This window comes from Rutidosis leptorrhynchoides, chromosome 3 (genome assembly GCF_046630445.1).
Source record: "Rutidosis leptorrhynchoides isolate AG116_Rl617_1_P2 chromosome 3, CSIRO_AGI_Rlap_v1, whole genome shotgun sequence".
Classification (NCBI taxonomy): domain Eukaryota; kingdom Viridiplantae; phylum Streptophyta; class Magnoliopsida; order Asterales; family Asteraceae; genus Rutidosis; species Rutidosis leptorrhynchoides.
Window position 1 is genome coordinate 257,157,229 of NC_092335.1, and position 72,089 is coordinate 257,229,317.

General features: G+C 34.7%; 2 protein-coding genes and 1 pseudogene across 2 annotated transcripts; 2 read left to right on the forward strand and 1 right to left on the reverse strand.

Annotated features, from left to right (window-relative positions):
* Positions 1–12,844: 12,844 nt before the first annotated feature.
* Positions 12,845–14,942, reverse strand: LOC139900964 (uncharacterized). Its single transcript, XM_071883708.1, has 4 exons — positions 14,841–14,942; positions 14,314–14,775; positions 13,521–14,196; positions 12,845–13,371 (listed from the first exon to the last, which is right to left on the reverse strand). Exons 1-4 carry the CDS (start codon positions 14,940–14,942, stop codon positions 12,845–12,847), a joined length of 1,767 nt encoding a protein of 588 aa, XP_071739809.1.
* On the forward strand, positions 14,504–14,617 carry LOC139903212 (small nucleolar RNA R71; annotated as a pseudogene).
* Positions 14,943–34,147: 19,205 nt separating the features above from the next.
* Positions 34,148–35,775, forward strand: LOC139900965 (uncharacterized). The gene is made up of 4 exons (XM_071883709.1): positions 34,148–34,465; positions 34,679–34,815; positions 35,229–35,536; positions 35,582–35,775. The coding sequence occupies exons 1-4, from the start codon at positions 34,148–34,150 to the stop codon at positions 35,773–35,775; spliced, it is 957 nt and encodes a 318-aa protein (XP_071739810.1).
* The last annotated feature ends 36,314 nt before the right edge of the window (positions 35,776–72,089 follow it).

Below are 72,089 nucleotides of genomic sequence, written 5' to 3' on the forward strand. Positions count from 1 at the left end.
CACACATACCTCTGTTATTTCACCGTTACTGTCTGATATTACTGGAATTTAAGATAACACACAATCCAACGATACTTCACTCTTCTTTGACTTAACGTCCTTGTGTTTCTGATAATCGGCCAACTATTATTCAACCCCGAACTATACAACTACGTGTACTATCTTGTTTCTCTTCCAGACTTCAATTTTCGACAACTAGAGGCGCGTTATGGCAACCTCGAGATGTAAGCTCATCCTATTCTCAGTCCTCATTTCACTCCTATCTTTATCGCTCGCATTTCCGTTTAAGGAAACTCCTTGTGACATTTCTCCATGGATAGAGAAATTCCTCATATTATATTAGTATTCGCCACGAGGGTGAATAGTCCTAACGAACATTTTTCGAACCCTAACTGACTTGTTCAAACATATCTTAAGAGATTCTATTCCAACACGGAGTATCTTTGTCAAATATCCCGTATCGAAATACTCGTTTCGCCTCTAGTTTTACAAGAACCCTTGGAGACCCGCTTAGACATGAGTACCGCGTACCACCCACAAACAGACGAACCGAACAAACGAACGATTTACGTCTTCAAAAGACATGTTTCAAACTTGCATGGTCGCTTTTAGTAGATCCCTCTTACAACAGTAGTTACCACTCGTGTGTTCACACGCACTTTCCGAAACCTTATATGACCGCTAATGTCATACCCCTATTCGTTGGACCAAAGCATGTGGCAAACAAAACACCGAATCTTAACTCATCCAAGAAACAACAATTGAGATAATCCAAGTCCGAGAAGGGCTCGAGACGACCCGTAGTCGCCCAAAAGAGTCATACCAAACTTAGATGAAAACCTCACAAATCCCAGTGTGTAACCGCGTAATATTGAGAAACCGCACCTTGGAAAGGTGTAATCCAATTTGGGAAATCGAGAAAGGCTATATCCGCAATATCGAACCTTTTGAAACCTTGGGGCGTATTGGAACCGCTTCCTATCGTTTAGAACTTCAGACTCAATTAAGTTTCCGTTTACCCTACATTTCGTGTAACAAACTTAGAAACGTGTCCTGTGGAACAGGAACGTGCAATCCTGCTAGGTACATCAACTATCGATGACAAACTTCTCTTCATAGGAAAACCAGTTGAAATCGGGGATCGTAAAACCAAACTTTAATACAACGTAAAACCCTGACTATCCAAATTCATGAGAACACTCAAGGACGTACCTACACTTATTCATATTATGAACAACGTAAAGTCTCGAGTAAGAGATATCGACTACTACTTCCAACTAAATTTCGGGACGAAATTTCTTTTGAGGTGTGGATAATGTAACATCCCGCGTTTTTCCGTTAAATTTATTTTAACACCGTCTTTTTTTTTTAAATAATATCTTTCGTATTTAAATTCGTCGACTCCGTTGACGAACGTTCATAATATTCTCGTTATTTAATTATAACATCTCTCGTTAACTTGCGTTTTAAAAATATTCGATCGGTTAAATCCCGCACCCGCTACTAAACTCGAGGGACTAAAATTGACACGGGGCAAACTAGTTGACTAGGTCAACTAGTCCACCCCAATCACCACCATTCAACCATCTCCCTCTCTCTCTCTTTCTCTCTAGCAAGAACACACACACAAACCCCAACTTCATAAAATCATCATCTAAATTCGATCTAGGAGGCTTACAACAAAACAAATTACATTTTCGTGATCCTCTCTTCATTCTCTACGATTTGATACTAACTTCATCGATTTTGGGTAACAATTCTAAAACTCTAGATTTCTCTAAATTCGTGTTTTTGACTTGAAATGGTGTTAGTTAGTGTCTATGGCTCGTGTATAACATGAATATATGTTTTGTTTGCTCGATTCGTTGTTTTGAGTAACTAGTTTGAACATTTGAAATGGGTGTGCAAAATCCTTGATTTTGGATGAGTTAAAGTTGTTTAATTGTTAAAGTTCATGTTTTAATTGTGTTACTAGTATCATTAGCTACATTTTGATGTGTAGGTTGATTAAGAAAACTTCAAAAACCCGATTAAGGATTTTGTGATGTTTGACTAGGGTTTGATAGACTTTGAAATGATCTTTTGATGCGTTGAATGCTTGTTAATGTTGTTAGTAAGTGTTTAGATGCAATGTATACTTAATTACCTTCGAAACGGCATATCGTATGTGTAAATTGGTTTCCCGAATCATAAAATACGTTTTACGAACTTGAAACTTTGAAAATAAACCTTTCTTGATCAATTGACGAGTTTTCGGTTATTGTAAATGATGTTTTTGTTTGATGATATGTGGTTAGTTGTATTGCTCGTCAAAATACCTTTCCGAGGATATAAGATACATGTTTTGGTTGTTTGCGGATCATAAATGGTGAATGTTTGATGTTTGGTTCGTGCATACTTTGAAAAACTGACCAGAAATCTCTGCCCAGATGGTTGCGCGGCGCGCCCCATCCCCGCGCGGCGCGCGGATTGGCCTGGCCAGAATTCTGCTCACTTTATCACTTTTCACGCGAAATGTTTGACTAGCTATCGACCTCCGATTCACATGAAACTTGTTTTAATATACTTGTATATGAATATTTAGCATAGAAAAATAGTCCGGGACCCGACCCGAACGCGTTGACTTTTTCGTTGACTTTGACCAAGTTTGACTTTTAGTCAAACTTAACCAAACTTTTATACAATCATTCTAACATGCTTTTATACTTGTTTCTTGTATGAAACTTGACAACGTGATTCACATGCTATATTTAATCGAGTCGTATTGAGCCATAGGACTAATTGAACACATTTCACCCGACCTTGTGTCGTAACCGGTTAATTGATATAACTTACTTGTTTAGGTCAAGGCTAAGCAACTTTCATGCACACGTTTACTTGTTGAAGTACCTTTATACTCGTGCACTCGAGGTGAGATCATAGTCCCACCTTTTCAACAACTTTTATACTTTTAAATCGTGGGCTGAGAAAACATATACTTTGTTACATCTTGTACTACTTACTTTTATGTTTTGAACACAAGTGTGAAAACAAACATTCCACGTGCGAGTTAGAACAAAAATGCCTCAATTCGATTATCATTAGTTACACTTGCAGGGTGTAAGCGAGAACTTATATTGTGTGGCCATACGGGTTTAACAAACCCTCATTCGGACGGTTCGCTACCGTTATGCGGATGAAATATATTTTTGTGTTTTAGTGCGGGTTCTAGCACTGTGTGATGGGGTAACGTTGGTTAAGTTTTGATAATTGAGTGCTCGCGTATAACAACACTTTTGGAATGCAAATGATTTGGATAATCTACGTTATGGAAATACAAAATCTTGTGGTTCAAAAACAACGTTTAATACTTACTAAACCTATGATTTCACCAACGTTTTCGTTGACAGATTTTTCTATGTTTTTCTCAGGTCTTGCACGATATGTGATACATGCTTCCGCTCACTATTTGATACTTGCATTGGATGTCGAGTATACATGCATTACTTGGAGCGTCTTTTGACTTTACTTTAAACCGTGTCGCCTAGATTTCAAATGTACTTATAACCTTGTAACTTAACTTTTGGTTGAACAATTCTTGTAAACTTTGAAAACAATCTTTATTTTGAAATAAGGGCGACATATTTTGGTCAAACATTGTCATAAAGACTTATGACCAGGTAATGGGACCCACGTAGTCGACGCCGTCACTTGACGATTTGTCGGGGTCGCTACATTAGTAAACTAGGGTTATGTACAACCCTTACCATTCAAAGTAAAATATCGTTTGAATAAAAGATTTGATTTGTAAAAGTGAAAGTAAAATTTCATATGTATTTGTCAAAAGTAAGTAATCATTTACTTTATTTTATATAACATATACGATTTCAAAAATTTGCACGAATGGCAAAAAAATAAATTCACTTTTATAAAACTTTGAGAGGGTCGCACAATAAAACAGTATGTGTAAAATTTTGGCAAACAACTTTTCATATTTCGGAGGTTACAAGTTGGAAAAGGTTGATGAGGATCGAGTAAAAGATTTTTGAAAATTACAGGTGATTTTTGAGCAAAAATGTTACGAGGTAATGAAAACTATTGAATTTAAATGTGGTTGATGACTATTAGTAGGGCGTAAGTCCTTTGACCAAAAATGCTTAAGTGTAAAGTTATTGCTTATAAGTGAGATACGAAAGGAAGAGTATGAGGATGGGAATTAACTACCCATTGATTTTGAAAATTTTGAACTGGTATGACTAATATCGAAGTGAGAAGGATGATGTCATGATTATCATAAAATAAGAAATCTATCGGAATAAGTTAGGATTTAGAGTCGCATAAGAATGAGTATCAAATAAGATTCCTGGCTAGACACTCTGACCTTGTGACTGAGCCTCAGTGGAAGACACTCTGACCTTGTGAAAGGAGATGCCTTCTCGACTTATCCAATGCCTAAGAGTATTAGGGACCTCAATCCAGAAGTGTCGCTAGATCGTCGAGTAGTATTGAAGGATGAAAGGGGTGACGGTCATCAAAGCGTACGAAATACGGGTCAACTCACGGAGGCTGAACAATCTTCTAATGTTCATACATTGTACGTGCCTGAAATGACCTGTTCATATACATTATAAACAATTCACAATAGTTGATTACATCGCGAGGTATTTGACCTCTATATGATACATTTTACAAACATTGCATTCGTTTTTAAAAGACAAACTTTCTTTACATCAAAAATTGACTGCATGCATACCATTTCATATTACATCCAACTATAATTGGCTTAATATTAATCTTGATGAACTCAACGACTCAAATGCAACGTTTTTCAAAGTATGTCATGAATGACTCCAAGTAATATCCTTAAAATGAGCTAATGCACAGCGAAAGATTTCTTTAATACCTGAGAATAAACATGCTTTAAAGTGTCAACCAAAAGGTTGGTGAGTTCATTAGTTTATCATAATCAATCATTTCCGTAATAGTAATAGACCACAAGATTTCAGTTTCCATAAATATCCGTACACTCGCAAGTGTATAAAAGTATTCTATAAGTTGTTGAGCGCTTCGGTAACCATACTTAACAATTAATGTGGCATATTCCCTTTATTATGAAATCTCCCTACACTAAACCAAGTGTAGTAAAAATGAAGTACTATGCAACCGTTTATGACTAATATCGAAGTGAGAAGGATGATGTCGTGATTATCATAAAATAAGAAATCTATCGGAATAAGTTAGGATTTAGAGTCGCGTAAGAATGAGTATCAAATAAGATTCCTGGCTAGACACTCTGACCTTGTGACTGAGCTTCAGTGGAAGACACTCTAACCTTGTGAAAGGAGATGCCTTCCCGACTTCTCTAATGCCTAAGAGTGTTAGGGACCTCAGTCCATAAGTGTCGTTAGATCGTCGAGTAGTATTGAAGGATGAAAGGGATAAGTGACGGTCATGAAAGCATACGAAATACGGGTCAACTCGCAGAGGCTAAACAATCTTCTGATGTTCATACTTTGTACGTGGCTAATTAGGGTGAGCTCAGGATGCGGTTACTCCGAAAAGTCCTCACATATCTCCTCCTCCAAGGATCAACTTTAGCGGGCATGTAATCCGAGGGGTTCTCCTACTAGATTGCGTGAAGTAATGTTTCGATCTCTGGAACGGTGGAACGGTAGTAACATGTGGATTACAATACTAGTCCTCAGGGTTACACGAGTTGGAAAAGGGTTCAAAAAAATATCTGAACTAGGAAAGATAAATTTTCCGAGTCGATACAGTGGAAAGCAGACGGGTAGCAAGAATGAAATCAGGCATAGTAACTACAGCAGCCTAGAGCGTCTACAGCAGTATCAACAGAAGTATCATGCAAAAAGCAGATATTAACATGCAGTAGCGAGAATAAGCAGCAGCATACAGTAAGTTCACATTGCAGTGAAAGTAGGCAGTAGCATGCAACAAGTTCATATGGCAGTAAAAGTAAGCAGTAGCATGCAGTAGTAGTAAGAAGTAACATGCAGTAATATAATACAGTAGCATGCACCAGTTCTGCAGAAACAGGTAAACAAGCAAGTTGTAGATTAATCCTATTAGTGAATCCTACTCGGCCTGGTCTAGACTCACTAATGCAACCTAATTCCCAACAACCAATTCTCTGATACCGAATGTGACGCCCCGTACAAAATCAACATGTACGGATCATCAACAACAGGATCATTACAAGGTCAACACTATATGCTGTTTGAAAACCAATTTTGCATTCATGAAAAGATAGCATTTTACAAAAGATAACGTGCTTCCTACGAATAGAAGCATTAACATAAGTATGTGACCCAAAGGTCGTTACAAAGCCATTGTTTGAAAATAACGTAAGTTACGAATCAAAATAAAAGTTCCATGATTGAGACATCTCTAAGTAATGCAGCGGATATCTAACACCGCAGGTCCGTAACAGCAAGTCTATAACACCAAGACAGCAAGTCTAACAGTGGAAGCAACAACATCTAAACACCTGAGAAATACACGCTTAAAAAGTCAACACGAATGTTGGTGAGCTATAGTTTGTTTGTAATCAGTAAGGTAATGTAGGCCAAGAGATTTCAGTGCTTTAACCAGTAGTTTAAATCAGTATGATAAAGTATATGCTTAACCGTGGGCACCCGGTAACTAGACTTGATGTATGTATATCACCCCCTAAAAGTGCACTTGGCGAGTGCGTTTGTCCTCGAAGTATTAGAAACCTGTTGAATGCTAACGTGACTAGCCCGAATGGGGATGTCAAACCCTATGGATCCATATCTAAGATTCGCATTCACGGTTAGGAAACCAATGATTAAACGTTACCGAGCTAAGGGGATCTTTATGCCGTTTTGTAACCCACACACATATAAAATATAATTACTCGTGTCTAGTATGTAAAACATAAAAAGCGCATGAATTCTCAGTCCCAAAAATAGTAAAAAGTAATAATGGATGCTAATACTCACAGTGTATAAGCAGTAAATGTCGATATGAAATGTATGCAAGTAGTAAGTCGGTCCGAAAGGTCGTCAACCTAAGTCAAAGGTCACTAAGTCAATATATTGTCCCCAAAAGTTTAAAAGTGTATAAATTAAGTTTAAGTGTCATCATCATCATCATTCATCAAAGCTAAAGTAAGTTTAACAAGAATAGAGATCGAAACAATAGGCTGACTTTGGACAGCTGTTACGACCTCTATACAAATCGAAAAGACGCGTAGTCAGTGCCCATGGCTCCGTATGTGAGACCTCTAACCGCTGACCAATTTTAAGAACCTAACGCGTCTTTGTTTGACCGTGGCGATGGTTTAAGTGCGAGTAGGTCAGACTTTTTAACACGTCGTTACAAAGGCGTAGTGACTTTCGGAAGGCTATAAATCCTAAACCGTATATCGGATTTAGGCGAGGCCTAAACGAAAAGTCATTTACTCAAAACGAACTATATGAAAATCAGTTTTCAGAAGTCCAGGAGTCTGATCAGACCCCAAAAAATAGCAAACAAGTGCTGCGGTGGGTTTCTTGGTGCTTGATGCTCATCACGGTTCTAATCCTTGATGCGTGTAAGCTTCAAGTGTACAACTCATTGATGTGTTAGCATCACTTTGACCAAGATTCAACCATCAACACACAATATGTTAAGACCAAGTAAGAATACAACTCACTTAAGAGTTTTTGAAGGATGATGAACCAAGGTTACATCATATTCTTAGTCTTAACACAAATACAAGTTCTATTTACAACTAAAGCTACAAACTTTCCTTTAATCAAACAAGTATGAACACAAACTTGATCAAATAAAGTAATAGAACCCTAAGCTAGGGAGCTTGGATCCTTTTCACACAAGTTATGAGATTACAAAGCTAGAAAGCTTGAATCTTTGATGTTCTTGAAGATCTTGAAGCATAAAGCTTAGATCTTCAAGTTTCATAAAGACCATGATTGGTATCGAAGGGCCGGTCAAAAATAGCCTAATTACTCTACTTTAGATAGGGTAAGCAGGATTCGTTCCACGGGAAGTTATGGTTAACTAGCAAGCAATTTCAAGGTTAGTTTGGTTGTTTAACTAAAAACTACTAAAATTTATCAACTAATATTAAAAACTTAAAGCTTAAACTGCAGTGTAATTGAGAGTATTGAGATGTAAACAATGAGAGTAAAGCCTTTATCCTCTCACAATCCCAATCTAACATGTATTCATTCAAACAAGTATTATGTTTACCAAATATTGATCAAATCTCATAGACAAGATTTCTTGAGTTCATTAATTCTATTATCTTGGGATTAAACTATGCAACCTAGACAATATGTCTTTATCCCTAATCTAATTAACACTAAGTTGGATCAAGAACACACTGTTAAATCACAATAATTTAACTTGCAATAATAAAACATAAAACTTGCATTAATCAACAATTGATTTGGTTCACAATATCATAATCCAAAAGTATTAAAACATCACAAACCACATAATCTTGAATGAAATCATACATATCTTAATTGTTCATGGAAAGGATAAAGCTAAGAAAACTAGCCAAGCATGTTGGTGATGATGATCATGGAGATCCTTGAAGATTGCATGATGAACAACACCTTAATCCTAGCTTGAATCTTTGAACAATGATGATTGGAGAGTGTTTTGATGTGTTTGGGAGTGATCTCTCCTGCAAAAACTGATGAAAAAAGTTCTCTTTTCGTAACCCTAACGCTCCCTTTATATAGGGGTTGGATAACTTGATCACAAAGCTAAAATTCGTATTTTTCGGCACCAAAATATTTGTATTGACATATTTTACGCCAATCCTGGCGTATTTTACGCCAGTATAATTTCAGTTTGGGCGTATTTTTACGCCAAAAAATGACTTTTGCTCTGAATGGACATGTTATGTGGCGTATTTTACGCCAAGGGTGGTGTATTTTACGCCAAGGGTGGTGTATTTTACGCCAATCCATAAAAAAAAAAAGTTGTAGCCCTCTGAAATACGGACGTCTGGGCTTTTAAATTAGGTCGATCGGAGGTCGTATGCTCAAGTTATGGCCAAAACCGTTGCAGCGCGCATGAGACAACTTTTTCAGCATTTTCAGAGTAACTTGTTTTCCACTTAAATGTAATCACTTTTATCAAAGTAACTTGTTTTCCACTTAAATGTAATCACTTTTATCATGTTTAAGTATAAACGATCATGTCAAACAATGACCGATCAAATCCCCCACACTTGGCTTTTGCTTGTCCTCAAGCAAATCTGTTTTTAACTATAAGACAACAACACCTACGTGATCTTAATTTAAATAATTTTTCACAAAACAATATTAACTATTAATTTAGATGTAAAGGAAACTTAGGTCAATCATTCAATACCTCAAACAATTTTTCACCTTAACTACATCAAACCACAAAATGCTTCTCATAACACACATCCTTAATTTACTAATTCCAACACTATGCATAACATTATGAGCCTCAATCATTTTCCCAATTAACAATTGGATCAACACTTAGGACTACGTGAAACAAATATCCTTCACAACTTTTTCATGATCCATACTTAATCTTTTAACAACAAATACAAATGTATCTAGGTAGCATGTCAAAAGAAACACAAAATGGGTGAAATTACATTCGGAATGGGTTTATTGGGTTAGCCATGACTCGGATAAAAATTGGTGTAAAACGGTTACGAATTTCGAACCAATCAAACTTTATAAGGTTTAGAAATTTTAACGTGACCCTCATTCGTGCAAAGATAAATTAATTTAATTCGGAATGTCAACCATAACTAGATCATGCATATGTTTGTGTTTTTGTCCTCCTTAACTTTTCAACTAGCCAAACTCATGCCCTTGTCTACACTAGTAATAAGTGCATAACTTCTAAGTCCCGACACCAATGAACTCCCTAAGTCTAATTGGAAATACCCCATACCACAAGCTCAGTGAAGTGGATTTTGGTTACATTGCCCATTTGTATGAGGCATCACATGAAAGGTGTAGGTACTTTTGTGAAGTTATAAGGAGTCTTGCAATTCCACCTTGACATTTCAATGAGAACGAATTTTATGCCTCAGTGGTCCATGCTTTATAAGGCACTCGTTTCAAAATTTTTGGCATACTCTTCTTCTACTCTTTTTTTCATCAATTTTTTTTTATTTATGCCTCAGTGGTCCATGCTTTTTAGGGCAATCTTTCACAATTTTTGCCATACTTTTTAAATCTTCTCTTTCACTTCCTCCTTTCTTCTTTTTTTCTTTTTCTTTTTTCTTTTCATGAAAGCACACAGCATATAACATATTAAGAACATTTGGGATGTAATGGTGAATGTGTGGTGATGGTGACAATGATATATATATATATATATATATATATATATATATATATATATATATATATATATATATATATATATATATATATATATATATATATATATATATATATATATATATATATATATATATATATATATATATATATATATGTATGTAATGTAGATGATGGTTGTTGGGTGTGGTGAATATCATTGTCATAGCTTATGATATAAAGTACTCCCTTTCGACCTTTGCATAGGAAAGAATAAACTCTACAAGTGTTGCATTGGTGACTATCATCATTATTATGCACTTTCATACTAGTGAGTAAATCGTGGAATTCATTGTGGAACCTAGGAAACCACTCTGAGTCAAACTAATTAAAAAGCCACAAACACTATAGCATAATAGCTAGTTATAATTACCAAGCTAATTTAAACCAATTATGTCTTTGCAAAAATGAGTTGCGTTGCCACTTAATGTTACTAAATCTAAACAGGATAAAGTAAGATTAAATTCGACATCAATAACCAAAAATAAGGGTAGGAATGGAAAGTTAGGTTTTTTTTCCCCCCTAAAGGCTCAGGCTGCTAATGGTAACTAATTGATTTTAGTACACAATTGTGTACTAACGACCTGGATAGACTGGCTGCCAAAAATCAAACAAATTGGTTTAAAAAGAAAATCCTAAAGTGTTTCTTTATCATTCATGTTACCTAGCATACAACAATGGGATCTCATTTTCAACCTTTCTTTTCTCCATAAGAGTACATTTTCTTAAAGTTAACTAGTCAAGGTCAACAAGGTCAAATGCCTAACACTATCATTCCTTACCGGCCAAGTCCAAACTTCAAGTTAATTCTTAGTCACTATGGGTATTCTCATGGGTCAACATCTCAATTATAGCTTTAAAATCAAAAATTTGACCACCTAGGCACTTTCGAACCACTTATTTCATAAAACCTCAAAATAACCATCATTTCCAAGCTAAGCCAAATGTGAAAATTTCCTTCCTCCCCCCCACACTTAAGTCATGCTACGTCCTCGTATGCATGTTTAGAAATTATTTTTTGACAAAAGTGAGGAAATTAAACAAAGAGAAAGAAGAAAAAGAACAATATTACCCGGGGTTAAAAGCAACTTCCCAATATAATTGTGATAAGTACACCAACTCCCATTTCATCACACAACATATTCCTTCCATCCTTTTTATTCTTACAAAACAAAAGCAAAAGAGACATAAAATCTAACTAGCCCACTTTCGTAGGGAACACGATTGCACTTAGCATGTGCAATAAGCCTTTAAACCACCCGATTCCCTCGGGTGGACGAGTTTTGTCTCGTGAGGGCTTACAGTGAACATACCCACAAATTTTTATTTATCTAATAAATTAAGAAAAATAATATATAAATAAATTAAAGAAGACTTACAAACTCTACACATAGTTCGTGCAATTTTTATTTCTGAGTCGTGCACACGACTCGTTCTCTACTTCAGCTAATTCCGGGACTGTAGAAGATTCCTCATTCTCTCGCTTTGTGAGAATCTTCATTAACTCTAACTTTTCTCAAGTTAGACTCCAACCATGCATTATCTTCTTTGGCGACTTGCATTAACTAAAAATAATTTATCTTTTTCTTTAGGAGACAAGTTACACACAAGACGGTTACTCAAACTTTCATCTCCTCTACTCCTAGCATCATGGACCCGTCTAAGTAATTTTCTCATGGAGTGATCAAGCACTAGGTCATCCTTATCTTCCTCTACCTTATCATGCGATCTCACAAAAATAAGTGGTGGATTTTCCTCGTCTCCCCCACACTTAGGCCCTTCAAGATCCTCTAAATTTGAAGATACCTCATAATTAACTTGAGAATTCACCTTCACATTCTTATTCACTTTGACCTTGTGACCTCCAAACCTTTCAACAAGTTTTTCTACGGTTCCCCCCATTACTTTGACTACTTTTCCACTAGATTCTTCAGATTTTTCAAGTGCACCAACTAACCCATTTCGAACACACATATTCGCCATTTTGTTATCACTAGATACATGCTCAATCATCTTTGGAGTTACCAATTGTTCGTCCTCTTCGCATTTAGAAACTTTTTCATCTACCCCAACAAATGTGGATACTGCCATCATGGTTTCCTTCACCGGCAATGAACAAGTGGTGGTAATAGATGAACTCAACTTGGTTTCAAGAACTTGACTCAGATTTTTCAACTCGCGCTCAAGATTTTGGATCGACTCTTGTTGACTCATCAAAATTTCTGCATTAGTTCTTATTTGAGATTCCATGAATTCACTCGCCATACCCTCTTCACTAAATTTCCTTACATCCTCTTTCTCTTTCACATCCGGTGCATACTTTTGAACCTGTTCATGGTTAGTATCTAACACAAAACAATCCTGCACATTCGGTGTATGTAATGAATTAAAAATATTAATCCTTGATCTCCTATTACCAAAAGAAATGTCCATAACCCCGATTCTACAATTGATAAGAGCATCAATTGTAGCCAAAAATGGACGACCAAGGATGATCATCGGTTAGGTTTCCCTAAAGTGGTCTCAATGTCCATAACAATAAAATCTACCGGGTAATAAAAGTCTTCCACTTTCACAATCACATTTTCCAACATACCCCTTGGAGTTCTCATTGACCGGTCTGCAAGTGGGATGAGAATATCAGTTTGTTTTAAAGTTTCCAACTCGTACCGGTCAACAAAACTTGATGGAAGTATGTTAATACTAGCCCCCAAATCCAATAAAGCCTTTTTGACATTAACATTACCCACCGTAACCGAAATTAATGGTGTCCCCGGGTCCTTAAACTTTGGTGGAAGTGAACCAGAAATGACCGTACTCACTTTTTCAGTTAATTTTACCTCTTTGGGCAATGATGCATTTAGTTTCCGTTTTTGAACACACAAATCCTTTAAAAATTTAGCATATGCTGGAATTTGTTTGATTGCATCAATAAGTGGAATATTGATTTTCACTTGTTTAAAGGTCTCCCACATATCATCTGTTTTTGGTCCCTTTTTCCCATAAGGGAATTTGTTTGGGACTGCAAAGCCTCGGGGAATGGAATAGTATTAGTCATATCCATTTCCTCAAACTTTTCAACTATTGATTTTTCCACATTTAACCCAACCCCAAAATCCACGGGAACCTCATTAGCATCATTACTCAAATCATTTAAAATAGGAGACTTACCTGGACCATACTTGATTTTTGATTTCTTGGACATTTTTACCTTATTATCATATGTCTTTCCACTCCTTAAAGTACCCACCATGTTCACTTCATGTCCTCTTCCTTGGACCTTATGATTTGGATTTAGAACCGTGTAACTTGGAATTGTACATGGCTCCCGATTTCCTTTACTTTCCGCTGCATTACCAATCTCCTTAGCCAATGCACCAATCGACTTATTTTGCACTTCCACTATTTTTCGCATTTCGGAGATAAACGCATCCATCTTGGCATCCGAGCTAGATGGTTGATTGGGTGGAGCATTGTTTTGATTTTGATTTTGGTTTTGGCCTTGATTTTGGTAATTGTTTTGGTTTTGATTTTGGTTGTTGGGATAAGAATTTTGATAGTTTCTTTGATAGTTACCTTGGTTCTGAAAGTTACCCTGATTTTGAAAGTTGTTTTGAGGTCTTTGTTGGTTCCCTTGGTTAGCATTTAGAGCATTGTTATTGCTCCAACTGAAATTAGGATGGTTTCTCCAACCCGGATTATACGTGTTGGAATATGGATCAAATCTTCGTCCCTGAACCTCATTAACTTGTTCCTTCACTATTTGTTGATTTACCGGTGGAATCCCATTTCTACATCCGTATGCAAAGTAAGAAGGATCTCCACAAATCTCACAAACTTCCTGAACCTGCGAAACATTACAAGCAAGACCCTGGTTTGGGCTGTTAAATATAAGCATTTTCAAATCATCTAATTCTTGTTCTAAGTTCCTAGATGAACCATCCGAGTCAGAAACATGATTCACCCGAGAGGTACTAGGTTGCTTACGGTTAACTGAAGCTTGGGTTTTCGAACCCTTGCTTAGCTGCTCAAAGAAAGTCCACTCGTCCTCACTAGATCGAGTCAAAAACGCCACACCACTAGCCGCCAAAAGGAATTGCCTATTTTGGGAATCCAAACTATCATAGAAAACTTTAACCAATTCCCACTTCGGTATTTCATGGTGCGGGCATGCCCTAAGTAACTCCTTCAGACGCTCGTACGCTTCATGAAACAATTCACCAGGTAGTTGTCTAAAAGATTTTATTTGCGTACACATGTCTGAAGTTTTACTTATGGGATAAAATTCCTCTAAAAACCGTTTTTTCATCTCCGCCCAAGTATTAATACTCCGGGCGGGTAAAGAGAGAAACCATCGTTTTGCCTTATCTTTAAGTGAATAAGGAAATAATCGTAGACATATCTCATCATCAGTGAAACCATTTACCTGATTAGTAGCACATATTTCATTAAACACAGTGATGTGTTCATATGGTTCCTCATTGGCCATACCTCGGTAGGTTGGCAAGATCGAATTGAGTTGAGGTCGGACCTCAAATCATCGTGTGTTTCCTCCTGCCAGTGCAGGAAAAACAATGGGTGAATGATCCTCATAATCACCCAGTTGGTAGTAGGTGTCTACCCCTCTTTGTCATTCGGCCATCTCATTTCGTTGATCAAAAACTTCCTCTTCAGTATCAGAATCTGATTTAGGAGAGTTTGGTGGAACAATCGGATGTGATTCTAATTGTGGTTGAGTGGATGCTGAAGCCACTGTCGAGCCCTTTAAGATTCTTGTAGCTTTTCAATTAGCTTTTGCGGATTTCTCGATTTCCGGGTCTAAAGTTTTAAGATTTTGATCTCCCGAACTCCGAGTTTGCATACACTACCCTGCACTTCAACAAAAACAAGAAAACCAAGCGTAAAACTGACAAAAACAAAATAACAAAACACTATTTTTGGATTTTTATGAGTTTTATAATTTTTATGGTTTTTCTAATTTAATCGAAAGCAATAAAATAAGAGCTTGCAATCAAGCGCACATCTCCCCGACAGCGGCGCCAAAATTTGATCAGTGTCGAAGGGCCGGTCAAAAATAGCCTAATTACTCTACTTTAGATAGGGTAAGCAGGATTCGTTCCACGGGAAGTTATGGTTAACTAGCAAGCAATTTCAAGGTTGGTTTGGTTGTTTAACTAAAAACTACTAAAATTTATCAACTAATATTAAAAACTTAAAGCTTAAACTGCAGTGCAATTGAGAGTATTGAGATGTAAACAATGAGAGTAAAGCCTTTATCCTCTCACAATCCCAATCTAACATGTATTCATTCAAACAAGTATTATGTTTACCAAATATTGATCAAATCTCATAGACAAGATTTTTTGAGTTCATTAATTCTATTATCTTGGGATTAAACTATGCAACCTAGACAATATGTCTTTATCCCTAATCTAATTAACACTAAGTTGGATCAAGAACACACTGTTAAATCACAATAATTTAACTTGCAATAATAAAACATAAAACTTGCATTAATCAACAATTGATTTGGTTCACAATATCATAATCCAAAAGTATTAAAACATCACAAACCACATAATCTTGAATGAAATCATACATATTTTAATTGTTCATGGAAAGGATAAAGTTAAGAAAACTAGCCAAACATGTTGGTGATGATGATCATGGAGATCCTTGAAGATTGCATGATGAACAACACCTTAATCCTAGCTTGAATCTTTGAATAATGATGATTGGGAGTGTTTTGATGTGTTTGGGAGTGATCTCTGCTGCAAAAACTGATGGAAAAAGTTCTCTTTTCGTAACCCTAATGCTCCCTTTATATAGGGGTTGGATAACTTGATCACAAAGCTAAAATTCGTATTTTCCGGCACCAAAATATTAGTATTGGCGTATTTTACGCCAATCCTGGCGTATTTTATGCCAGTGTAATTTCAGCTTGGGCATATTTTTACGCCAGAAAATGACTTTTGCTCTGAACGGACATGATATGTGGTGTATTTTACGCTAAGGGTGGCATATTTTACGCCAACCCATAAAAACCAAAGTTGTAGCCCTCTGAAATACGGACATCTGGGCTTTTGAATCACCTCGATCGGAGGTCATATGCACAAGTAATGGCCAAAACCGTTGCAGCGCGCATGAGATAACTTTTTCAGCATTTTCAGCATCTTATATCTTCTTTTCTCCACAAACGTGAAATATACGAAACTATATCAAAGTAACTTGTTTTCCACTTAAATGTAATCACTTTTATCATGTTTAAGAATAAACGATCGTGTCAAACAATGACTGATCAGACCACAAACACAAGTTTTGATCTTTCAACAAAATAAAAGAGATCATAAGTTAGAAAACTTAGATCCAACAAAAGTAATGAAGATTCAAAGCTAGAAAGCTTGAATCTTGATTGTTCTTGAAGATCCTTGAAGCATGAAGCTAGATCTTCAATTTACATGAAGATCACAAACACAAGTTTGAATCTTTACAACAAAATAAAAAGATTATAAGCTAAAAGATTTAGATCTACAAAATAAGTGAAGATTCAAAGCTAGAAAGCTTTAATCTTCCATGTTCTTGAAGGATTCAAATCTTAGTTTGAATCTACAAGATATAACAAGATCTAAAAGCTAATAAGCTTGATCTTCATATGATGATGATGATGATGTCGTGTGTAATAAGAAGAAAAGAAGAAGAAAAACCAAGAAACTTACAAGTTTTAGAGTGAGAAAGACTAGAAAGAAAATAAATGAACAAGTGTGTGTAAATTGTGAATGAGATCAAGTGTAAAATGCATGGAATTAGCATTGTATTTAGAGAGGGATGAGGTATGGAGAGGCTCCTTAGGCCGTAGGTTATGTGGGGACAAAGGGCGGGGGACAACTTTGCTTTTTGGTTAATGGTTGTCTAAAGTCGGTGCTTATGTTAGGATCCCATGCAACATTAGAGATAATGGTAAGTAAAAATGCTAGTATGTTGGCTCTTATAAATGGGCATTTGTCTTACATATAATTGGGTCATTAACCATTAATAATTGGGCTAATTAAATAGTCCATTAGCTAGAGTATGGTGGGCTAAAGTCCAACAAGGTAGAAAGTCTAACATGACTAACTAGTGTGTTCTAGTAAATTACTAAGCGTAATTAAGCATCCAAAAATCCAAGTAATTGTTATTATAAAATAACAATTAGTGTTTCGTAGTCATAATATTCCGATTATGACCAAAGTTAAACGTGTACCGACAAACATAGCTCGTTTCAAACGTCAAGTGACACTAACAGTCATAAAAGCTTTCGGGAATCAAGTTAAGTGATTACACACTTAATAGCACGTTGTAAGATATTAATGAAAATAATTAATCATTAAATAAGATCCCAGAGCATAAACTAGCTTAGTACGCACATATACGCAGTTTCGTGAAAGCACAAAGCACAAAAGCAAGCCGAAAAAGCTGGGTCGTTACATTACCCACCTGTTAAAGAAAATTTCGTCCCGAAATTTTGAGGAGTGACCAACAATGGTACTGTATTTGAATGAGAAGGAGCGTATAAAAGTAAGATTAGGCATATGCCATTAATTAAGTCTCTTGTCCTAGGAGATCAGCAAATTTATTTTGTTTCTTGCTAACACGAATATGTCATCCGAATATATATCCAAGAAGGAAAGATGATGTTTTTAGCCTTACAGGTATCTCTAGTAAGCTGGATGCATGAAATGCATCATGAATGTTACCAAACTCATCAAAACATTGAGCGCTTATGTCGCAATACAAAGCTGACAGATAGAATGAAAAACATGGTGATCACAACCATGTGAGTTGATGCCTGGATGGTGTTAGCCACAAATTTTACGTGCAATGCAAGCCATAATTATTTATAGTGTCCTCAGTATGGTCTGAACGAACAATGAAGGATATCACCCAGTTTAACATATTGCGTGTGAACTTATCCTTGAATGGAATGAAAGCAAGGTTCCATAATGTATGCCTTCAGTTACATGCTGAAGTTAGAGTTAACATCAACTAGAACAACATATAGTTGCAACCAACGAAGGAAGAAATATATAGAGTAACCACATCAGTGTCGTAGATGTTTTAAGCAGTCCCCTCCAAGAGTATAATAAGATTCATATATTCCTAAAGTATTTTACACTACAATTTCGAAAGAAAATCGCACGAAAGGTGTGATCTTTGAACGAGAGTGAACTCTCCGAGCAGTTCGTCCTGAATTTGTCCTTATACTTAAGGGGATTCGCGGATGAGAAGATACGTGAACCCTTGATCATAAAGAATGGTTTATTCCCAGTGAAAAGGATCTCAAAAACGATTTCTTGTACCTCAATATACTAATCCATAGAGATGATGTTTACGAGGGGGGTTGCGATTAGCAGTGAAATATTGAGAGTAGAAACTCGCCTAGTGCCTCTCCTACGATAGGGTGACCACTGAGTTTTTTTTCCAGAAAACTGATTTATTGTTCCGCGTCTTTGCCAAGTCTAACCTTAAAAGGAACATTTTATGTGTGCAAACACTTCCTACCAAATTTTGTAAAAACTGCCATCCAAGGTGGCTCAAGAGCTTTTAACATGGATTTTAATAGTAAGTTTCATCCCTAAACGGAGGACGAGAAGAAGTGTGATCCATACATGTTGTAGTCTAATACAAAAGCCTTTAATAAAATCAATCAAGAAAGTTTTGATAGACCTTTAAACGTTTGATGTGACAACATAAACTGAACGAAAGTTCCTACTAAATTTAGAAGTATGTACAACGTGTACCGTTTTGCACAAAACCATTTGACTTAAATTTAACAACTCAATAAATGAGCGATTTTTAAATAATTTGGAGGTATAACTTGGTATGTACAAACCAAAATAAGTAAGGGTAAATTTATACATATATGTTTTTATAAATCGCATAAGTGACAGAAAAGTTTTTAGCACTTTCATTTGTCCATAAATCTCGTGAGGACCGCACAAATAAGCAACGTGTAAAAATTTTGATAAACATAGTTTTTCGTATTTCAGAGGGTACGATTTGAAAAAGATTGAGTGGAAAATCTTTGAATCATCGGGTGACATGTTACTAGGTAATGAAAACTAAAGAATTAAATGTAGTCTTGATAATTATCAGGACATAAGTCTTTGGGCAAAAATGTTCACGTGCGGAGCCGTTGCTAAAAAGTGGGGTACGAGGGATAGAGCATGAGGACGAGAAATTAATCGCTTCTTGACTTTGCAAAATGTCAGACAGGTTATGACTAATATTGAATTCGAAATACTGATGGTGTTAATATCACTAAATGAGAATTTCTTGGAATAAGTCAGGACTTAGAGTTATGTGAGAAAGAGCATTGTTCCAACAGGTGTGGCAAATAAGATCCCTGGGGTAACGTAATAATTTGAATGGTTTAAGTGTTAGTGGATGCCCAAAGGCTAGGGCATGGCAAGGTAGTAAGTGCCTTCATCACATACACACACACACACACACACACACACACACACATGAATCTCTCAATTTCAACGGTTGTAAAGTTTTCATGATGACTTGGATACGAATAAGCAATGAAGAAGTTTATATAATAAGCAACGAAATTTTATAGAAATTGTTTAAGGTGACAATGTAAGAAAAGAAACGAAGTTCTTAGTAAACTAGGGTTTTGTACAACCCGTATCATTCAAAGTAAAATATCTTTTGAATAAAAGATTTGATTTGTAAAAGTGAAAGTAAAATTTCATATGTATTTGTCAAAAGTAATTAATCATTTACTTTATTTTATATAACATGTACGATTTCAAAATTTTGCACGAATGGCAAATAAAATAAATTCACTTTTATTAAACTTTGAGAGGATCGCACAGTAAAATAGTATGTGTAAAATTTTGGCAAACAACTTTTCATATTTCAAAGGTTACAAGTTGAAAAAAGATTGGTGAGGATCGAGTAAAAGATTTTTGAAAATTACGGGTGATTTTTGAGCAAAAATGTTACGAGGTAATAAAAACTATTGAATTTAAATGTGGTTGATGACTATTAGTAGGGCAAAAATGCTTAAGTGTAAAGTTGTTGCTTATAAGTGAGATACGAAAGGAAGAGTATGAGGATGGGAATTAACTACCCATTGATTTTGGAAATTTCGAACTGGTATGACTAATATCGAAGTAAGAAGGATGATGTCGTGATTATCATCAAATAAGAAATCTCTCAGAATAAGTTAGGAGTTAGAGTCGTGTAAGAATGAGTATCAAATAAGATTCCTGGCTAGTTCTTAAGATAGAATTTGAATCACCGAAGTGACGGGATACGTTTTCCTTTATGTATCATTGTGCAGGTTTGTCCATTGTATCAGTTCCTTTCGTGGCTAGAAAGTGAGCAGGTGTGGTGAGTGTGACGACCCGGAAATTTTCGACCAAATTTAAACTTAATCTTTATATATTTCCGACACCATAAGCAAAGTCTGTAATGTTGAGTCTTAAAAAAGTTGAAACTGTTTCATATATTCAATTGACCTTCGACTGCTCTCGACGATTCACGAACAACTAATTGTAAAAAAATATATATATATATATATATATATATATATATATATATATATATATATATATATATATATATAATAATTTTAATTATATATATATATAAATATATATATATATATATATATAAATATATATATATATATATATATATATATATATAATAATTTTAATTATTATTTAAAATAATATATGATGTATTAGTTGGAAATAAATATGTAAAAATAAAATGCGACGTATCGAAAACTATAAATCTATGGATATAAATATAAATATGTATATAAATACTATTTGTAAATATATAAAATTATTTTTAATCTATTTGTTAAAAATTATATAACATATATTTATGTGGTAAACTTGTTATTAAAAACTGATTGTATATATAGAGAGAAAGAAAATGGTATATGAATGATTTCGAGCTTAAATAGTAAACGTCTGTATCACTCGGTTGACATTTCGTTGGTGTTCAAACCTTTTTGATCAGGTTTCCAACAGTTAATGATTGAAATATTTAAATATATTTATTCTAAAAATCTGGGACTTTTAGGAACACTTTTATACGTTAACTGTTTAGCAATAGACACACTCCGTGAAAATTGTCGGTAGAAAACTCCAAAGTACCTGGCTGCTAACTATTGCATATGAATTATATGGGGTACTGTTTCTTCTTCTTTTCTATCTATTAAATATCTATATATGTATACATATTACACACATAGATAGGAAAATCGTAACCATACTTCCTTCTCCTTCAACTGTCCACAACCACCGGCCATTGCAGTCAACCACCGGAGCCACCTCTACCCACTTCAACTCATTTAAACTGACACCTTAGACCACTTTGCCAAAATACTTTTCTGTTTCAATCGATGAGAAACAACCACCCATTTACACACCACATCGCCACCATCTCAAGCCTCCAACACCACTAACAACCATCGTTGTGATCTGAATCTACGGCGGTTTGTACATGTTCGACCAACACCACCATCATTAAAACCCTCATCAACCACCATCTTCCTCAAATCCATCATCACCATGAAACACCAATCACCACGGTCAAGGTTGCAAAATTCGCTATTCGGAGATTAATCGGTCGGGACTTTAGAAAGATTAATCGGCAATTCGGGGATTAATCGGAGATTAATCGGATTGTACTGTATACATTTAAATATTAAATTTTAAAAATTATATGTGTAAATATATAAAAAAAAACCCATAAATATAAAAATAAACTTTAACATAATTGTCTAAAATTGTTCATCTTGCTCCAAAACTATAAAGTTCTAGTTTAAGTTAATGTTAAGATGTTATCCATTTTTTACTTTGACGGATTTTGATTATCAAATTTGGTTTTGACCCATCAATTAACGTTGACCCTTTAATTAAACGGTTTTTTAAAAATCGGAACGGATTGCTCTTAAAAATAATTAATCGAAGATTAATCGGCGAGTAATCGGGTTTTTTACAACACTGACCACGGTTATCACCTTCATACCATCCACTTCAAACCATGGTCTCAAACCATCTCACCCACGAGCACACCATAACAACTACAACCCTTGATTGTTACTACTGCTATAAACCAAGTTACTAATCTTTTTCCTACTCGTGCTTCTTGTTTATATTTTTGGTTAAATACACAAACTCAAACCCACTTGTTCTATTAATCTTATTCATATCTGTTTCTAGCTGAGTACCATTTCAAATCACCATGGTCTTCCGCTATTAATCACTGCTACTATACGTTTATGTTTAATCAAGCAATAACAACAACCCTAGTAAATCTGCAAACTGCACAGATGATACGGTAACATGGACGAGACATGTTACAACTATATAAATTCTGTTTTATGTTACGAACCAAAGGACCCAAGTAGACCCTTCAACAACTAAAACAAACATTTAAGGTAAACTTACACTTGTTTCTTCTCTTTTTCTTTTGGTGTCGATCGAAACGAACCCACAAGGGTTCACGGCTATCTCAGCAGTAGTACACCACAAACCCAAATCCACTTCTAATTACTTTCTGTTTCTTCCGCGATGAATAATACAACCGAACCACCCTGACCCACCAATTCCACCACCATAATTCGCCACCCTACACCACCCTATTTTTTCTTTTCTATCTCTCTCCTACTCGAAGATCACCACAAAACCGTGAAACTTGCTGCCATACTCCTTCTTCTGCAAACAGCCCACATCATTACTTGTTGTTCTTGCTGTATGAACACCATGAACTATCATAAACTCATCATCTAATCGCCATTGTTAAACAATTGTTGCTATAAGCTTTCTGTTCAAAGTCTACGAAGAAGAAGGTACTATGCAGGCTGCTGCAATTAACTATGAACGAAAAAAATTAAATAAATAAATAAATAAATAAGTATAATAATAGAGTGATTTTCGGTAATCTGTTTGGTATTGATTAGGATAGTGGAGAATGACATAGGAATGATGTTGAGTTGGGTTTTAAAATAACTAGCTGGCCAAGATTTTTTTTATTTATTTTTCCTTTTAGCCGCTTCATATAAACATTTACGAAATTTATATGGGCCGTGTTCTTTATCCTATATTTCTACTGGATCATGATGATACAAAGATGATTGGGCCTAGTTGCTGTGAGCTCATACCAAACTGATTTCAGGTAACGAAAACAATGGTGGTGTATGATAGATACATGTTAATAATATTATGATGGGATAGGATAACGTTTAAGGATAATAAGTACGATGATGATAGACGATATTATACGAATTTGGTTAGATGATACGTTTATAATGATAAGCATGGTGATGATACGCGTATAACGGTTAGGATTATGATGAAGATATAGTAATTTTTGATTATGATTATGATTATGAATATGATAATGATCATATTATAATTATGGTTAAATATTTATATTAGGATGTTGATGATGAGAGATCATAATTGTGATCCTGATAAATAAGATCATGATGTATGAACAACGATATTGATAATGATGATAGAATTCGATGAAGGATGATGAGATGTTAAAATGGGTTTGTTTTTGTTTTGAAGAAGATGAAAATGGAAACTGTGTAAAAAGGGTTAAATAAATCTAAATCCTAGTTATAATCAGAAAAGCAAGAATGGAGGAATGGTTAGGGTGTTGTGTCGGTTAGCAAGAGGTCTCAAGTTCGAGCCTAGTGTGAGACAATTTTTTTTAGAAACCCCTTTTTTCTTGAGGTAGTAATTCTTTATTATTATTATTATTATTATTATTATTATTATTATTATTATTATTATTATTATTATTATTATTATTATTATTATTATTATTATTATTATTATTATTGTTGTTGTTGTTGTTGTTATTATTATTATTATTATTATTATTACTATCATTACTTTTATTATTAGTATTATTATCAAAATTACTAATATCAGAATCATTACTAAATCTAATCATTATTAGTATTATTATTATTAACACAAAATGATACAACTTTTTATTTATTATTATGGATATTTTTTTACCAAATAAATAACTATATAAATATATATTGAGTACATATCACATAAGAACATTAATATTTTCATCATAAATACTAATTATTTAACTAATTTATTTAAAATAAATATAGTTAATTAAGTTATTAATGAGACTTACAAGTTACTAAAATAACAATAATACATAAACCTGTTCTATTACGATTATATGTTTTAATATATATAACTGATATAGGTTCGTGAATCCGAGGCCAACCCTGCATTGTTCAGTATCGTCTTATGCATATTTTTACTACAAAATAACGTATTGTGAGTTTCATTACTCCCTTTTTAAATGCTTTTGCAATATATATTTTTGGGACTAAGAATACATGCGCTTTTATAAATGTTTGACGAAATAGACACAAGTAATTGAAACTACATTCTATGGTTGAATGATCGAAGCTGAATATGCCCCTTATTGCTTGGTAGCCTAAGAATTAGTAAACCGATCTACTAATTGACGCGAATCCTAAAGATAGATCTATTGGGCCTAACAAACCCCATCCATGGTTGCGAATGCTTTAGTACTTTGATGTTGTTTTATCATGTCCGATGGATGTCCCGTAATGATAGGGGATATTCTTATATGCATCTTGTTAGCGTCGGTTACCAGGTGTTCAATCCATATGAATGATTTTTGTCTCTATGCATGGGACGTATATTTATGAAAAATGAAAATGAAAATCTTGTGGTCTATTAAAATGATGGAAATGATTATTTATGTTAAACTAATGAACTTACCAACCTTTTGGTTGACACTTTAAAGCATGTTTATTCTCAGGTATGAAAGAAATCTTCCGCTGTGCATTTGCTCATATTAGAGATATTACTTGGAGTCATTCATGGCATATTTCGAAAGACGTTGTATTCGAGTCATTGAGTTCATCAAGATTATTATTAAGTCAATTATAGTGGGATAGTGGATATTATGAAATGGTATGTATGTCGTCAACTTTCGTTGAAATGAAAGTTTGTCTTTTAAAAATGAATACAATGTTTGTAAAATGTATCATATAGAGGTCAAGTACCTCGCGATGTAATCATATGTTATTGTATTCATTCTTATGGATTAGTTCGGGTCTTTACAGTGAGGCGGTCGACAACAACCCAGATAGTGTCATAACCGCCTACCGTGTTTGGTAGCTTCGTGATGAAATCCATTGTTATTTCCTTCCCATTTCCATTGCGGGATTTTTGGGTTGTTGAAATAATTCAGATGGCTTTTGGTGTTCGGCTTTGACCTTGGACCAAGTCAGACACTTCCCAACATAAGTAGCAATGCCCTTTTCTCATGACCTTTTGTGCCTTCATGCAACTAATAAGGTTTAGCTTCGGGCTACTTCTCTCCCCGTAAACTATTAGGGGCTCACCATTCTCGCGAGGTATACGAATAATCTTGTCACTACAAATAACTTTCACTTTCATCCTTGAATGTCAGTCCATTGCAACTATTACATCAAAGCTTCCTAACTTGATGAGTATTAGGTTAATCCTAAAGTCCATTCCAACTATTACATCAAGCTTCCCAAATTGATGGGTGTTAGGTTAATCTTAAGGTTCATTCCAACCAAATCTTATTATTCTACCGTGAAAAATTCTATCAATTTTCTCAAATAACATCTGCATGTGCATAGGTAACTAATCCTTTCCACTACCATTTTAAAACTTCCAAGTTTTGTTGGCATGAGGTCATTTCCAAATGACCCACCTGTTAATATTAAGGTACTACCTTGAATTATTCCTCTATCTCTGCCAGCTTACCATTAGCTTGTCCTATAGAATACTTAACTCTCATGGTTGTTAATGGCTTATTAGTCATAACACTAAGGTTCTTAGATATAAGGTTTCTATCGTTATAGTATTAAACAACTCCTAGATAATAAAATGTTGTGACAAAACGTACCCTAACTAAAATCAGGATCCATGCGAGTCTCCATAGCTGAGATAACGATTGCTCTATCGCAAGTAAGTCCAAAGTTTTTTTTTCCTATTTGAGAACCTTTTTCCTTTAGTGTCCAGGGTGTCTATATCTATAACAAATTTTCGGGTTATTAATTCTGCAATCAAGGCCCTTCTTGTATAGTATCTGGGCTACGTGGTTATTCTTTCCCTACCTCTAACAGACCATAATGCGTAAACTCAAGTGATCCCCACCAAAATTTTCCCTGAATCACCTCATATTCCTCATGTAGTAACATTGGAACTTCTGCATGATTTACTTCAATATAATCACGCTAGCCTGGCGTCATTATAATGTACTAAATCGTACTTTCATTCCAATATCATTCCATATACTCAATGTAATGTGATCACTTCCAGTTCTACTCAATTTCATCTAACGGTGCTTTATATATGCTATCTCAAAACAAAATCTACATAATTAATCTCACGGTTTTCGGTGTGGGTGCGTAGGTTCCTTAGGTCATGCATCAATGCCTAAATGTCCCGAAAATTCTTCAAAATATTCGGGTTCAAGTAACGTCGTTAGGTTCCTTTCTAGAAATTCAATCTGGATCTCGTGTCGAGTTGTACGTGTAGCAAGTAGTAATACGATATGTCTTGAGGCGACTCCCAAGTCTTTGGGTATGACTGAGCTTCAGTGGAAGACACTCTGACCTTGTGAAAGGAGATGCCTTCTCGACTTATCCAATGCCTAAGAGTATTAGGGACCTCAATCCAGAAGTGTCGTTAGATTGTCGAGTAGTGTTGAAGGATGAAAGGGATAAGTGACGGTCATGAAAGCGTACGAAATACGGGTCAACTCGCGGAGGCTGAACAATATTCTGATGTTCATACGTTGTACGTGCCTGAAATGACCCGTTCATATACATTATAAACGATTCACAATAGTTGATTACATCGTGAGGTATTTGACCTCTATATGATACATATTACAAACATTGCATTCGTTTTTAAAAGACAAACTTTCTTTACATCAAAAATTGACGGCATGCATACCATTTCATATTACATCCAACTATAATTGACTTAATATTAATCTTGATGAACTCAACGACTCGAATGCAACGTCTTTCAAAGTATGTCATGAATGACTCCAAGTAATATCCTTAAAATGAGCTAATGCACAGCGAAAGATTTCTTTAATACCTGAGAATAAACATGCTTTAAAGTGTTAACCAAAAGGTTGGTGAGTTCATTAGTTTATCATAATCAATCATTTCCGTAATAGTAATAGACCACAAGATTTCAGTTTTCATAAATGTCTGTACACTCGCAAGTGTATAAAAGTATTCTATAAGTTGTTGAGCACTTCGGTAACCATAATTAACAATTAATGTGGCATATTCCCTTTATTATGAAATCTCCCTACACTGTACCAAGTGTAGTAAAAATGAAGTACTATGCAACCGTTTACGATACTAGAGCGACTAGCCCGGTTGGGGTTGTCAAACCCGATAGATCTATCAATAGGATTCGCGCTTACATGTTCTTACAACATGTAAATATTAGTTACCAAGCTATTAGGGAAAAATATGCAAAGTGGTACAACTCAACGTAGAATATGTTTTTAGTACGTGTGTCCATTTCGTAAAATAGTTATAAAACAGCGCATGTATTCTCAGCCCAAAAATATATATAAAAAGGGAGTAATGAAACTCACAATACTGTATTTCATAGCAATTATGTATATGACGGCAAATAACAAGTGCAGGGTTTGTCTTGGATTCACGAACCTATATCAATTATATATATTAAATAATATTATTAACATATAATATTGATAAAACAAGTTTATATATTAATTATATAATATTTTTACTTGTTTAAGTTAGTAATTAGTTGTTAGTCTTATTTTAAATCTTATATAGATTTCCTGATTTTAAATAGTCAACTCCTGATAGGTATATCTCATAGTGTGTTCGACTTCTATAGGTGTAAGAGCCATCATTGGAAAGGTATTTGAGTCCTATAACCAGCCATAATCGACATATGTTCTGAGTCGGAGTATATGTTAGTTAAAATTTCATTTTGACACAGGTGCGTAAATCTTTCCGCACAGTTCAATAATTCGTCATAGGAACAGTCTGTAGGCTATGAAAAATAGCTAAACTCAATATTTTTAATTTACCTTCTATATTTTAGTTATTAACATATACACTAATAGGTGCTATCAAGGAAAATAGCTCAGGTCTTAGTTAGCATAGTTTTCTAGTTTGATTAATTAAGCATACAACATTAATCTTAGCCAAATCTTTCGATTCATAAATTATTTGTTACTACATGGTTTTTAATGAATCAAGTTGCTGGAGACTCCTTAATATGTTGTATTTTCAAAATATAATCGAAAAGTTTTGGTTTTATATTCAAAGTTAGGCTTATGCCCTTAACTTGTAACGGTGGACGGATTCAGATAAAATCTGTCATCAGTCAACTAATAAATTTTTTAAAAATACTTTCACTTCGTCTAAAATCATGAAAAAATTACAAAAATCTTGATTCATATATATTAACATATATCCAGAGTTATATGCTCTAAAACAAAGTTTAAGATAGCGTTTAAATTCGTGTGTCAAAACAGTTTTCAAGAACCGAAAGAGACCAATTGTTGTATATTAAGTTCTAAGGTGTTATACATATATACAAGTTATAAATTCTTATAATAACTTAATATAATGTCATAATAAATATAAATAAGTGTTTTTAAAGTCAAGTTAGTAAGGTTACATTAGTTTATAAACATGATTGGTTTCCACCAAAATAAGTTCTAGTTTTTACAAGTTTTATAAACTTATTAAGATAGCAATAGAGTAGGACTTTAACAGGAGTTTTAAGAAGTGTTCTACCTTGATTTTGAAGCTAGATGATGAGGAAAATGCTTGGTGATGATCTAGTATGAAGATAGAAGTATTTTGAGAGAGTAATTTGGAGTAAAGAATGAGAAAATGGAATGGAAAAATGGGGTGATACATATGGACGAATTTTAAGTTAATAATTGAGTCATATGTTGCCAAAATGGTTAGTAAACTCGTGAGTTTTTGTCTCATGACTCATTAACAAGACAAAAGATGCTAGGATCCAAAAATGGGGCTGCTAAGGAGTGTATTTTTCAATAGTTATACATCTTTAAGCTGCGTATTAGACGGGTAAAAATACCGTAAAAATTCGAATAGAATTCATGAGGAAATAGAATGCGAATACGAGTATAGCTATCTTTGTTGAATATACTTATGTTAATATATGTATTTAAGTCTTTTAAAAGTGTATTAATACATCTTAATACAATACATATATATTCATTTTAACATAAGGGTTATTATGTCGTTAAATGTTACATATATATATTATTTTCAAAACCCTTAAGTTAGTAGTCTCAATTTATATATATAAAACCCATTATTAATATACTTAATGAGATACTTAACTATCATATATTCAAGTTAGATATAATCCATATATCCATATATATACATAAGAATATATTTAATACAAGTTATGAAGTTCGTGAATCGTCGAACAAATGGTTGGTCAATTGTTTGTATGAAACTCATTTCAAAAGTTTTAAAACTTGTCAAAATTTATTGCTTATCATGTCAGAATAATGTTATCATGTAAAGATTAAGTTTAAATTTTGGTCAGAAATTTTAGGGTCGTCACAGTGCCTAATTAGGGTGAGCTCGGGGTGCGGTTACTCCGACAAGTCCTAACATATCTCCTCCTCCGAGGATCAACTTTAGCGGGCGTGTAATCCGAGGGGTTCTCCTCCTAGATTACGTGAAGTAATGTTTCGATCTCTGAAACGGTGCAACGGTAGTAAAAGGTGGATTACAATACTAGTCCTCTGGGTTAGACGAGTGGAAAAAGGGTTCAGAAAAACATCTGAACTAAGAAAGATAAATTTTCCGAGTCGGTACAGCGGAAAGCAGACGGGTAGCAAGCACGAAATCAGGCATAGTAACTACAGTAGCCTAGAGCGTCTACAGCAGTACATAGCATGGCAGTAATAGCAGTATCAACAAAAGTATCATGTTAAAAGCAGATAGTAGCATGCAGTAGCGAGAATAAGCAGCAGCATACAGTAAGTTCACATAGCAGTGAAAGTAGGCAGTAGCATGTAACAAGTTCATATAGCAGTAAAAGTAAGCAGTAGCATACAGTAGTAGTAAGCAGTAACATGCAGTAATATAATACAGTAGTATGCAGCAGTTCCGCAAAAATAGGTAAACAAGCAAGTCGTAGATTAGTCCTATTAGTGAATCCTACTCGGCCTGGTCTAGACTCACTAATACAACCTAATTCCCTACAACCAATGCTCTGATACCAAATGTGATGCCCCGTACAAAATCAACATGTACGGATCATCAACAACAGGATCATTACAAGGTCAACACTATATGATGTTTGAAAACCAGTTTTGCATTCATAAAAAGATAGCGTTTTACAAAAGATAACGTGCTTCCTACTAATAGAAGCATTAACATAAGTAAGAGAGAAATTGTCCCCAAGGAAACCACTTGTGTCTTTCTTGGATATGCTCAATCCGGGTAAACGCTCAACTGTGGCACAATTAGTTTAAATTCTTTCCCTTTTTTTACTTCTTTCAAAGGGGAATGAAGTACACTTCCGTCAACATGTCCGCTGAGAGTGTCGCATTCAACCAACAGGATTCTTTACTTCATTTGTTTTGTCATGGTAGGGAACAGAAGGGGATGACATCAGAAGTAGGATCGTCGAACGGTCTTCTGGCTCCGTGGCTCTTAACCTTGGAAGAAGGGATTCTGAGACCAGGACCCTTTTTCATAACTTCCGCTCGTTGCATACCTTGCTCCACTACTTTACGAATAGCATTTCCCGCTGCAGTTTGAGCAGCAAATGGTGTCCCTCTGACCCAAAGGTCATTAGAAAGCCATTGTTTTAAAATAATGTAAGTTACGAATACAAAATAAAAGTTCCATGATTGAGACATCTCTAAGTAATGCAGCGGAAATCTAACACAGCAGGTCCATAACAGCAAGTCTATAACACCAAGACAGCAAGTCTAACAGCGGAAGCAACAACGTCTAAGCACCTGAGAAATACACGCTTAAAAAGTCAACACGAATGTTGGTGAGCTATAGTTTGTTTGTAATCAGTAAGGTAATGTAGACCACGAGATTTCAGTACTTCAACCAGCAGTTTAAATCAGTATTTCAAATCAGTATGATAAAGTATATGCTTAACCGTGGGCACCCGGTAACTAGACTTAACGTATGTATATCACCCCCTAAAAGTGCACTTAGCGAGTGCGTTTGTCCTCGAATTATTAAAAACCTGTTGAATGCTAGCGCGACTAGCCCAAGTGGGGATGTCAAACCCTATGGATCCATATCTAAGATTCGCATTCATGGTTAGGAAACCAATGATTAAACGTTACCGAGCTAAGGGGATCTTTGTGCCGTTTTGTAACCCACACATATATAAAGTATAAGTACTTGTGTTTAGTATGTAAAACATAAAAAGCGCATGTATTCTCAGTCCCAAAAATAGTAAAAAGTAATAAGGGATGCTAATACTCACAGTGTATAAGCAGTAAAATTCGATATGAAAAGTATGAAAGTAGTAAGTCTGTCCGAAAGGTCGTCAACCTAAGTCAAAGGTCACTAAGTCAGTATATTGTCCCCAAAAGTTTAAAAGTGCATAAATTAAGTTTAAGTGTCATCATCATCATCATTCATCAAAGCTAAAGTAAGTTTAACAAGAATAGAGATCGAAACAATAGGCTGACTTTGGACAGCTGTTACGACCTCTATACAAATAAAAAAGACGCATATCAGTGGCCATAGCTCCGTATGTGATTCCTCTAACCACTGACCAATTTTAATAACCTAACTCGTCTTTGTTTGACTGTGGCGACGGTTTAAGTGCGAGTAGGTCAGAATTTTTCAGCACGTCGTTACAAAGGCGTAGTGACTTTCCGAAGGCTATAAATCCTAAACCGTATATCGGATTTAGGCGAGGCCTAAACGAAAAGTCATCTACTCAAAACGAAATATCTGAAAATCAATTTTCCAGAAGTCCGGGAGTCTGATCAGACCCCTAAAAACAGCAAACAAGTGCTCCGGTGGGTTTCTTGGTGCTTGATGCTCATCATGGTTCTCATCCTTGATGCGTGTAAGCTTCAAGTGTACAACTCATTGATGTGTTAGCATCACTTTGACCAATATTCAACCATCAACACACAATATGTTAAGACCAAGTAAGAATACAACTCACTTAAGAGTTTTAGAAGGATGATGAACCAAGGTTACATCATATTCTTAGTCTTAACACAAATACAAGTTCTATTTACAACTAAAGCTACAAACTTTCCTTCAATCAAACAAGTATGAACACAAACTAGATCAAATAAAGTAATGAAACCCTAAGCTAGAGAGCTTGGATCCTTTTCACACAAGTTATGAGATTACAAATCTAGAAAGCTTGAATCTTTGATGTTCTTGAAGATCTTGAAGCATAAAGCTTAGATCTTCAAGTTTCATGAAGACCACAAACACAAGTTTTGATCTTTCAACAAAATAAAAGAGATCATAATTTAGAAAACTTAGATCCATCAAAAGTAATGAAGATTCAAAGCTAGAAAGCTTGAATCTTGATTGTTCTTGAAGATCCTTGAAGCATGAAGCTAGATCTTCAAGTTACATGAAGATCACAAACACAAGTTTGAATCTTTACAACAAAATAAAGAGATTATAAGCTAAAAGATTTAGATCTACAAAATAAGTGAAGATTCAAAGCTAGAAATCTTTAATCTTCCATGTTCTTGAAGGATTCAAATCCAAGTTTGAATCTACAAGATATAACAAGATCTAAAAGCTAACAAGCTTGATCTTCATATGATGATGATGATGATGATGATGATGTCGTGTGTAATAAGAAGAAAAGAAGAAGACAAACCAAGAAACTTACAAGTTTTAGAGTGAGAAAGACTAGAGAGAAAATAAATGAACAAGTGTGTGTAAATTGTGAATGAGATCAAGTGTGAAATGCATGGAATTAGCATGGTATTTATAGAGGGATGGGGTGTGGGGAGGCTCCTTAGGCCGTAGGTTATAGGGGGACAAAAGGGGGGGATAACTTTGTTTTTTGGTTAATAGTTGTCTAAAGTTGGTGCTTATATTAGGATCCCATGCAACATTAGAGATAATGGTAAGTAAAAATGCTAGTATGTTGGCTCTTATAAATGGGAATTTGTCTTACATATAATTGAGTAATTAACCATTAATAATTGGGCTAATTAAATAGTCCATTAGCTAGAGTATGGTGGGCTAAAGTCCAACAAGGTAGAAAGTCCAACATGACTAACTAGTGTGTTCTAGTAAATTACTAAGCGTAATTAAGCATCCAAAAACCCAAGTAATTGTTATTATAAAATAACAATTAGTGTTTCGTAGTCATAATATTCCGATTATGACCAAAGTTTAACGTGTACCGACAAACATAGCTCGTTTCAAACGTCAATTGACACTAACGGTCATAAAAGCTTTTGGGGATCAAGTTAAGTGATTACACACTTAATAGCACCTTGTAAGATATTAATGAAAGTAATTAATAAATAAATAAGATCCCAGAGCATAAACTAGCTCAGTACGCACATATACGCAGTTTCGTGAAAGCACAAAACACAAAAGCAAGTCAAAAAAGCCGGGTCGTTATATTACTAAAAGTTATAACGAGGTCAGTGACATCCCTGATGTGGTTAAACCGTTACTAGCTGAGTTTACTGATGTATTACCAGATGAGATTATGCCCGGGTTACCATTAATGTGCGATATCCAACATTGCATTGATTTCGTACCCGGTTCGACTATACCAAATAAACAGGCTTACAGGTTAAATCCGAAAGAATTTGAAGAATTGCAACGACAAATGAGCGAATTATTGGGAAAGGGTTTAATACGGGAGAGTATGAGCCCATGTGTTGTACCGGCATTACTCGTCCCAAAACAGGATGGGTCTTTTAGAATGTGCATTGACAGTCAGGCTGTTAATAAAATAACAATTAAATACCATTTCCCGATCCCACGGTTTGATTACTTACTTGATCAATTACGTGTGGTGACGGTATTTTCTAAAATTGACTTAAGAAGCGGCTACCACCAAATTCGAATGCGACCGGGTGACGAATGGAAGACCTGACGGGTTGTATGAGTGGATGGTCATGCCTTTCGGTCTTTCAAATGCTCCTAGCACATTTATGAGGTTAATGAATCAAGTTTTTAAATCCTTTATTGGGCGTTTTGTGGTTGTTTACTTTGATGATATATTGATTTATAGTCCCAATATTGCACAACACTTAGATCACCAGCGAGAAGTATTCCAAGTTTTATGAAAGCAGCAGTTATATGCAAATGGGAAAAAGTGTCATTTTCTTGCTCTCGAGGTTTTCTTGGGTTATATTGTATCAGGCCAAGGTATTAGAATGGATGAAAGCGAAGTTGAGGAGATAACAAGTTGGCCTCTTCCAACGAGTCTTCATGAGATCCGAAGCTTTCACGGTTTAGCTTCCTTCTATCGACGTTTCATAAAAAACTTTAGTACCGTTATCGCACCGGTTACCGAATGCATGAAAGGAGGACGCTTTACTTGGAATAAAGAGGCTACTGATGCTTTTGAGAACTTAAAATAGGTGGTCACAAAGGCACCTATCCTTGCATTGCCAAATTTTAACGAGGTGTTCCAAGTTTAATGTGATGCTTCCGGGGTTGGAATTGGAGGCGTCTTAAGCCAAAATCATAGACCAGTTGCATTTTTTTAGCGAAAAACTTAATGAGGCTCGCCAAAAGTATTCTACGTATGATCGAGAGTTTTATGCCATTGTTTGAAGTCTCGAAACATGGCGTCATTATTTGTTACCCGCGGAGTTTGTTCTTTACTCCGATCACGAGTCCTTGAAATACATACACGGTCAATTCAAGTTGAATCCCCGACACGCTAAATGGGTAGAGACACTTCAGGCTTTCTCTTTGGTTATCAAACATAAAGCCGGTGTGCACAACCAAGTCGCGGATGCCTTAAGTCGGCGTCATTCGTTGCTCAATCTATCCTATGTTCACCTTACTGGTCTTGGAACTTGGAAACAAGCATATGCAACTGATCGAGATTTCGGTCAGATTTGGGAGGCCTGCTCACAAGGTATATTTCGTACTTTTTTAATTTATGATGGTTATTTATTTAAAGGGCATCGGTTGTGCATTCCGTGTGGGTCGTTGCGTGATGACATTGTAGTTGAAAGTCATGCGGGGGGACTTGCTGGTCACTTTGGAAGGGATAAGACGTTGGCGTTGATTAAAGATCATTTTTATTGCCCACATATGTTGAAGGATGTTAATCGGGTAGTCAATCTTTGTCGAGTTGTCATACCGCTAAGATGACTCGTTCCGATTCGGGTTTATATTCTCCTTTACCCGTTCCTGATGGTCCTTTGGAGGATATAAGTCTTGATTTCGTACTCGGGTTACCTCGCACGCAACGTCAAAAAGATTCGGTAATGGTGGTTGTTGATCGGTTCTCTAAGATGGCTCACTTTATTCCATGTAATAAAACATTTGATGCTAGTCAAGTGGCAAAGTTATATTTTGTGGAGATAGTTCGTCTACATGGTATTCCAAAGACTATTACTTCGGACCGAGACGTTAAGTTTGTTAGCCATTTTTGGCGTACTTTGTGGGCACGTATGGGGTCTAAGTTGCAATTTAGTAGCTCGCATCATCCACAAACCGACGGTCAAACAGAAATTGTCAACCGAAGTTTGGGTAATTTGTTGCGTAGTCTCATGGGTGAACATTCTAAGCAATGGGATCTTACTTTACCGCTGGCCGAGTTTGCATTTAATCGCTCTATTAATCGCACTACGGGTAAAACACCTTTTGAGATTGTGTATGGTAAAACTCCCATTACTCCCTTCGATTTTCGGCCTAGACTCATGGCTACTGAAGGTGCAAGTGAAGGTCGCGAGCATGCTGAATATATCAAAGAATTGCACCAGCAGGTACATCAGCATATCACGAAACAAAATCAGCATTATAAAGAGCATGTGGATAAACGTCGCAAGCAGGTTGTTTTTCTTGTAGGGGATCCTGTTTGGATTCATTTGCGCAAGGAAAGGTTTCTCGGGGATTGTTTTGGCAAGTTACAACCGCGAGCAAATCGGCCTTTTCGAGTTCTTCAAAAGATTAACGACAACGCATATAAAATCGAGCTTCCAGGTCATTATAATGTTTCTGGTACCTTTAATGTCGCTGATTTATCGCCTTACGAAGGGGACAACTTTGACTCGAGGCCGAGTCCTTCCGAAGGGGGGAGGATGATGAAGGTGCAACTGATCGCCACTATGGTCAGGTTTACAGGAGAAGGAATAAGCAGTTGCGGAATGGGTCGTTAGTTGTTAATGGGCTGCAAAGTGATTGGGCTCAATGGGTTTTCTGATCCAGTTTAATTGGCAGCAGAGATCTAGAAAGTCATGGCTGGAAAGTGGAAGAGCTAGAATCCTAGTTATTTATGATATGTTAATTTAATAAGGCCCTTTAAAGCTAGTATAAAAAGAATACAAAGGTTATTTATCTGGGCAATTTTTTTTTTTTTTTTTTTTTTTTTTTTTTTTTTTTTTGTATCAGACTGTGTGAGCTTTTTTGTGTGTTTATAGTGAGTTTTATTCCATTCTTCTAATTATCCTCTTTATGTTCAATTAAACCATCCTGCACTACATAGTCAAACATCAAGTTTACTAAAATCAAATCACAGTGTTGTATCATCTTCATACATTCATAGTTCATCCATAATTATCATCTTCATACATTCATAGTTCACAATCGATTAATTCATGTGTGTGTATATATATATATATATATATATATATATATATATATATATATATATATATATATATATATATATATATATATATATATATATATATATATATATATATATATATATAGTGGTAGGATCAAGAGGGAAGTAACCATTCGGGGGGAAGCGGGGGGAAGCAAAAACTTTTTTTTTCTTCGTTTTTTGAAAAAACTTTGTTCACGAACATTATAGATGAGATGAAAATATGAACATTTAGTAGAGACACTTTGTGATAAATGTTTTTATTTTGGCGGGAAAACGCTCGAAGAAGTAATGTATAATAATTATCGTGTTTTTCGAGCGTATTTTGAGGTTTTAGCTATTGGGGTTTAGATATTAGGGTTTAGATATTAGGGTTTATAAGGTTTAGATATTAGGGTTTAGAAATTTTGGGTTTAGGGTTTAGATTTAGGGTTTAGATTTAGGATTTAGATTGTTTTTAACACGAACGGTTTAGAGTTTAGGGTTTAGGGTTTAGGGTTTAGGGTTTGGTGTTTTGGGTTTATTCCATAAACCCAAAACACCAAACCCTAAACCCTAAACCCTAAACTCTAAATCGGGCTAAATTTTACTTCACAAAACATGAAAAAAAAAAACGTTCATATTCTTCACGAACAATATAATCTTGAATGTTATTTTTGTCGATCATTTTCCCGCCTAAATAATAACATTCATCACGAAGTGTCTCTTCTAAATGTTCATATTTCGTGTGATCTTGATGCCGGAAAAAAAAATTTCAAAAAAAACGAAAAAAAAAAAATTTTGCTTCCCCCCGCTTCCCCCGATTGGTTACTTCCCCATTGATCCTGCCCCTATATATATATATATATATATATATATATATATATATATATATATATATATATATACATGAATTAAGCGATTGTTCTATCTAATGTGATATTATCATATGACGCAAGTATTTATGTCTCGTCCCTACCTAAATGACTATAGTCGAGAAGAATTGACTTATCTAATAGTATGTAATAATGTTGGTGTGTCATTAATGCATTCTTTTACACGTTAAAATCACGTTAAAGGCATAAGTTAGACTACATACGTTAAAGCTTCGAAATACACCTATATATATTTTCAAGTATATTCTTCCAAGTGTCAGGACAATTAACCTTTTACATTTAGATTTAAATACAATAAGTCAATAACAATAACAGGATTGGCATATTATTATTGTACTCAGTTATTTCAACATCAGTTAAGAATCACTGACGTTGGTTCGAACACGATATCGGAATCCACTCACCCGATCATTTTCATGGACAAACAATTACAGCCCTATTGTCCTTTAGGAGGAAATTCCCACGACGAATCCATATTGGCATCGCATGTGATTAACCATAAAGAAATATAACTCACCCGATCATTTCCTTGAACAAACAATTACGGTCCTACCACCCCTTAGGAGTAGATCCCCACAAGTAATCCATATACATGTGAACATCGCATGTAGTTAACCACTAGAGAAATATATTTGCAGCAAATGAGAGTCGAGCTCCCGACCTCTTTTATGAAAAGTCAAGTCATCATCAATGCTCCAAACGCAATATCAATTATATTCTACCCAATTTTAGACATGAATAAACTCTCTATGTGCTTTTATTTTCCTACATCTACTAAATCGTGTGACATGGACACATCAAGTTGTCTATTCCATATTTGTCTTTTGATTTCTTTTAACATTTGTCAATGTATCCACCTTTCAACAAGAATAACGTGTTAAAATGTCTATTAAATTGTAGGTCCGCACAATATAATCCTTTTTTGGAAGTGATCAAGATTCTTTGTATCGAAACATCTACTGTAACATTTTGAGTTGTCATATCGAGCTCATTTAGCTTTCAGTCATTTTACACAATTGCCCATTATCAAATTAGTGATATGAAGACATATATAGACCATTTAAGAGAATATTAGGTGGCAAATATTTCAATATTTGAAATATTTGGTGGTAGTTGACCAATTATTTCAATATTACTGCTATTTTGCATTAATTGATGTAAAACAATATAAGGAGTAGCACATACTTTGACACTTCGTACATAGTACTGTAGTAACAGGTATATAACTCTTCAACTATATACGGAGTATTTTCTAAAACGAGAAATATATAAATATTGAGTACTTTCCACGAAAAAGATGATGAGACTTAAAAATTGCAACACTAGCTAAATGAAACTCTAACTTACCATTATAGAATCTAAACTAACAATTACAACTTTACAAACAAAAGAACATACAAAGTACGAATTGATTCCCCAACCATCACTAAATTTACTCAGGACTGAAAATTAAAAAACACAGCAGGTTGGATAGATATATTGTAGGTTTTTAATTTTTTATTATAATTAATTTTTTAAAAGCAACAAGTGATTTGTATTAATAAAATATAAGGTACAAGAGAACGTATATAACTATACAACGAGGAAATCGAGCAACCCAAAATTATACATAATACTTGACTAGCTATATACATTGAAACAAAGCACGTGAGCTGGAATGGGATTCAATTTCTTAGCCCACACCAACTCATGGAGGTAATGAGGGCCCACACGAGCTAGGATGGTTGAGCCATTGAAACCAATCGAGGTTAAAAATCTGCGATCTCTTGTTGATCCACTCGAAACTTTCACATTGCATTTTACTAACGATTACCGGGCTAAATATGTGTTTTTTGCCGAAAAACTTTGTAGTTCCAATTCTTCCAGATCATATAAGCACTTACCCATTTAACCGCTTGCCAAAGGACGTTGTTACTTTTGAGTTGGCTAACGGGCTAGCATTTTTGAGAATCTCGAGCTAATGCCCCACCATTGTAATATTCGGACCATACATCTATGGAGTGCTTACAAAATGTAATTGCATGACCCACCGTCTCTAAGTCATCGCCACACGTTAGACGCCTCACAGTGTAGAGATCGATACATTTTTATCGAGCTCGACCCAAGTTGGAATCCGTTTACGCAAGGTTCTCCAAGCAAAGATTTTAATCATCCTAGGGATTTATTTGTTTCTTACTGGTCTCTTGTACCTGGAAAGATTGTAGAAGCAGTTTTTCATCGTGCAAAATAGCCATTGAATGGCTTTTAAAGATACCACTGTTATCGAGTTGCCATTTCCATCCATTGTGTTCATTCGAGCCAAAAGTAACCGACGATGAAACTGCCACCAGTTGATCGAGTTCCGACTGTAATTTGTCGAGAAGTTTTTTGGACCAATGCCACGAAAAAATTAAGCCATATTTGTAACGACCCGAATTTTTCGACTTATATTTGTGCTTATTATTTTCACGAAACTGCGTATTTGTGCGTGCTGAACTATATTATATTCTGGGATCTTAATTCATGTTGATTACCTTCATTTATATTTTAAAACGTGTTAGTAAGTGCTTAGTTACTTAACTTGATCCCCGAATGCTTTTATGACCGTTAGTGTCACTTGTCGTTTAAAACGAGCTACGTACTTTGTACACGTTTAACTTTTTTCATAATTGGAATATTATGGCTACGTAAAACTAATTGTTATTTTCTAATGACAATTACTTGGCTTTTTGGTTGCTTAATTATGCTTAGTATTTTACTAATGCACACTAGTTAGTCTTATTGGACTTTTTACCTTAATGGACTTAAGCCCACCCTACTCTAGCTAATGGACCATTTAATTAGCCCAATTTAATGGAATTATGACCCATTAAGATGTAGGACAAAAACCCATTTATATGAGCCAACATGCTAGCATTTTTGTTAACCATTACCACACATGTTGCATGAGATCCTAACAACAAGCACCACCTTTAGATCACCACTATGCAAAAAGCAAAGTTTGTCCCCCCTTTGTCCCCCCTAACCGTCAGCCAACCCACCACCACCAACACTATAAATATCACACTTCATTCTTCATTTCAAACTTAATCTCATTCTCATTTTACACACACTTTGAAATACCCCGTTCATATTAATTATAAACGTTTCATATTAATTGATTTCTTTGCGAGGTTTTGACCTCTATATGAGACGTTTTCAAAGCTTGCATTCATTTTAAAATAACCATAACCTTTATTATTGAATAAAGGTTTAAAAACATAAGTTTTGATTGTCGATCAAAGACAATCTCCTCAAAATACATGTATTTTACACACACCATTACATACTTGTCAACAATATATTACAAATACAATTCCCGAATGCAAGTTTATTTAATTAGAAAAGCATGATGACTCCAAATCTTGACGTTGAGTAAACATGCAACAGCGGAAGCTTTCTAATAATCATCTGAGAATAAACATGCTTAAAAGTCAACAAAATTGTTGGTGAGTCATATGTTTAGTTTCTATATAATAATCATAACATTTAATAAGCCACAAGATTTCATTTAATTAAATGCGCAGGATCATTACAACTGCAAAAATCATTCATACGATGAGTCGCCTGGTAACCGACCTTAACATAGAGCGCTTAAGATATCTGGCATCATACATTCCACTATTCAAATGTATGACAAGAACCCTTCGAAGTACTAAAGCATTTCCACTATTCGAAAATGGGGGTGGTTGGTGCCCGTAGATCTACTTTTAGGATTCGCGTCAATTAGTGTTTTTCACTAATTCTTAGGTTACCAAGCATAATAATAATAATAAGTACAGATATCCTGTATAACAAAACAATCGTAGAATGTAGTTTCATGAACTTGTGCTTATTTTGTAAAACATTTATAAATTTGCATGTATTCTCATCCCAAAATAATTTAGATAGTAAAAATGGGACTATAACTCACTTGTGATGATTTCCGAATAGATGGTAATAAGACTTGGCCTTTGACAAATTCACGAACCTAATAATAATATTCTTGTGTCAAGATATATATATATATATATATATATATATATATATATATATATATATACAATTAATATTCCATACTTATGATACTTGCGATAATTTTAATTGTCCATTGTTAGTAGTCCAATGTTCGTAGTCCAATAGTCCGATAGTTCAACAGTATAAATATATATATAAATATAAATGCGTATATTGTGTTAGAATTTACTAACACTATAATATATTGTCTTAATATAATAAGACACATAATATGTATATTGTCTGAAGCAATCCGCGACCCATTGTATACATGTCTCAGGCTCGATCACAACTCAGAGTATATATATTATGTTGGAATCCACTTCGACCCACAGCTAACTCGAGATTACTGCCAATGGTGTCTTATAGTTCGTTCCAATAATATATATAGAAGAAGTCAAAATGATATGTCAAAACTTTGTATACGAATCCACGGTGATCAAGTCATATATATATATATATATATATATATATATATATATATATATATACATATATATATATATACATATATATATATATATACATATATATATATATATATATATATATACATATATATATATATACATATATATATATATATATACATATATATATATATATACATATATGTGGTGCCTTACGATCTTTATTAAGACTAAAATATATTGTCGTAGAACTTAATCACGACTATTATAAATTGTATTTCCATAAGTTCGGGAACAAGACATGTATAAATACATGTAGGATACAAGGTAAGTTAGCTAGGATAAGGTTAGCATCCATTTTTATTAATCAAAATCGTAGCTAAAAACAAACAAAAATATCCAATTTTGTTTTACCCATAATTTCTTCGTTACAAATCTGTTTTGAGTGATTCGACTTGCCATAGTTTTATATCGAACCATTATTTATTAATCTAAACAGAAAAAGTATATGTTTATAGTTGAAAATACAGCTTAGGTGTCAAGAAGATAGTCATATCCGTCGTAAGAATGACATCTTGATGACTCTTTTGAAAAACATACTTCCAATTAGAGTTTAACCATGGATTTGGGATATATTTCATATCCATATAAAATAAGATTTTTCACCAAAGTAAATCTTTAAATTCAAAGTTTAAGATAGGTTTTTAAAATCAAACCCAAAACAGCCCTCGATGATCTATGACTGCGTATGTTCAGTTTTAAGGTGTTCTTCGTGTTTACAAGTTTTATATCCTTATGTTAGTTTGACATACTGTCATAATACATGTGTTGAAGTATTTTAAAAGTCAAGTTAGAAGGATTAAGTTTGTTTGTGAACAAGTTTAGAATTAATCTAAACTATGTTCTTGTTGTTGTAAGTTATAAACTCATAATAAGATAGCTATATGGATATGAATCGAAAAAGATTATGAATAAGGTGACTACCTCAAATTAAATGAACCAAGTTGCTGATAAAATAAGATGATAATTTTGTGATCAAAGATATCCTTGATGGCTTGTAATCCTTGGAGTAGAATCATAGAATGAACAAAAGTTCGAATAAGATTTCTATCTTGAATTAAGATAGTTATAAGTATATGAATTGAACCAAAGCTTATATATGATTCTTACCTTGATAAAGAGGAGTAGATGAGTTAACAAAGTGTTCTTGAAGCTAGTTTATGATCAAAGTGAATGAAGATTTTCTAGTACTTGAAGTATGTGTGTTTAAAGAGTGTTTAAAGAGTAAGAAATGGAGAGAATACTTGGAGTTCTTGTGTGTGAGTATTATGAGAGTGAAGGTAAGTTAAATAGCTAATATGAATGAGTAAAAAGAGTGTTAAAAGTTGTGGTTCATGTATATGGTTAAGAGACTTTATCAAAATTTGAAATATAGCATAATAATGCAAACTAGAAGTTAAATGTTGGTTCCCACAAGTCTCCATCATGTTTATCCTTGTCTTGTGACTCATAGGGCTGCTAAGGAGGCTATAATTGGTATTTCATATTGGTATATACTCATAGTATTTAAGTATGGAAGCTGGGTATGATACGGGTGTAAATACCGAATGAATACGAATAGAATTCTTGATGGAATTGAATGAGATTATGAGTATAGCTATCTTTGTTGAGTATAAGTATGTTAGTATATATGTTTAAGTCCTTAAAAAGTGTATTAGTACATATTAATACAAAACATATACATACATTTTAATTTAGAAGTTATTACAACGTTAATCGTTATATATATGTATATAGTCTTGAAGTCTTGAAGTTAGTAATCACATTTTATGTATATAACCAATTGTTAATATATGTAATGAGATACTTAAATATCATTTAACAATCATGAGTATATATTTATATTCATATATACGTCATTAACTAATTATTACGAATTATGACGTTCGTGAATCGTCAGACAGACGGGGTGGCCAAATGTTTGTATAAAATTCATTTCAAATAACCAAGTCTTAATGAGTTTGATTGCTTAACATGTTAGAAACATTAATTATGTAAATATTAATCTTCTATATATTAATGAAAAAATCCGGATCGTTACATTACACACCAGTTAAATTAAATTTCATCCTGAAATTTAGAATATTACCTAGTTAACATGCGATATCGAAAAACAAATGTGGGTACTTCAGCTTCATTTGGTCTTCTCGTTCCCAAGTGAATTCAGGTCCTCTACGAGCATTCTACTGAACCTTAACGATTGGTATCTTACTTTGTTTGAGTCGTTTGACCTCACGATCCATAATTTCGACGGGTTCTTCGACGAAATTTAGTTTCTTGTCAATCTTAATTTCGTCTAAAGGGATAATGAGATCTTCGGTATCTAGGAATTTCTTCAAGTTCGAAACATGAAAGGTGTTGTGAATCTTTTCTAATTGTGGAGGTAGTTCAAGTCGATAGGCCACCGGCCCAATGCATTTTTCGATCTTGAATGGCCCAATGTATCTTGGGCTCAATTTCCATCGCTTTCCAAAACGAATAACACCTCTCCAAGGTGATACCTTTAGCATAACCATATCACCCTCCTCAAACTCTAAAGGTTTCCTTCTAACATCCGTGTAGCTCTTTTGCCGACTCCGGGCTATTTTCAATCGTTGCTGAATCTGAATGACCTTGTCGGTAGTTTCCTGGATAATTTCCAGACCTGTAATCTGTTTTTCCCCCACATCACTCCAACAAATCGGAGACCTGCACTTCCTCCCATAAAGTGCCTCGAATGGTGCCGCCTCAATACTAGAATGATAGCTGTTGTTGTAGGAAAACTCAGCTAACGGTAGATGTCGATCCCAACTGCTTCCAAAATCAATAACACATGCTCGTAGCATGTCTTCGAGTGTCTGAATCGCCCTTTCACTCTAACCATCTGTTTGTGGATGATAGGCAGTACTTAAATCTAGACGAGTTCCCAACGCTTCGTGTAATGCCTGCCAGAATCTACAAGTAAATCTGCTATCACGATCAGAGATAATAGAGATTGGTATACCATGTCTAGAAACAACTTCTTTCAGATATAATTGTGCTAATATCCTCTTCTTTTATTGGCAGAAAGTGTGTTGACTTAGTAAGACGATCGACAATTACCCAAATCATATCATAACCACTTGCGGTTCTCGGTAACTTAGCAATGAAATCCATGGTAATGTTTTCCCATTTCCATTCTGGGATTTCAGGTTATTGGAGTAGACCCGATGGTTTCTGATGCTCAGATTTGACTTTAGAACAAGTCCAACATGCTCCTACATATATGGCTATATCGGCCTTCATTCCTGGCCACCAAAAGTTTCTCTTGAGGTCTTGGTACATTTTCCCCGCTTCGGGATGTATTGAATATCTGGTTTTATGTGCTTCATCTAGTACCACTTTCCTCAAATCCCCATTCCTTGGTACCCAAATTCTTTCATCTAAATACCTGGTTCCATCTTCCCGAATATTAAGCTGTTTTTCTAATCCTTTGGGTATTTTCCTTCAAAAAATTCCTTCCTTCAAAACCTCCTGTTGTGCCTCTTTTATTCGAGTAGTAAGATTAGTATGAATAATCATGTTCATAGCTTTTACTCAAATAGGTTCTCTTTCCTTTCGACTCAAGGCATCGGCTACCACATTTGCTTTCCCCGGGTGGTAACAGATTTCACAATCATAATCATTTAGCAGCTCAACCCACCTACGCTGCCTCATATTTAGTTGCTTTTGATTTAAAATATGTTGGAGACTTTTGTGGTCAGTGTATATGATGAACTTGACCCCATATAGATAATGTCTCCACATCTTTAATACAAAAACAATGGCGTCCAATTCCAGATCGTGTGTGGTGTAGTTTTGTTCATGAATTTTGAGTTGTCGAAAAGCATATGCAATCACCTTCTTCCATTGCATAAGAACACACCCAAAACTCATTCTTGATGCGTCGCAGTAGATAACAATATCTTTCATTCCGTCAGGTAACGATAAAATATGTGCCGTAGTCAACTTCTTTTTCAACAATTGGAAGGCACTCTCTTGTTCTGAATTCCATTTATACTTCTTCCCTTATGTGTCAATGCGGTTAAAGGTTTGGCTACTCAGAAAAAATCTTGAATAAACCTCCTATAGTAATCGGCTAAACCCAAAAATTGACGTATTTGCGTTGGAGTTTTCGGGGTCTCCCAATTTTTGATGGCTTCAATCTTGGCGGGATCAACCTTGATTCCATTACTACTGAATACGTGGCCAAGAAATTGTACTTCATTTAACCAAAAATCACATTTAGAGAACTTAGCATAAAGTTGTTCTTTTCTTAACAACTCTAAAACAAGTCTCAAGTGTTGTTCGTGTTCTTGGTTATTCTTCGAATAGATAAGGATGTCATCAATAAAGACAATAACAAACTTATCTAAATATGGACTACATACTCGGTGCATGAGGTCCATGAAAACTGCAGGTGCATTGGTTAAACCGAATGGCATAATCATGAATTCGTAGTGGCCATAACGAGTTCTGAAGGCCATTTTCAGTATATCGGCTTCTTTAACCCTTAGTTGATGATAACCCGACCTTAGGTCAATTTTGGAGTATACGCTCGAACCTTGGAGTTGATCGAATAGGTCATCGATTCGGGGTAAAGGGTATCGGTTTTTAATGGTGACTTTGTTCAGCTCACGGTAATCGATACACATACAAAAAGACCCATCTTTCTTTTTAACGAACAAAATTGGAGCTCCCCATGGTGAAGTACTCGGTCGGATGAAACAACGTTCTAATAATTCTTGTAGCTGACTTTGTAATTCTTTCATTTCGGTGGGCGCAAGTCTATATGGAGCACGAGCTATTGGTGCGGCTCCCGGTACAAGATCTATTTGGAATTCAACGGATCGGTGTGGAGGTAGTCCTGGTAATTCGTTTGGAAACACCTCAGGAAATTCTCTTGCAACAGAAACGTCATCGATTTTCTTTTCTTCTTTTTCAACCTTCTCGACGTGTGCTAGTACGGCGTAACAACCTTTTCTTATTAGTTTGCGCGCCTTCAAACTACTGACAAGATTTAATTTGGCATTACCCTTTTCTTCGTACACCATTAAGGGTAACCCGTCTTCCCTCGGAATGCGAATCGCCTTCTCATGACAAACAACTTCGGCTTTCACCCTGGACATCCAGTCCATTCCAATAATTACGTTGAAGCTTTCCAATTCCACCGGTATTAAATCAATTGCAAACGTTTTGCTAACTAAACTAATTTTTCGATTTCGGCAAATTTTATCAACCTTAATTAGTTTACCGTTTGCTACTTCAACTATACACTTTTCATCCAAAGGCGTTAATGGGAAATTTAATTTGGCACAAAATTCTCTACTCATATAACTTCTATTGGTACCCGAATCAAATAAAACATAAGCAGGTGTATTGTTGATAAGAAACGTACCCGTAACAAGCTCCGGGTCTTCCTGTGCTTTCTCCCCATTAATGTTGAAGGCTCTCCCACGGCCTTGCCTATTTCCATTCCGGCACTGGTTTATGGTATGGCCCGGTTCTCCACATCCATAGCAAACAACGCCGTTATTATTTGTTCCGGCATTATTTGCTCCTTTGTTTCTATTTGGTCCGTAGACTTCACACTTTGCCGCAATATGTCCATTCCTGTTGCACCTGGTACATAACTCTCTACAAAACCACTCCGGATGAAACGTATCACACCTTGGGCATATAGTTCTTTGCTTTTTGTTGTCGTCGTTGTTGTTGTTGTTGTTGTTGTTATGGTTAGGGTTATTATTGTTGAGACGGTTATTGTTGTTATTGTTAGGATTGGGGTTGTTGTTGTTGTAGTTTTGGTTGCGGTTGTTGTTGTTGTTGTAATTGTTATTGGAATGGTTGTTGCTGTTGTTGTTGCGATTATTGTTGTTGTTGGGGTGGTTGCGATTGTTGTTGTAGTTATTGTTTTGATTGTTGTTGTTGGACTGGTGACCTTGATCACTGCTTTCCTCCCACTTTCTCTTTCCCTGTTTCACTATGGCCTCCTCGGCCACCTCTTTCTTTATCCTTCCTGTAATTTGGCCTATCCATTTGTGGGCTATACGACTCGCTTTCTGCATTGTTACAGGGTCGTTAGCACCTACATGCTCTTGGATTCGTTCCGGCAACCCTTTTATGAACGCTTCAATTTTTGCCTCTTCATCCTCAAATACTCCAGGACACATTAAAACCAGTTCGTTGAAACGTCGCTCGTAGGTAATGACGTCTAACCCTTGGGTTGTCAGTGCTTTAAGCTCTTCCTTGAGCTTGTTGATTTCAGTTCTGGGACGGTACTCTTCCTTCATCATGTGCTTGAAGGCGAACCATGGAAGTGCGTAGGCGGTATTCTGTCCTACGTAATCCATGTAGGTATTCCACCATGTCAAAGCAGTACCCCTGAAAGTATGTGTGACATACTTAACTTTATCCTCTTCTGCGCAGTTGCTGATTGCAAACACGGCTTCAACCTTCTCTGTCCACCGCTTTAGTCCAACGGGTCCTTCGGTTCCTTCAAACTCATTGGGTTTGCAGGACATAAAAGCTTTGTAGGAACATCCTACCCAGTTGCCATTGTTTCCTCCACTGCTGTAACCTGATTGGTTATTGTTGTTCATTGCATTCACCACTGCAGCCATATTTGCAGCGAAAGCTTGAAGTTCTTCTGTGTTCAATTGTTGTTGTCTAGTAGCTGGAGGAGCCATTTCCTTCAAAAATAGCCGACTGAGTTAATCATATAGAATTTTAGAAGTAGCCTAAAAGTATTTTGTAGCTTAATATGAACTTATTATTATAAAAGCCTTTTCTTCATATTAGCGTTTTATAACTATAATAATGTTCATACTTAGCAGCTAACACACAAATTAACTACTAAAATTCTAATATGAAAAACTATGGTAAGTTATTACGTTACTACGTAATAATAAGTTGTAATAATAATAATAAACCTTCCATGCTTATTCTTATTATTATACAATCATAAGGAAAATTACATTGCGGATTTTCTTACAAACTTAAATACATAATATAATACATATTATACAATGCATGGAATATAGGGTAGTCGTCGATAGTTTAAGAATGACGAGGTTTCTTAGATGTTGACGTTGTTTCTTTCTCAGTCAAACGTTTGGATCTTCGTTTGGATAGTTCTTTTTCTAATTCCTCCCAATTAGTTCTTTCGGCTAATTGCTTAGGAACAAAACCACCAGTCGTTATACGAGTGGTCATTTTGTAAACTGCTTTCTTAGATGGTTCATGTGGATGGTCACAAACATTTTGGGTCATAATAGGTTCATTGGGTTTGGGATTGGGTATAACAACCAAAGATTTTCCCAAATCACGTTGTGGTTCGGTAATTTCCACAACTTCTTCAGGATCCTCTTCTTCGGTTTCCTCCTCTGGATCTTCTTCAGGATCCTCTTCCGGAACCACTTCTGGCAATTGTGAATCTTCCCAATTTTCCCAACAATTTTCCTCTTTAATGGTAGTACCAAAAGTTAACTTTTCCGTTGGTTCATAAGTCGTATGCTTTGACTCAACATCCGAATCACTTGATAAGTAAATGAAATCTGAATCACTAGAGATGCTTATATGATCGGACGAAGTCATCTATCACATAATAGCAGGCACGTTAAGAGAATGATATATCTTATAATATTTATATGTTAATAATCTTATGTTTCCAACAATTATTTTAAGCAATCATTTTTAAAACAATTACGGTCGAAGTCCAGACTCACTAATGAAAATTTTTCTGATTCTCTAAGACCAACGCTCGGATACCAACTGAAACGCCCTGTTCATATTAATTATAAACATTTAATATTAATTGATTTCTTTGCGAGGTTTTGACCTCTATATGAGACGTTTTCAAAGCTTGCATTCATTTTAAAATAACCATAACCTTTATTATTGAATAAAGGTTTAAAAGTATAAGTTTTGATTGTCGATCAAAGACAATCTCCTAAAAATACATGTATTTTACACACACCATTACATACTTGTCAACAATATATTACAAATACAATTCCCGAATGCAAGTTTATTTATTTAAAAAAGCATGATGACTCCAAATCTTGATGTTGAGTAAACATGCAACAGCAGAAGCTTTCTAATAATAACCTGAGAATAAACATGCTTAAAAAGTCAACAAAATTGTTGGTGAGTCATATGTTTAGTTTCTATATAATAATCATAACATTTAATAAGCCACAAGATTTCATTTAATTAAATGCGCAGGATCATTACAACTGCAAAAATCATTCATACGATGAGTCGCCTGGTAACCGACCTTACCATAGAGCGCTTAAGATATCTGGAATCATACATTACACTATTCAAATGTATGACAAGAACCCTTCGAAGTACTAAAGCATTTCCACTATTCGAAAATGGGGGTGGTTGGTGCCTGTAGATCTACCTTTAGGATTCACGTTAATTAGTATTTTTCACTAATTCTTAGGTTACCAAGCATAATAATAATAAAAAGTACAGATATCCAGTATAACAAAACAATCGTAGAATGTAGTTTCCTGAACTTGTGCTTATTTTGTAAAACATTTATAAATTTGCATGCATTCTCATCCTAAAATAATTTAGATAGTAAAAATGGGACTATAACTCACTTGTGATGATTTCCGAATAGATGGTAATAAGACTTGGCCTTTGACAAATTTACGAACCTAATAATAATATTCTTGTGTCAAGAGATATATATATATATATATATATATATATATATATATATATATATATATATATATATATATATATATATATATATATATAATTTTCCATACTTATGATACTTGTGATAATTTTAATTGTCCATTGTTAGTAGTCCAATGTTCGTAGTCCAATAGTCCGATAGTCCAACAGTATAAATATATATATATATATATATATATATATATATATATATATATATATATATAAATATAAATGCGTATATTGTGTTAGAATTTACTAACACTATAATATATTGTCTTAATATAATAAGACACATAATATGTATATTGTCTGAAGCAATCCGCGACCCATTGTATACACGTCTCAGGCTCGATCACAACTCAAAGTATATATATTATGTTGGAATCCACTTCGACCCACAGCTAACTCGAGATTACTGCCAATGGTGTCTTATAGTTCGTTCCAATAATATATATAGAAGAAGTCAAAATGATATGTCAAAACTTTGTATACGAATCCACGGTGATCAAGTCATATATATATATATATGGTGCCTTACGATCTTTATTAAGACTATAATATATTGTCGTAGAACTTAATCACGACTATTATAAATTGTATTTCTATAAGTTCGGGAACAAGACATGTATAAATACATGTAGGATACAAGGTAAGTTAGCTAGGATAAGGTTAGCATCCATTTTTATTAATCAAAACCGTAGGTAAAAACAAACAAAAATATCCAATTTTGTTTTACCCATAATTTCTTCGTTACAAATCCGTTTTGAGTGATTCGACTTGCCATAGTTTTGTATCGAACCGTTATTTATTAATCTAAACAGAAAAAGTATATGTTTATAGTCAAAAATATAGCTTAGGTGTCAAATACAAAAAGATAGTCATATCCGTCGTAAGAACGACATCTTGATGACTCTTTTGAAAAACATACTTCCAATTAGAGTTTAGCCATGGATATTGGATATATTTCATATCCATATAAAATAAGATTTTTCACCAAAGGAAATCTTTTAATTCAAAGTTTAAGATAGATTTTTAAAATCAAACCCAAAACAGCCCCCGATGATCTATGACAGTGTATGTTCAGTTTTAAGGTGTTCTTTCTTGTTTACAAGTTTTATATCCTTATGTTATCTTGACATAATATCATAATACATGTGTTGAAGTATTTTAAAAGTCAAGTTAGAAGGATTAAGTTTGTTTGTGAACAAGTTTAGAATTAATCTGAACTATGTTCTTGTTGTTGTAAGTTATAAACTCATAATTAGATAGCTATATTGATATGAATCGAAAAAGATTATGAATAAGGTGACTACCTCAAATTAAATGAACAAAGTTGCTGATAAAATAAGATGATAATCTTGTGATCAAAGATATCCTTGATGGCTTGTAATCCTTGGAGTAGAATCATAGAATGAACAAAAGTTCGAATAAGATTTCTATCTTGAATTAAGATAGTTATAAGTATATGAATTGAACCAAAGCTTATATATGATTCTTACCTTGATAAAGAGGAGTAGATGAGTTAACAAAGTGTTCTTGAAGCTAGTTTATGATCAAAGTGAATGAAGATTTTCTAGTACTTGAAGTATGTATGTTTAAAGAGTGTTTAAAGAGTAAGAAATGGAGAGAATACTTGGAGTTCTTGTGTGTGAGTATTATGAGAGTGAAGGTAAGTTAAATAGCTGATATGAATGAGTAAAAAAAGTGTTAAAATTCGTGGTTCATGTATATGGTTAAGAGACTTTATCAAAATTTGGAATATAGCATAATAATGCAAACTAGAAGTTAAATGTTGGTTCCCACAAGTCTCCATCATGTTTATCCTTGTCTTGTGACTTATAGGGCTGCTAAGGAGGCTATAATTGGTATTTAATATTGGTATATACTCATAGTATTTAAGTATGGAAGCTGGGTATGATACGGGTGTAAATACCGAATGAATACGAATAGAATTCTTGATGGAATTGAATGAGATTATGAGTATAGCTATCTTTGTTGAGTATAAGTATGTTAGTATATATGTTTAAGTCCTTCAAAAGTGTATTAATACATATTAATACAATACATATACATACATTTTAATTTAGAAGTTATTACAACGTTAATCGTTATATATATGTATATAGTCTTGAAGTCTTTAAGTTAGTAATCTCATTATATGTATATAACCAATTATTAATATATGTAATGAGATACTTAAATATCATTTAACAATCATGAGTATATATTTGTATTCATATATACGTCATTAACTAATTATTACGAATTATGACGTTCGTGAATCGTCAGACAGACGGGGTGGCCAAATGTTTGTATAAAATTTATTTCAAATAACCAAGTCTTAATGAGTTTGGTTTCTTAACATGTTTGAAACATTAATTATGTAAATATTAATCTTCTATATATTAACGGAAAAATCCGGGTCGTTACACACTTACTCTCTAATTTTCTCTCTAGTCTTTCTCACACTAAAAATTGTAAGTTTTAAATTTTCTTCTTCTTCTTATTCTATTCATGATCATGACATCATTATCATTTTAAGATCAGGCTATTTAGCTTTTTGATCTTGTTACATCTTGAAGATTCAAATTTTCATTTGAATCCTTCAAGAACATGAAAGATTCAAGCTTTCTATCTTTGGATCTTCATTACTTTGTTGGATCTAAGTTTTCTAGCTTATGATCTCTTTATTTTTGTTAAAAGATCAAAACTTGTGTTTATGATCTTCATGGAACTTGAAGATCTAACCTTTTACTTTAATGATCTTCAAGAACATAAAAGATTCAAGCTTTCTAGCTTTGGATCTACATTACTTTGATGGATCTAAGCTTTATAGCTTAAGATCACTTTGTTTTTTCTAAAAGATCAAAATTGTGTTTATGATCTTCATGAAACTTGAAGATCTAGCTTGTTGCTTTAAAGATCTTCAAGGACATAAAAGATTCAAGCTTTCTAGCTTTGAAATCTCATAATTATTGTTAAGGGATCCAAGCTTTCTAGCTTAGGGTTTCATTACTTTGCTTGATCTAAGTTAAATGACTTAAGATCTTGCTTGATTTGAATTAAAGTTTGTAGCTTTAATCTTGAATAGAACTTGTATTTGTGTTAAGACTAAGAACATAATGTAACCTTGGTTCATCATCCTTCTAAAACTCTTAAGTGAGTTGTATTTCTTCTTCGTCTTGACATTGTGTGTTGATGGTTGAAACTTGGTCAAAGTGATGCTAAAACATCAAAGAGTTGTACACTTGAAGCTTATATGCATCAAGGATGAGAACTGTGATGAGCATCAAGTAGCAAGAAACCCACCGGAGCACTTGTTTTCTGTTTTTTGGGGTCTGATCAGACTCCCGGGGCTTCTGAAAAATAGATTTTCATATAGTTCGGTTCGAGTAGAGGACTTTTTGTTTAAGACTCGCCTAAATCTAATATACGATTTAGGATTTATAGCCTTCCGAAAATCACTACACCTTCGTAACGACGTGCTGAAATTTCTGACCTACTCGCGCTTGTATCGTCGCCACGGTCAAACAACATCGAGTTAGGATCTACAAATTGGACAGCGGTAAGAGGACTCACAAACGGAGCCTTTTCCACTAGCCGTACATCATTTCCGTTTGTATAACGGTCGTAGCAACTGTCCGAAGTCATCCATTTGTTTCGATCTCTATTCTTGTTGAAAACTTACTTTATCTTTTACAAATGATGATGATGATGATGATGATACTTAATACTTAACTTATTTACTTTTAAACCTTTGGGGACAATATACTGACTTAGTAACCTTTGACTTAGGTTGAGGACCTTTTGGATCGACCAACTTAGTTGTTTGGACCGACCTACTACTTGCTTACATTTCCGTATCGATTTTACCGCACATTCACTGTGAGTTATAGCTCCCTTTTTACTTTAACTATTTTTGGAACTGAGAATACATGCGCTTTTTATGTTTTTACATACTAGACACGAGTACTTAAACTTTATATATGTGTGGGTGATATAATGGCACAAAGATTCCCCTTAGCACGGTAATGTTTAATCATTGGTTTTTGAACCGGTGAACACGAATATTAGATATGGATCCATAGGGTTTGACATCCCCACTCGGGCTAGTCGCGCTAGCATTTAACGGGTGTTTGATACTTCAAGAACATACGCTCTTGCCAAGTGTACTTTTAGGGGGTGATATTTATTTTACGTAAAGTTAGTTACCGGGTGCCTACAGATAAGCATATACTTTTCATACTGTTTTGAATACGAAATCTCGTGGTCTACATTACATTGTTGATTACAAATAAACTATAGCTCACCAACATTCGTGTTGACATTTTAAAGCATGTATTTCTCAGGTGCTTAGACGTTGTTACTTCCGCTGTTTGACTTGCTGTTATAGTCTTGGTGTTATAGACTTGCTGTTACAGACTCGCTGTGTTAGACTTCCGCTGCATTGTTTAGAGATGTCTCAAGCATGGAACTTTTATTTTGCATTCACAACTTATGTTATTTTTGAACAATGGCGTTGTAATGATCTTTGTGTCACGTACTTATGTTAATGCTTTCTATTCGTAGAAGCACGTTATCTTTTGTAAAACATTTGACGTTGGTAAAAACGTTACCTTTTCATGAATGCAAAACTTGTTTTAAAACAGCATATAGTATTATACCGTGTAATGGACCTGTTATTGATGATCCGAATATGATGATTTTGTACGGGGCGTCACAATATTCACCCTTATGCACTATGTCACCCACACAAGCGTCTTTATGACACTTGAGTCGGTACAATCATGAAATTTTTTCTTTGAAACGTTGATCACTAATCCAAAGCCTTCCCAAAATAATGTATTCCTACCATCACCAATTTCTTTCACAAAGGATTGATATATTGTAGTAATTGACCTAAATAAACCAGTTATCTGATTAATAAATTATCGAGTTCATACAATAGCAACAAATAAAAAATTTACTCAATATTTTAAACACAATTTACGTGATTCATTACAAGATTATTAATGTGCTCGTTTATAGGAGGGCTTCCTCGATAATTAAAAGAAAACTATATTTAATCTGGTTACATTATATTTTTAGTTTAGAAACTTACAAACATATTAAAGGCATACTCATTCTTAAGAACATAAATTAGACCTCATTATTTATTTAAGACAAAATATCAAGTATAGTCCATGTGATTTGAATTAGAAATCTCCAATGGTCGGTGGTTGGATTAATTAATTAGTGTAATGTGCAGAATTTTGTACTGCAGGTAGTACGCAGCGTGCACCCATTCGCGCGTCGCGCATAAGTAGCTGACAGCCCATTTCGTTATTTCTAACAATTAAAGAGGGAAAGTTAGTCTTTTTGCCATGGCTTCGGGTTTGAGGCCACAAACTAACCAAGGCCTATCCACTTCTCATCTTATATTCATTTCACCCTATCACATTAAATTAGAGAGAGAGATAGTGAAACCCTAGTGAGAGAAAGTTTGAATTGATAAAGAAAGAGCCAAATCTTGCCATCTAAAGCTTGAAGCTTATCACATCCACTAGCAAGCTATGTTTTGGTGTTGTAGTAAGTTCCAATTTCAAGCTCTAGTGTCTAATTTAGTTTTTGGCTAGGGTTTTGTTCAAGGATTGGGTGAAAGCCTCATTTCCATGATGAAAGGGTGAATTTAGGTATGAATCATGTGAATAAACCTAAAGATTCATAATCTAGGGTTTGGTGTTGTTAATTTGGGATTTGAGAGTCTAAATGGGTGTAAATTACTAGCACACTTTGGTGTTAGTGAAATGGGTGTCATTAGGGTACATGGGTGACCCAAATGCAAGTGTTTACCTTGAAATGGGTCAAAGGGGTGTATTGTGTCCCAAACTAGCATAGTGAGATGTTTATTGCTCAAAATTGTGTTAGTTGGTGTAGTTAGACTTTAATCACTAGCCATTAGTGATTTAAAGTAGTCTTGACATAATTGCACCTTGAGTCATTAATGCACTAGGGTTGTGAGTTGGTAAGTAGTCCGACTTGTTTATGTGTTAATTGTGTATTTAATGTAATAGGTACTTTACATTGAGGCTTGTAGAATTGTATAATCATCACCTAGGAGATAAGGTGAGTGGAATAATCATACGTGTATGTATATGATGTATTTACTTGTGTAACGTGAGATGTTAAGTGTCGACGCGTTAAGACACCACATTTCACGTGACGAGTGAAGTGTCGATGTGTTAAGACACCACTCCGGGAAGTATGATGGGTGAAGTGTCGACGTGTTAAGACACCACCGGGCGGTTAGTGATGAAATGTCCCGTTCTTATTGATTAAAAACGTTCCATATTAATTGATTTCGTTGCGAGGTTTTGACCTCTATATGAGACGTTTTTCAAAGATTGCATTCATTTTTAAAACAAACCATAACCTTTATTTCATAAATAAAGGTTTAAAAAGCTTTACGTAGATTATCAAATAATGATAATCTAAAATATCCTGTTTACACACGACCATTACATAATGGTTTACAATACAAATATGTTACATCGAAATCAGTTTCTTGAATGCAGTTTTTACACAATATCATACAAACATGGACTCCAAATCTTGTCCTTATTTTAGTATGCAACAGCGGAAGCTCTTAATATTCACCTGAGAATAAACATGCTTTAAACGTCAACAAAAATGTTGGTGAGTTATAGGTTTAACCTATATATATCAAATCGTAAGAATAGACCACAAGATTTCATATTTCAATACACATCTCATACATAGAGATAAAAATCATTCATATGGTGAACACCTGGTAACCGACAATAACAAGATGCATATATAAGAATATCCCCATCATTCCGGGACACCCTTCGGATATGATATAAATTTCGAAGTACTAAAGCATCCGGTACTTTGGATGGGGTTTGTTAGGCCCAATAGATCTATCTTTAGGATTCGCGTCAATTAGGGTGTCTGTTCCCTAATTCTTAGATTACCAGACTTAATAAAAAGGGGCATATTCGATTTCGATAATTCAACCATAGAATGTAGTTTCACATACTTGTGTCTATTTTGTAAATCATTTATAAAACCTGCATGTATTCTCATCCCAAAAATATTAGATTTTAAAAGTGGGACTATAACTCACTTTCACAGATTTTTACTTCGTCGGGAAGTAAGACTTGGCCACTGTTGATTCACGAACCTATAACAATATATACATATATATTAAAGTATGTTCAAAATATATTTACAACACTTTTAATATATTTTGATGTTTTAAGTTTATTAAGTCAGCTGTCCTCGTTAGTAACCTATAACTAGTTGTCCACAGTTAGATGTACAGAAATAAATCGATAAATATTATCTTGAATCAATCCACGACCCAGTGTATACGTATCTCAGTATTGATCACAACTCAAACTATATATATTTTGGAATCAACCTCAACCCTGTATAGCTAACTCCAACATTCACATATAGAGTGTCTATGGTTGTTCCGAAATATATATAGATGTGTCGACATGATAGGTCGAAACATTGTATACGTGTCTATGGTATCTCAAGATTACATAATATACAATACAAGTTGATTAAGTTATGGTTGGAATAGATTTGTTACCAATTTTCACGTAGCTAAAATGAGAAAAATTATCCAATCTTGTTTTACCCATAACTTCTTCATTTTAAATCCGTTTTGAGTGAATCAAATTGCTATGGTTTCATATTGAACTCTATTTTATGAATCTAAACAGAAAAAGTATAGGTTTATTGTCGGAAAAATAAGTTACAAGTCGTTTTTGTAAAGGTAGTCATTTCAGTCGAAAGAACGACGTCTAGATGACCATTTTAGAAAACATACTTCCACTTTGAGTTTAACCATAATTTTTGGATATAGTTTCATGTTCATAATAAAAATCATTTTCTCAGAATAACAACTTTTAAATAAAAGTTTATCATAGTTTTTAATTAACTAACCCAAAACAGCCCGCGGTGTTACTACGACGGCGTAAATCCGGTTTTACGGTGTTTTTCGTGTTTCCAGGTTTTAAATCATTAAGTTAGCATATCATATAGATATAGAACATGTGTTTAGTTGATTTTAAAAGTCAAGTTAGAAGGATTAACTTTTGTTTGCGAACAAGTTTAGAATTAACTAAACTATGTTCTAGTGATTACAAGTTTAAACCTTCGAATAAGATAGCTTTATATGTATGAATCGAATGATGTTATGAACATCATTACTACCTTAATTTCCTTGGATAAACCTACTGGAAAAGAGAAAAATGGATCTAGCTTCAATGGATCCTTGGATGGCTCGAAGTTCTTGAAGCAGAATCATGACACGAAAACAAGTTCAAGTAAGATCATCACTTGAAATAAGATTGTTATAGTTATAGAAATTGAACCAAAGTTTGAATATGATTATTACCTTGTATTAGAATGATAACCTACTGTAAGAAACAAAGATTTCTTGAGGTTGGATGATCACCTTACAAGATTGGAAATGAGCTAGCAAACTTGAAAGTATTCTTGATTTTATGAAACTAGAACTTTTGGAATTTATGAAGAACACTTAGAACTTGAAGATAGAACTTGAGAGAGATCAATTAGATGAAGAAAATTGAAGAATGAAAGTGTTTGTAGGTGTTTTTGGTCGTTGGTGTATGGATTAGATATAAAGGATATGTAATTTTGTTTTCATGTAAATAAGTCATGAATGATTACTCATATTTTTGTAATTTTATGAGATATTTCATGCTAGTTGCCAAATGATGGTTCCCACATGTGTTAGGTGACTCACATGGGCTGCTAAGAGCTGATCATTGGAGTGTATATACCAATAGTACATACATCTAAAAGCTGTGTATTGTACGAGTACGAATACAGGTGCATACGAGTAGAATTGTTGATGAAACTGAACGAGGATGTAATTGTAAGCATTTTTGTTAAGTAGAAGTATTTTGATAAGTGTATTGAAGTCTTTCAAAAGTGTATAAATACATATTAAAACACTACATGTATATACATTTTAACTGAGTCGTTAAGTCATCGTTAGTCGTTACATGTAAGTGTTGTTTTGAAACCTTTAGGTTAACGATCTTGTTAAATGTTGTTAACCCAATGTTTATAATATCAAATGAGATTTTAAATTATTATATTATCATGATATTATCATGTATGAATATCTCTTAATATGATATATATACATTAAATGTCTTTACAACGATAATCGTTACATATATGTCTCGTTTAAAAATCATTAAGTTAGTAGTCTTGTTTTTACATATGTAGTTCATTGTTAATATACTTAATGATATGTTTACTTATCATAGTATCATGTTAACTATATATATATATCCATATATATGTCATCATATAGTTTTTACAAGTTTTAACGTTCGTGAATCACCGGTCAACTTGGGTGGTCAATTGTCTATATGAAACATATTTCAATTAATCAAGTCTTAACAAGTTTGATTGCTTAACATGTTGGAAACATTTAATCATGTAAATATCAATCTCAATTAATATATATAAACATGGAAAAGTTCGGGTCACTACAGTACCTACCCGTTAAATAAATTTCGTCCCGAAATTTTAAGCTGTTGAAGGTGTTGACGAATCTTCTGGAAATAGATGCGGGTATTTCTTCTTCATCTGATCTTCACGCTCCCAGGTGAACTCGGGTCCTCTACGAGCATTCCATCGAACCTTAACAATTGGTATCTTGTTTTGCTTAAGTCTTTTAACCTCACGATCCATTATTTCGACGGGTTCTTCGATGAATTGAAGTTTTTCGTTGATTTGGATTTCATCTAACGGAATAGTGAGATCTTCTTTAGCAAAACATTTCTTTAAATTCGAGACGTGGAAAGTGTTATGTACAGCCGCGAGTTGTTGAGGTAACTCTAGTCGGTAAGCTACTGGTCCGACACGATCAATAATCTTGAATGGTCCAATATACCTTGGATTTAATTTCCCTCGTTTACCAAATCGAACAACGCCTTTCCAAGGTGCAACTTTAAGCATGACCATCTCTCCAATTTCAAATTCTATATCTTTTCTTTTAATGTCAGCGTAGCTCTTTTGTCGACTTTGGGCGGTTTTCAACCGTTGTTGAATTTGGATGATCTTCTCGGTAGTTTCTTGTATAATCTCCGGACCCGTAATCTGTCTATCCCCCACTTCACTCCAACAAATCGGAGACCTGCACTTTCTACCATAAAGTGCTTCAAACGGCGCCATCTTAATGCTTGAATGGTAGCTGTTGTTGTAGGAAAATTCTGCTAATGGTAGATGTCGATCCCAACTGTTTCCGAAATCAATAACACATGCTCGTAGCATGTCTTCAAGCGTTTGTATCGTCCTTTCGCTCTGCCCATCAGTTTGTGGATGATAGGCAGTACTCATGTCTAGACGAGTTCCTAATGCTTGCTGTAATGTCTGCCAGAATCTTGAAATAAATTTGCCATCCCTATCAGAGATAATAGAGATTGGTATTCCATGTCTGGAGACGACTTCCTTCAAATACAGTCGTGCTAACTTCTCCATCTTGTCATCTTCTCTTATTGGTAGGAAGTGTGCTGATTTGGTGAGACGATCAACTATTACCCAAATAGTATCAAAACCACTTGCAGTCCTTGGCAATTTAGTGATGAAATCCATGGTAATGTTTTCCCATTTCCATTCCGAGATTTCGGGTTGTTGAAGTAGACCTGATGGTTTCTGATGCTCAGCTTTGACCTTAGAACACGTCAAACATTCTCCTACGTATTTAGCAACATCGGCTTTCATACCCGGCCACCAAAAATGTTTCTTGAGATCCTTGTACATCTTCCCCGTTCCAGGATGTATTGAGTATCTGGTTTTATGAGCTTCTCTAAGTACCATTTCTCTCATATCTCCAAATTTTGGTACCCAAATCCTTTCAGCCCTATACCGGGTTCCGTCTTCCCGAATATTAAGATGCTTCTCCGATCCTTTGGGTATTTCATCCTTTAAATTTCCCTCTTTTAAAACTCCTTGTTGCGCCTCCTTTATTTGAGTAGCAATGTTATTATGAATCATTATATTCATAGATTTTACTCGAATGGGTTCTCTGTCCTTCCTGCTCAAGGCATCGGCTACCACATTTGCCTTCCCCGGGTGGTAACGAATCTCAAAGTCGTAATCATTCAATAATTCAATCCACCTACGCTGCCTCATATTCAGTTGTTTCTGATTAAATATGTGTTGAAGACTTTTGTGGTCGGTATATATAATACTTTTGACCCCATATAAGTAGTGCCTCCAAGTCTTTAATGCAAAAACAACCGCACCTAATTCCAAATCATGCGTCGTATAATTTTGTTCGTGAATCTTCAATTGTCTAGACGCATAAGCAATCACCTTCGTTCGTTGCATTAATACACAACCGAGACCTTGCTTTGATGCATCACAATAAATCACAAAATCATCATTCCCTTCAGGCAATGACAATATAGGTGCCGTAGTTAGCTTGTTCTTCAATAACTGAAACGCTTTCTCTTGTTCATCATTCCATTCAAATTTCTTCCCTTTATGCGTTAATGCAGTCAAGGGTTTTGCTATTCTGGAAAAGTCTTGGATGAACCTTCTATAGTAACCAGCTAGTCCTAAAAACTGGCGTATGTGTTTCGGAGTTTTCGGGGTTTCCCACTTTTCAACAGTTTCTATCTTTGCTGGATCCACCTTAATACCTTCTTTGTTCACTATGTGACCGAGGAATTGAACTTCTTCCAACCAAAATGCACACTTTGAAAACTTAGCGTACAATTCTTCCTTCCTCAATACTTCTAACACCTTTCTCAAATGTTCACCGTGTTCTTGGTCATTCTTTGAGTACATAAGTATGTCATCAATGAAAACAATGACAAACTTGTCAAGGTATGGTCCACACACTCGGTTCATAAGGTCCATGAACACAGCTGGTGCATTAGTTAAACCAAACGGCATGACCATAAACTCGTAATGACCGTAACGTGTTCTGAAAGCAGTCTTTGGAATATCATCTTCTTTCACCCGCATTTGATGATACCCGGAACGTAAGTCAATCTTTAAATAAACAGACGAGCCTTGTAGTTGATCAAATAAGTCGTCGATTCTCGGTAGTGGGTAGCGGTTCTTGATGGTAAGTTTGTTCAACTCTCGGTAGTCGATACACAACCTGAATGTACCATCTTTCTTCTTGACAAACAAAACAGGAGCTCCCCACGGTGATGTGCTTGGTCGAATGAAACCACGCTCTAAAAGTTCTTGTAATTGGCTTTGCAGTTCTTTCATCTCGCTGGGTGCGAGTCTGTAAGGAGCACGAGCTATTGGTGCAGCTCCTGGTACAAGATCTATTTGAAATTCAACGGATCGATGTGGGGGTAATCCCGGTAATTCTTTCGGAAATACATCGGGTAATTCTTTTGCAATGGGAACATCATTGATGCTCTTTTCTTCAGTTTGTACTTTCTCGACGTGTGCTAGAACAGCATAGCAACCTTTTCTTATTAGTTTTTGTGCCTTCAAATTACTAATAAGATGTAGCTTCGTGTTGCCCTTTTCTCCGTACACCATTAAGGGTTTTCCTTTTTCTCGTATAATGCGAATTGCATTTTTGTAACAAACGATCTCCGCTTTCACTTCTTTCAACCAGTCCATACCGATTATCACATCAAAACTCCCTAACTCTACTGGTATCAAATCAATCTTAAATGTTTCGCTAACCAGTTTAATTTCTCGATTCCGACATATATTATCTGCTGAAATTAATTTACCATTTGCTAATTCGAGTAAAAATTTACTATCCAAAGGCGTCAATGGACAACTTAATTTAGCACAAAAATCTCTACTCATATAGCTTCTATCCGCACCCGAATCAAATAAAACGTAAGCAGATTTATTGTCAATAAGAAACGTACCCGTAACAAGCTCCGGGTCTTCCTGTGCCTCTACCGCATTAATATTGAAAACTCTTCCACGGCCTTGTCCATTCGTGTTCTCCTGGTTCGGGCAATTTCTAATAATGTGGCCTGGTTTTCCACATTTATAACAAACTACATTGGCATAACTTGCTCCGACACTACTTGCTCCGCCATTACTCGTTCCGACACCATTTGTTCCTTTCGTTCTATTAACCCCTGGTCCGTAGACCTCACACTTTGCCACGCTATGACCATTTCTTTTACACTTGTTGCAAAATTTGGTGCAGAACCCCGAGTGATTCTTTTCACACCTTTGGCATAGCTGCTTCTGATTGTTGTTGTTGTTGCGGTTATTATTGTTGTTGGGATGATTGTTGTAGTTGTTGTTGTTGTTGTTGTTGTTGTTGTTGTTGGGCCGTTTGTTGTAGTTTCGATTGATGTTGCGATTGTTGGGATAATTGTTGCGATTATTGTTGTAATTGCTGTTGTTGTTGTATTGGTGATTCTTATCACCGTTTTCCTCCCACTTTCTTTTGACTTGCTTCACATTGGCCTCTTCAGCAGTCTGTTCTTTAATTCTTTCTTCAATCTGGTTCACTAGTTTGTGAGCCATTCTACATGCCTGTTGTATGGAGGCGGGCTCGTGTGAACTTATATCTTCTTGGATTCTTTCCGGTAATCCTTTCACAAACGCGTCGATCTTCTCTTCCTCATCTTCGAATGCTCCCGGACACAATAGGCACAATTCTGTGAATCGTCTTTCGTACGTGGTAATATCAAATCCTTGGGTTCGTAACCCTCTAAGTTCTGTCTTGAGCTTATTGACCTCGGTTCTGGGACGGTACTTCTCGTTCATCAAGTGCTTGAATGCTGACCACGGTAGTGCGTACGCATCGTCTTGTCCCACTTGCTCTAGATAGGTATTCCACCATGTTAACGCAGAACCTGTGAAGGTATGCGTAGCGTACTTCACTTTGTCCTCTTCAGTACACTTACTTATGGCAAACACCGATTCGACCTTCTCGGTCCACCGTTTCAATCCGATCGGTCCTTCGGTTCCATCAAATTCCAAAGGTTTGCAGGCAGTGAATTCTTTGTAGGTGCATCCTACACGATTTCCTGTACTGCTAGATCCAAGGTTATTGTTGGTATGTAGCGCAGCCTGTACTACGGCTATGTTTGAAGCTAGAAAAGTACGGAATTCCTCTTCATTCATATTCACGGTGTGTCGAGTAGTCGGTGCCATTTCCTTCAAAATAGTTAAATGGAACAAGTTAATCATACAGAATATTAAGAGTAGTTAATAGTATTTCGTAGCATAATATGAACTCATTTATAAAAGCTTTTTCTTCATATTAGCGTTTTATAAGTTTAAATTCGGGTAGTACCTACCCGTTAAGTTCATACTTAGTAGCTAATATACAATTCAACTACTACAATTCTATATGAAAAACTGATTATAATAATATTTCGCGTTCAAACTTTTATACAATATTTTACAAACTTACAATACCGCTTATTTTACATAAAGCATGAAATATAGCACACAATAACATTGATACAAGATAGTTGTGAAGACAATTCTAGCTAGTACACAAGTCGTTCAGCAAAGGCAATAAAGACACGTAATTCATACGTCCAGAAACAAGTCATGCATTCTGGTTTTACTAGGACTACTTCCCATCCTTGGTCTTGTGCAACATAACCGTTATGGCCGTTGATAAGACAGCGTGTTGTAACGTCATCAAAGGGACGAGGGTTACGTAATGTCCAACAGTCCCGTAATAATCTAAAAACCTCATTTCTTACCCCAATTACCGACTCCGTCACTTGTGGAAACGTTTTGTTTAATAGTTGTAGCCCGATGTTCTTGTTCTCACTTTGGTGAGAAGCGAACATTACTAATCCGTAAGCATAACATGCTTCTTTATGTTGCATGTTAGCCGCTTTTTCTAAATCACGAAGTCCAATATTCGGATATATTGAGTCAAAATAATTTCTTAACCCGTTGCGTAAAATAGCATTTGGGTTCCCCGCAATATATGCGTCAAAGTAAACACATCGTAACTTATGGGTTTCCCAATGTGATATCCCCCATCTTTCAAACGAAAGTCTCTTATAAACCAAGACATTCTTGGAACGTTCTTCGAATGTCTTACAAACTGATCTCGCCTTAAATAGTTGTGCCGAAGATTTCTGGCCGACTCTAGACAAGATTTCATCAATCATGTCTCCGGGTAGGTCTCTTAAAATATTGGGTTGTCTATCCATTTTGTGTTTTTAAACTGTAAAATAGACAAGAGTTAGATTCATAAAAAAAATACTTATTAATACAAGCAATTTTTACATATATCATAAAGCATAAGAACAGTATATTACATATATTACACCACACGAATACAACTATCTTATTCCAACTCGCTCGTTTCTTCTTCTTCGGTTTTGGTTCGTTTTGCCAAGTTTCTAGGGATATATGATGTTCCCCTAATACGAGCCGTCGTTGTCCACATTGGTTTAGAAAAACCTGGTGGTTTAGAGGTTCCCGGGTCATTGTTACAACTTAAGGACTTCGGGGGTTGACGATACATATAAAGTTCATCGGGGTTGGAATTAGATTTCTCTATTTTTATGCCCTTTCCCTTATTATTTTCTTTTGCCTTTTTAAATTTAGTTGGGATAATTTCTATAACATCATCGGAATTCTAATCGGAATCCGATTCATCGGAGAATTGGTAATCCTCCCAATATTTTGCTTCCTTGGCAGAAACACCATTGACCATAATTAACTTTGGTCGGTTGGTTGAGGATTTTCTTTTACTTAACCGTTTTATTATTTCCCCCACCGGTTCTATTTCTTCATCCGGTTCCGATTCTTCTTCCGGTTCCGATTCTTCTTCCGGTTCCGACTCTTCTTCCGGTTCCTCTTCGGGAACTTGTGAATCAGTCCACAAATCATTCCAATTTACATTTGACTCTTCATTATTATTAGGTGAGTCAATGGGACTTGTTCTAGAGGTAGACATCTATCACATAATATCAAACACGTTAAGAGATTAATATATCACATAATATTCATATGTTAAAAATATATAGTTTCCAACAAAAATGTTAAGCAATCATTTTTAAAGAAAACACGGTCGAAGTCCAGACTCACTAATGCATCCTAACAAACTCGATAAGACACACTAATGCAAATTTTCTGGTTCTCTAAGACCAACGCTCGGATACCAACTGAAATGTCCCGTTCTTATTGATTAAAAACGTTCCATATTAATTGATTTCGTTGCGAGGTTTTGACCTCTATATGAGACGTTTTTCAAAGATTGCATTCATTTTTAAAACAAACCATAACCTTTATTTCATAAATAAAGGTTTAAAAAGCTTTACGTAGATTATCAAATAATGATAATCTAAAATATCCTGTTTACACACGACCATTACATAATGGTTTACAATACAAATATGTTACATCGAAATCAGTTTCTTGAATGCAGTTTTTACACAATATCATACAAACATGGACTCCAAATCTTGTCCTTATTTTAGTATGCAACAGCGGAAGCTCTTAATATTCACCTGAGAATAAACATGCTTTAAACGTCAACAAAAATGTTGGTGAGTTATAGGTTTAACCTATTTATATCAAATCGTAACAATAGACCACAAGATTTCATATTTCAATACACATCTCATACATAGAGATAAAAATCATTCATATGGTGAACACCTGGTAACCGACAATAACAAGATGCATATATAAGAATATCCCCATCATTCCGGGACACCCTTCGGATATGATATAAATTTCGAAGTACTAAAGCATCCGGTACTTTGGATGGGGTTTGTTAGGCCCAATAGATCTATCTTTAGGATTCGCGTCAATTAGGGTGTCTGTTCCCTAATTCTTAGATTACCAGACTTAATAAAAAGCGGCATATTCGATTTCGATAATTCAACCATAGAATGTAGTTTCACATACTTGTGTCTATTTTGTAAATCATTTATAAAACCTGCATGTATTCTCATCCCAAAAATATTAGATTTTAAAAGTGGGACTATAACTCACTTTCACAGATTTTTACTTCGTCGGGAAGTAAGACTTGGCCACTGTTGATTCACGAACCTATAACAATATATACATATATATTAAAGTATGTTCAAAATATATTTACAACACTTTTAATATATTTTGATGTTTTAAGTTTATTAAGTCAGCTGTCCTCGTTAGTAACCTATAACTAGTTGTCCACAGTTAGATATACAGAAATAAATCGATAAATATTATCTTGAATCAATCCACGACTCAGTGTATACGTATCTCAGTATTGATCACAACTCAAACTATATATATTTTGGAATCAACCTCAACCCTGTATAGCTAACTCCAACATTCACATATAGAGTGTCTATGGTTGTTCCGAAATATATATAGATGTGTCGACATGATAGGTCGAAACATTGTATACGTGTCTATGGTATCTCAAGATTACATAATATACAATACAAGTTGATTAAGTTATGGTTGGAATAGATTTGTTACCAATTTTCACGTAGCTAAAATGAGAAAAATTATCCAATCTTGTTTTACCCATAACTTCTTCATTTTAAATCCGTTTTGAGTGAATCAAATTGCTATGGTTTCATATTGAACTCTATTTTATGAATATAAACAGAAAAAGTATAGGTTTATTGTCGGAAAAATAAGTTACAAGTCGTTTTTGTAAAGGTAGTCATTTCAGTCGAAAGAACGACGTCTAGATGACCATTTTAGAAAACATACTTCCACTTTGAGTTTAACCATAATTTTTGGATATAGTTTCATGTTCATAATAAAAATCATTTTCTCAGAATAACAACTTTTAAATAAAAGTTTATCATAGTTTTTAATTAACTAACCCAAAACAGCCCGCGGTGTTACTACGACGGCGTAAATCCGGTTTTACGGTGTTTTTCGTGTTTCCAGGTTTTAAATCATTAAGTTAGCATATCATATAGATATAGAACATGTGTTTAGTTGATTTTAAAAGTCAAGTTAGAAGGATTAACTTTTGTTTGCGAACAAGTTTAGAATTAACTAAACTATGTTCTAGTGATTACAAGTTTAAACCTTCGAATAAGATAGCTTTATATGTATGAATCGAATGATGTTATGAACATCATTACTACCTTAATTTCCTTGGATAAACCTACTGGAAAAGAGAAAAATGGATCTAGCTTCAATGGATCCTTGGGTGGCTCGAAGTTCTTGAAGCAGAATCATGACACGAAAACAAGTTCAAGTAAGATCATCACTTGAAATAAGATTGTTATAGTTATAGAAATTGAACCAAAGTTTGAATATGATTATTACCTTGTATTAGAATGATAACCTACTGTAAGAAACAAAGATTTCTTGAGGTTGGATGATCACCTTACAAGATTGGAAGTGAGCTAGCAAACTTGAAAGTATTCTTGATTTTATGAAACTAGAACTTTTGGAATTTATGAAGAACACTTAGAACTTGAAGATAGAACTTGAGAGAGATCAATTAGATGAAGAAAATTGAAGAATGAAAGTGTTTGTAGGTGTTTTTGGTCGTTGGTGTATGGATTAGATATAAAGGATATGTAATTTTGTTTTCATGTAAATAAGTCATGAATGATTACTCATATTTTTGTAATTTTATGAGATATTTCATGCTAGTTGCCAAATGATGGTTCCCACATGTGTTAGGTGACTCACATGGGCTGCTAAGAGCTGATCATTGGAGTGTATATACCAATAGTACATACATCTAAAAGCTGTGTATTGTACGAGTACGAATACGGGTGCATACGAGTAGAATTGTTGATGAAACTGAACGAGGATGTAATTGTAAGCATTTTTGTTAAGTAGAAGTATTTTGATAAGTGTATTGAAGTCTTTCAAAAGTGTATAAATACATATTAAAACACTACATGTATATACATTTTAACTGAGTCGTTAAGTCATCGTTAGTCGTTACATGTAAGTGTTGTTTTGAAACCTTTAGGTTAACGATCTTGTTAAATGTTGTTAACCCAATGTTTATAATATCAAATGAGATTTTAAATTATTATATTATCATGATGTTATCATGTATGAATATCTCTTAATATGATATATATACATTAAATGTCTTTACAACGATAATCGTTACATATATGTCTCGTTTAAAAATCATTAAGTTAGTAGTCTTGTTTTTACATATGTAGTTCATTGTTAATATACTTAATGATATGTTTACTTATCATAGTATCATGTTAACTATATATATATATCCATATATATGTCATCATATAGTTTTTACAAGTTTTAACGTTCGTGAATCACCGGTCAACTTGGGTGGTCAATTGTCTATATGAAACATATTTCAATTAATCAAGTCTTAACAAGTTTGATTGCTTAACATGTTGGAAACATTTAATCATGTAAATATCAATCTCAATTAATATATATAAACATGGAAAAGTTCGGGTCACTACAAGTGATACGACGTGTTAAGTATACTAACTGATGTTGTGAACACTGATGCTCGTTTCATAGACATGCTTCTTACTCTCTTTTAAATTTATAATTGAATTAAACTTTGACTCGACTATGAAACAAACTCACGAGAAATTATGACTCGATAGTCATAATTAGCAAGTGTTTCGTTTAATGTTCGTCTCAAGAGAGCAGTGATTGCTAGTTGAATCAATGAAAACTCATAATTGTCCTAAGAGTTGTATTTGATTGGGCGGTTTTGAAGTTTTAAGATATTAAAGAAAGTAATTGTAAATTATACTAAGAACTAGAAGTGATTAAGTAATTATCAATATAAAAAGCATGCACACTTGCTTAATCCACTTGAAGCATTCGGATTGTTCTATTGTTCACTTAAGAGCTAATTATGTTCAAACTTTGGACTAGTATCCCTACTAGATGTTATTATGATCAATCAACACTTACAAATTCCCATAAGCTTGCATGAATTGAATCTAGTTGAATCATGCAATTGTCACAAGTACTTAGCCTAGGTTAAAGTCCCCTAAAACCCTTTGGTAATCAAAATCCCTTAAGAAAACCAAACCTCACTATGTTGACTAAGGACCAATTGAAAACCAATCCAAACCAAGACCTCAATCCCTTGAAAGCCCCAATTTGATTGTCTAGATCACCTAAGTGTTGAAGTACAAGTTGCTTCACTAATTAAACCCTTTTGAAGGCTACCAACTCATATAATCAAAGTCAAGTCCAAAACAAGCATAACAAAGGATCTTGTGAATAATTCTAATGAAAAACCACAATCATCAACTCATAAATTCATCCAAACACAATCAATAACATAGATATGAACAAGTTCATCCAAACACAATCAATAACATAGATATGAACAATCCTTAGCTATCAAACTTTATAAACAAGTGCACATAATAAAATCTAGCCAATCATGGCTAGAGCAAGATCAATACAAGCAATAATAGTAAATTTAAGCATCATTAAGCAATAAACAAGAGTAGATTGTACCAAATTTATGAAAGTTACAATAAAGCTAAATGAAGAAGAAGAAGATGATGAAGAACAAGCCCCAGATCTTGATTCAATCTCCAAATCCTTGATGTAGAATGGAAGAATGGATGAAAACTTGATGAAAACCTGGATAAAATAGCTATTAAACCCTAAGTTTGATTAGCCACCATGAACTAGAACTATTCTATTGATGCCCTCTTAAAAACCCATTTCTCATTCTATTTATACTTCCTCAAAACTGCCCAGAATTTATAGTGGAATGTCGTTCCTCTTTAAGGAACGTCGTTCCTTGGCTTTAGATGTGGAACGCTGTTCTGGATATTAGAACTTCGTTCTTGGACTCTATGTGGAACGCCGTTCTTAATTAGGAACCTCGTTCTTGAA

Bases quoted from the DNA above. Each gene is read 5' to 3' on its own strand.
- LOC139900964 (XM_071883708.1), bottom strand. From the start codon at position 14,942: ATGAGGATCATTCACCCATTGTTTTTCCTGCACTGGCAGGAGGAAACA. The intron at 14,776-14,840 runs GTATGGCCAATG...GCTACTAATCAG, and splicing joins GATCTTGCCAACCTACCGAG to GTAAATGGTTTCACTGATGA. The intron at 13,372-13,520 runs GTAAGTCTCCTA...GAGGCTTTGCAG, and splicing joins AAAAATCAAGTATGGTCCAG to TCCCAAACAAATTCCCTTAT.
- LOC139900965 (XM_071883709.1), top strand. From the start codon at position 34,148: ATGCCCGGGTTACCATTAATGTGCGATATCCAACATTGCATTGATTTC. The intron at 34,466-34,678 runs GTATTTTCTAAA...ATTGATTTATAG, and splicing joins ATCAATTACGTGTGGTGACG to TCCCAATATTGCACAACACT. The intron at 34,816-35,228 runs GTATTAGAATGG...CATTGTTTGAAG, and splicing joins TTATATTGTATCAGGCCAAG to TCTCGAAACATGGCGTCATT.